Genomic DNA, 56,983 nt, shown 5'->3' on the forward strand with positions numbered 1-56,983 from the left:
GCCACATCTTGAATACTTTACTGCTTAGAAATTTCTTTCACCAGGTATCCTAAATCATCCTTATAAAGTTCAAATTTCCACAGATTCCTAGGGCAGGCATCCTATGCAGCCAAGTTCTTTGCTAAGATATAACATGGTTGACCTTTGCTCCAGTTTCTGATATGTTTCCCATTTCAATCTGAAACCTCATCTGCCTGGCCTTCACTGTCCATATTTTTATCAGCAATTTGGTGACAATCAATTAACAAATCTCTAAGAAGTGTCAAATTTTCTCTCATCTGCCTGTCTTCTTCTGCGCCCTCTGAACTCTTCTAACCTCTGCTCATTACCCACTTCCAAAGTTGTTTCCAAATTTTCAGATAGCTTTATAGCAATACCAAACTCCTGGTACAAATGCTCTGTATCAGGCCATTCTTGCATTGCTATAAAGGAATACCTGAGACTGAGTAATTTACAAGAAAAGTGGTTTAACTGGGTCATGATTATGCAGGCCATCCAGGAAGCATAGCTCCAGTATCTGCTTCTGGGAAGTCCTCAGGAAGCCTACAATCATGGCAGAAGGTGAAAGAGGAGCAGGCATCTCAGATAATGAAAGAGGGAGCAAGAGAGAGAGAAAGAGTGTGTCAGGAGGTGCCATACACTTTTAAATAACTGGACCTCATAAGAACTCACTCTCTATTGTGAAGGCAGCACTAAGCCCTGAGGAATCTGCTGCCATGACCCAGTTACCTCCCACTAGGCCCCACCACCAGCATTAAAGATTACAATTCAACTTAAGATTTAACTCAATGGAAGTTTGGATATTTGTCTATAATAATGAAGATAACACCAAAACACTTGAATTCAAAAAATTGCAGTGGAATTGCCTCAATTCCTATAAACCTCAATGGAGACTGAGAAAAGGGTCTGGTGGCAGGACCCCAGCAGGGTGGATCTCGAGCACTTCAATACTTGTGCAGGGAGGGTGCCTCTTCAGAGAGTTAGTATTACCTGCCAATTAATCGCCACAGGTGAAACTGCTAAGTGTGTGGGAGGGAGGTGGCTGGCGGTTAAATCATCTCTTTGTAATCTTAGAGGTTAGCCAGGAAGCTAGGCATAGATCTTAGTAGACAATAGGAGATAATGCCTATCTGTTTAACATTTACATTTGAAGCTTGTGTTTCAAGTCTATCCTGCATTTATGTTTGTCAAGAGCTACTCCTAGAAGACTAATTTAAAAATAAAAATAAAGGGAACATTTTGGGTTCATCTGACCTAAATATGAAAGGTGCCCAGGTTGAGACTGACCCAGAGACCTCTGGATTCAGGCTTCTAAATGACTTATCTCTGTTTCTTTGTTGAATTCTCCTCTCATTCCCTCCCTCTCCTCTTGTCCTGTTTCTGCATTGCTATTTAGTTCTTTCCAACTGTTAGCAAATTTTCCCGACACCCATAGGATTCTTCCAGAATCTTTCTCAGTTTTGACACATATCCTATAACATTTCTGGAGATAATGTAATAAAACATTCAGCACCAAAATGCCTTGTGAATTTCATCTTCCAAATACTTCTCAGATATATCAACCTCTAGGTCATTTCAGCATTTCCATTCAGGTCCATTTCTGTCATCTCTTGCTTGCATTTTTACAATAGTTCCTAAATGTTCAGTGTGAAGCAGTCCTTCACTCACACACATATCTAAATCATTCTCCAGACTTTAAGGAATTCCACAAATCTCCCCACACCCAACAAACACACTACATTCTCTAAAGTGAAGTTAGAGAAATTGTTTTAAAAGTGCATGTCTGTCATGTCCCATTCACACAGTCTTCTAATAAAAAAATGTGTCCATGGCTTTCTAGAATCCTGAACATTGCCTGCAGAGTCTTTAGCTTTATGGTCACTCTCTCCCTTTCCATCTTCCTTCAGAAAGTTTCTCTTCTTTTCCTCTCTGTCCACAAAAGAAGTGTGTGTGTGTGTGTGTGTGTGTGTGTGTGTTTCTCCTACTTCTTCTTAAATGGGCACTGCCTCTTACCAAAGGATATTTTTCCTCTGCATCAGATCCTCTTTGCTCTTCTCTTTGCCAAGTGAATTCTGACTCATTTTTAAGATCTTGTTAAATGTTGGTGCTGTAGTAAAACCACAGAATTTTATTATCTTATGGTTCCGGAGGGCAGAAGTCAAAATCAGTTTCAAGATGTTGGTAAAGCTGGTTTCTTTTAGAGGCTCTCAGTAAGAATCCATTTTGTTAGGTTTTCTACCTTCTAAAGGCTGCCTGAATTCCTTGGTTTATGTCCCCTTCTCCATCTCCAAAGCTAGAATCTTCAAATCTCTCTTTCTGAATCTGACTCCTTGCTTCTATCATCCTTGTGCCTTTTCTGAACATATTTTCAGGATTTGCTTCCTGAAAAAGCATAAATGGGGAGGAAAAAAGCATCTCAAAATGTACCCTAAAGAAGATAAATTTGAGCTAGAATTTTAGATTTATCTTGCAAGACTAAATATAAAATTCCAGACATATAAAGAACTAAAAAGATCAGAAATATTTTAGGGTACACTGATGTGATTCAAGCAAAAGTTTTAAAGAATTTATTTGAAAACAAGTTGCATAGGTAAGTTTAGGTTTTGAAAGACAGGCCAAAGCATTAGCATGTCATTCTTAAAATCCAAAGCTTAGCTTTCACCAAAACTTGTATTAGGATTTTTTAAGTTCTAACTTTAATTTTGAAAGAAGCTGTTTGTAGTCATCTTTTAAATGTGTGACTTCTAGAGTAGTAGTTTACTTAGATATTTCCTCATTCTGGGTTTGTGTTAACAGTTTTCCAAATAGCATGGCCTATCTTTAGAAATGTTCTTAGAAACATGTCACATCTGGTTGCACAGCTTCTTATGCATAAGCAGAGCAAGGGTCAAGACAGAGAGTTTGGAGTGAAAAGTACAGGTGAGATAAATATTTAAGGGAACTGATGTTTTCTTAGTCTGAAGTTCAAGAACATCAAGATTATCTGAAAATAATGAATTTTTATTGAATGCTTGATTTAAAGTCATTCTGTGTTCATAAATATGTGAATGATGATTACAGATTTAGGGTTATTTTACGTCTACATATGAATAGCTCAGAGTTTCTCAAAGTATAATTCTTAGATCAATGACACTAAAATGTTCACATTCAAACTCCTTGATTTTAATTTAAGAGTATGGATAAGATATTCTTGAGGTGAGACTCAGAAATCAACACTAACAGTTACAATCCTTCAAAATGAGGTCATAATACTAAATACAAATTGTTGCTATCAAGCAATGGCTAAACTTATCAAAGTCATTCTAGTATAATATGAAATATAATGTTAAAAAGACAAAATTCCAAATTGGAATTCAGTTTTTATACAGGAGAGCATTCTTTATATAAACCACTATCTTGCATGATATTTTTAGTGCAAGTTTTCAGTATCTAAAAAATGACAAAAGAAGCAATGACAACAAAATTAAAGATTGGTATATATCCCAATTAAAGGAGTTACTTATGTTAATTTAAATTTTGATCAAGTTTTTAAAAAGATTTTTAAAGCAACTATTTTAAATGAGAAATGCTTGACTATGTTATCTTCACAAAAATTTAACAAAAGTATCAATAATCTTTTATACTCAGAAGAAAAAGAAGTAAAATTCATGAGGGAAAAACAGACAGAAACTAAGAAGTACCAAAATATGATGGCAAAAACTGACATTAGGTGTCTTATAAATCTATACAGCAAACATGATTGATTGTCTCAATAAAATATAGATTATAAATTATTAGGGCCATGGGATAAGTTAGTGTATTAGTCTGTTTTCATGCTGCTGATAAAGACATACTGAAGACTGGATAATTTATGAAAGAAAGAGGTTTAATTGGACTCACAGTTGCACACAGCTGGGGAGGCCTCACAATAATGGTGGAAAGCAGGGAGGAGCAAGTCACGTCTTATGTGGATGGTGGCAGGCAAAGAGAGAGAGCTTGTGCAGGGAGAGTGCTGTTTTTCAAAACCGTCACATCTCCTGAAACTTATCTGCTATCATGAGAACGGCACAAGAAAGACCTACCTCCATGATTCGATTACCTCCCACTGGGTCCCTTGCATAACACGTGGAAATGCAAGATGTGATTTGGGTGGGTAAACAGCCAAATCATATCAGTCTCCCTTTACATTAAAATTGAAATAATTATTACTTTATGAATTGGTAAATTTGATGTTTTTTTACTGGTTTAAATAAATATTTCAATGCATCCATCTTAAGATAAAAAGAAAAAACTTGAGCAATCTTATCTAAAATACAATAGTTCTAATATCCCATGTAAATTATTGTCACAGTTAATCATAAACTGCCATATACAGGGTAAATAGATGATAGATGATAGATAGATAGATGATAGATAGATGATAGATAGATAGATAGATAGATGATAGATAGATGATAGATAGATAGATAGATAGATGATAGATAGATGATAGATAGATAGATAGATAGATGATAGATAGATAGATGATAGATAGATGATAGATAGATAGATAGATGATAGATGATAGATAGATAGATGATAGATAGATAGATGATAGATAGATGATGATAGATAGATAGATGATAGATAGATGATAGATAGATAGATAGATGATAGATAGATGATAGATAGATAGATAGATGATAGATAGATAGATGATAGATAGATGATGATAGATAGATGATAGATAGATAGATAGATGATAGATAGATAGATGATTGATAGATAGATGATAGATAGATAGATGATAGATAGATGATAGATAGATAGATAGATAGATAGATGATAGATAGATAGATAGATGATAGATAGATAGATAGATGATAGATAGATAGATAGATAGATGATAGATAGATAGATGATAGATAGATAGATAGATAGATGATAGATAGATAGATGAGAGATAGATAGATAGATGATAGATAGATAGATAGATGATAGATAGATAGATGATAGATAGATGATGATAGATAGATGATAGATAGATAGATAGATGATAGATAGATAGATAGATGATAGATGATAGATAGATAGATAGATGATAGATAGATAGATGATAGATAGATGATGATAGATAGATGATAGATAGATAGATAGATGATAGATAGATAGATAGATAGATGATAGATGATAGATGATAGATAGATGATAGATAGATAGATAGATAGATAGATAGATAGATAGATAGATAGAAAGCTAGACAGATAAATAGATAACAGATAAGCAGAATCATCACTGGTTTGAGTGTTTTTAAGAATGGGAAGATAACTTCTTGCCTTCCTCTCAGGCACCTAGAGAAGCTAGCACAATGTTCTTAAGATATTAAATTGGAATGTGATGATTGAACATTATTCCAACACCCTAACTCTATTACATTTGCTTGAAGAAAACAAAAGGACATGGAATATGCAGGTGAACAAAGCACAGAGAATGATGATATACATTTTAGTTTAAGTGCAATTTACGCATTTCAGCACAAATCCCCTTGGTGAAAGCCATTTCCAGAAATAAACTTTAGGGTATGCTGCTTCAAAACTGCTGTGTTTAGCTGATAGTCCATAAATTCTCTGTTGGAGATATTATGATCTACAGTGGATTCTAGTTAATTGGCACATCTCAGTGGAAATTGAAATACACCAGTTAGACAATGATTGTCTCATTTAAATACATAATTGCTCTTATGAATATCAGATACATTTGAAATTAGAAAGGATTTTTGAAATGCAAAACATTGACCAAATTGTACATGTACATAATTAAGACAAATTAGAAATGCAGATGTTAAGCATGATAAAAAACATTATCATCAAGGCATATTCCCATTTTTCTGTTCAGCAGTTTAATGAGTATTATAATCCATCTGGCCAACACAAACCCAAAATATACCTAATAACCAAAGTCAAAAATAAATTTTAAGTCTTTTATCATTAATACTACTCTGTCCTAATATTATTTTAGAAAGCCACCAAGGCAAATACTATACAAATTTGGTGCTTTTTATACTTAAATGTTATAAATGAAGGCATCAATTTAGAGTAAATTAATTTCTCATGGGAAAGACAAAACAATTTTTTGAATTTCAAAATTTTTATACTTGAGTACTAGTCAGTAGGATGTTTCTCCAATATATACTAAGATGATTATTATGTACAAATCTATATCATGCAAAACTCTATTTGCTATAAGAAATATTTATAATGGAGAACATCAAGGAATTTGCAGAAGATGAAATACTAAGAGCTTTCTGTTTCTAAGGTATTAATAAAGTTTTACCAAGAATTTTGCCCTTAATTCACCCCAAAACTTAAAATTTACATTTTTGGCAATTTATATAATCATAGAGTATCTGAAGTATTACAAATGTGAAGGGCCAATATCTTGGTGTTTCTCAATTAAAATGATTTCTAAGCAATACTAAAGTATATATATTTTATAATTACTTAGAAATATAATGAGTGCATGGATACATATATGAAATGGAAAAATACATTTTATTTTGTGCAATTACAGCTAAGCTATCTTATTAATATGGCATAAACCAGTAGCAATTCTAACATTAAAAAATTTTGTCTAGAAAAAATAAAAAATATTTAAACAAATAATCATTATTACAACCAAATAGAGCATCCATTCACTCGTATTTTCCTTTGTATTAAATATTAATACAAATTAATATTTAATACTTTATTTAAATACTTTCTTCTTTAATTAGAATTATCCAATATTGAAAGTTTTAAAATATTTCATTTACTGTATTTTATGAATCTATATAATAAATCACATATCCTTGAACACTTTAAAAAAAATCTTGTTTAGCATTTCACAAAGCACTTTGTGGAGCACTCTAGCAGATTATTTCTTCAGGAAAAAAAATCTGTTTTTTGTTTTCTGTTTTTTGTTTTTATTTGGTAATGGGGTCTTGCTCTGTTGCCAGGCTGGAGGGCAATATCATGATCTTGGTTCACTGCAACCTCTGCTTCCTGGGTTCAAGCAATTCTCCTGCCTCAGCCTCCTGAGTAGCTGGGACTACAGGCACACACTACCATGCCCAGCAAATTTTTGTATTTTTAGTAGAGACAGGGTTTCACCATGTTGGCCAGAATGGTCTTGATCTCTTGACCTCACGATCCACTCACCTCAGCATCCCAAAGTGCTGGGATTATGGGCTAGAGCCACAGCATGCTGCCAAAATTCTTGAAATATATAACTCTTGTATAGCCCCTGCACCTGAGCACCAATGTAAACTATGGGTATGATGGGGTAGTGGCTCTGTTGATCAGGTTATACTATGTGACAAGCAGTGATGGAATAGTCACCCCTGTGATTGCATTATGTGATAGAAGTCTCTGTTATAGCCGTCGGGAGGGAAAGAAGAAATAAGAGGGAAGAGGTTCTGCTGGCACAGAGAAAAGTCAAGAGTCATGTTGTGAACTGCCCACAGGAGGCACATGACAAAGAACAGAGCACAGCCTCTGGGAGATGAAAGTGTCCCCAACTGAAGGCTAACATGGACATGGAAACCTTAGTCCTACAGCTGCAAGAAAATAAACTCTTCCAAAAATCACATGAGGAATATAGGCAGGCCAACCAGCTCCTTCAGTTCAGCTTTTAGAGACCCCAAATGGAGAACCCCCAGGTAGAGACCCTGGCCTGGAGTCTTCACTCACAGAGACTTTGAAATAACAAATTGTGTTGTTTTATGCTCCCATGTCTGTGGCAATGTTTTATGCAATAATGGATAACAAATATAATATGTATGCATTGTAATTTAAAAATAACTATCAAATAGATAAAATTAGTTTAATTTTTAATTCTTTGAATTCTTATGACTTTAATACTTCATATTTTGAGGTATGAGAATTGTTTTTTAGTCTACTCTCAGCTTACTTTTTATCATTCAGTGATTTTATTCTTTTGGAATATATTAAAATGATCTTTATTCTTCTCATATAAATAGTAAATCTTTTTACCATGTCCATTATAAAATTTTGCTTTTAAATCTGTTTATGGAGAGTTTGATATAAAGTTTTTATTTTTAACTTTACAGTTTCACAAATATAAAGAACTTAGAAAGTTATTTATATGTAATGAACTTCTCTTTCAATAAACCAGAAGTTCCACAGTCTGATGTATTTTCCTTTGCTTTGATGCTTTGAAAGCTCTCTCAGTTTGAAGCTATATTTACATTTGTTTGCTAGCAGATCACCGATAATTCATTATTGAAGGTCAAATTACTCAGTTGAATCTGACTCAAATGCATTATTTTTCAACCACATTTTCAGATTTAAGTTCATCCTTCCTCATATTCCTACTTTCTTCTTTTTAATGTCCAAATGAATATTCTCTTATGATATGTCCTGAAAGGACCATTCTATTGTCTTCTACCTTCCCTTCTACACTCAATCATGGTGTTTTATCAAACTCTTGTTTTGTGATCTAGGAATTCCCTGCATGCACCACCTTTTGGTCATTTTGCGTATTTGGAAATCTGGCTGGCTTTTGATGGCTCAGAATCCATAACCACCACCAAGAAATAAGCGTTCATTATGTTCTCACTTCCCAGGGGAGATTTCTGGTAGAAGCCCAAGGAAGATTTCCAGAGAAGTACTTGATCACATTCTCAGAAAAACTCTTGCTCCTTTGAGCCTAATGTCAATCTTCACTGCTGTCATCACTGTTATTCATCTGCCTCCTAGTCTTTTGTGTGTAGTCGTTTGAAGAGTTTTAACACCAGGCACCATTTCTTGCTTCCCAGAATGATTTGTTACTATTAGGTCCTTTGGACATCAATGTGGATGGCTCATCCAAAAATCAAGGTCATTTTTTTCAGTTCTTTATAGGTAATCAACTTCTCTTTCAATCTCCTCTAATTACTTGTGCACTTTGATTCAGGTCAGTGTTGACTGCAGAAATTTATTGCATTAAAATATCACTATTTTGACTGCATTGTCCTTTTTATGTGTATTAACGTAACTGGTCTTCAACTTTATTTTGATGAAAAGTGAATTAATCCCTCTAACTATATATTGTGAGCATTTTTCTGCTTTTATTTTTAATTCCATTTAATAACACTTATAAATGCTATTTAATAAGACTTATTTAATAACATTTAATGACACTATTTAATAACACTTATAAATGCTATTTTTACGTTCTATGGCTATATAACAACCATACACTTATGGGTCTGAAAATTGTTATCTCCTTATGTAAGTTAATGAGTCAGAAGACCAGGAATAGTTTACCTAACTCCTCTGCTTATCTGTCACAAAGCTGCAGTTAAAATATTTATCAGTTCTCTGATCTCATTTGAAGCTCAGGGTCTGCTCCCAGGCTCATGTGATTACTAGCAGAATTCACTACTTGTACCTGTGGAACTCAAACTAGTGTGCTTTTTCAAGAAGAACAGAAAAGCATCCTTGAATTTGGAAAGGTCTAAGCCCTTTTATAGGGATCAATAGAGTAGGCAAGACCCATTCAGGTTAGTCAATTGTTAACTCTGTCCAACTGATTAAAGCCTTAATCACAACTGAACATCCCCTTAATTGCTGTCATAGAATGCAACTTAATCGCAGATATACCAACAGTGGGAGTCTTAGAGACCATCTTAAAATATTTACCAACACAAATGCCATATATTTATTTGCCCCTCTATCCTTTCAATTTCACCTCCTTGGCAAAATAATAATAATAACAATAATAATAATAACCCAAGTAAACTGAAACATCTACCTTCTTCGGCTAGAAGCACAGAGCTAGGTTAAGCACATGGGCAAATAATATTATGTATCTTGAACCCAGACTTCTCTTTGTGTCATTTATGCAACTGCCTTTTCATACAATTCTCAAACATGTCAGTGACCCTTTAAATTCAACATGCATACACCTTATTCATGTTCACTCCTCTAAAACCTGATCCAACTCTTGAGCTTTCTAACTTAGTAAAGGGCATTGCTAGAAATCCATGTGGGAAGCCAGAAATCTGGTAGTCAATTCAGCAATCTCATAGTCTCTAAGTCCCATATCTCAATCATTACTGTCTAACAATATATGTTAAACCCATCTGTCCTGCCTTGGAACTCCTATACGGGGATATCGTGTGAGCAAGAGGTAAACTTTTGACGTATCAAGCATGGCAATCTGAAGCTGTTTCTACAGCAGTTAGCCTATGATGGGAAATGCCAATACAGGTCCTTTGAAGTAGGATACTTCAATTAAAAAGAAATTAAGTTGTATGACATTGGAATACCTATACTGGGCTATTGTGTGAGCAAGAGGTAGACTTTTGATGTGTCAAGTATGGAAATCTGGAGCTGTTTCTTCAGCAGTTAGCCTACTATGGAGAATGCCGATGCAGGTCCTTTGAAGTAGCATTCTACAATAATAAAAAAATTAAGTTGCATGACATTGGCTTACTGAGCAAGTAATAGTTTGGCAAAATTAACATAGGAAGTAATGAATTGGTTACCTATAATAACTTGAAAGGCACAAAGTATGGTTATGGAACCTGGGGCTCCAGAAGAAGAGTTTCAGAAAGAAAATCATAAAACTGTGCCTTTGGTCATTACTGGTTATATTTAATATGGTATTAGAAAATACATGAGTTCAGGAAAGGACTATATCATTTGGAAACAGAAAGAAAAGAGTAGTAATATATCAATACAGAAGGTTGGAGATTTGAAAAAAAAAACTATGCTTCTAATATCCAAATAACAATAATAATAATAAAGGATTAAAACACTTTTGAAGACAAAGACTCGTTTTGCTGGCAGAGATGAAATTTAGCTTGGAGCTTCTCTACTCAAGCAATGTAATTAAACTGAGAGAGGGAATCATTGAACTATGAAAAAATAAAAATCAGTATTGGGAGTTATATTTAGCTATGAGTTTGGTAAGATAATTCATATATTAGAGTCAAATGAATCAGAAACACTCATATGCAGATTCCTTGACTTCAAGAAAGTGGAACATAACTCTTCACTTTTAAGTGTGAGATGCTCATAGTAATTTTCTTCTAAGGCATACAATATATATGAAAGAGGAGTGAGAGGAGAGTAACTTTACAGTGATGAGACCTGAGAAACACTGCCTCAGCAGCCATGTAATCAAGGCCAACATCAACGAGGATAAGTCATGTTGACCGCGTGTTTCTACTCTTGATATATTGTGATGAAAACGGCATTTAACCTTTGTGGTCTTTCTCATAAAGATCCATAAACTCAGTTCAGTCATGAGAAAAAACATCAGTCCAATACCATTTGGGAAGTATACTACAAAAGAAACTGACCAGAACTCCTCAAAACAATCAAGATTATCAAAAGCAAAGAAAGTATGAAAGACTGTCACAATTAAGGGTAAACAAATGCAACATAAAAACTAAATGTAATGTGTTATCCTGGACAGGAGACTGGAAAAAAAAATAATGGGTTAAAACTAAGGTAATGTGGGCCACTGGCGGGCAGGGGCTTCTTCCCAGGAAGGAACTTGCTGGAGGGGCAGCCTGTCCTTCCCGTGGGACCCACCAGTGCCTCTCCACAGAGCAGTCCATCACCATCGTGCAGGGTCTGCAGGATGTGACGGTGATGGAGCCCGCCCCTGCCTGGTTTCAGTGTGAGACCTCCATCCCCTCAGTCCGGCCACCTAAGTGGCTCCTGGGGAAGATGGTGCTGCAGGATGGGGGAAATGTGGGCCTGGAGCAGGAGGGCACGGTGCACTGGCTGACACTGCGACGGACCTGCTCCACCATGACCAGGCCCATGCACTTCACCATCGGGAAGTCCCGCTCCTCTTCCCGCATGGTGGTCTCAGGTGAGCACTCTCACCCCGGCAGGTGGACGTGGGGCAGAGCCACAAGAGGACAAGGTTCAGGGCTGCTGGGAGGCCTGGATGGGGCTGTGGGCGGGTACAGGACAGGGCCATGGAGATGGCTCAGGGCAGTGAGTGGTCACAGTTCAGGGTCACGAATGGATGTTGCTCAGGGCCGCGGGAGGACACAGACCAGGGCCACGGGGGACACAGCTCAGGGCCGGGGGAAGATAGTTCACGGAACGGTGGACGCAGCTGTTGGAAATAGATGCTTGGTGCCGAAAAGAAAAATCAGCTCTGAGACAAAAGGATCTTTCAGAAACGCAGTTTTTATTTTCTGGACTGCAGGAAGGGTATCCTCACTAGCCATCATGCCACGAAAGTATAGTGAACAAAGGAAAACACACACATTTATCCCTTACACATTTGGGTTGGTCCTTATTGCTGTGTCTGATCTCCGTTGGCTGGAGGCAGACCTCACCATCTAAACTAAAACCCAATTGGGTAACAACTTGAAACTTTCTAAACAGGTAAAAGCAATGGAGAGCTGGGACCTGCCTGTGAGCACGTCCAGCATGGATATCTTACTTAAAGTACAAGGACATAGAATGTGCTACATGCCTGTAAGCAGGGCATGTCTAACAGCTACATAGGATAGGGCTTAACAGAGTTATTAACACACTTATGATTTAACAGAAAGAAAACTTTAAAAAGGAACTTTTCTACTTCCCACAGTGGCTCAGGGCCAGGGGAGGACTCAGTTCAGGGTCATAGGCAAGTAGGTTCAGGGCTTGGCAGGCAGGGCAGGGTGATTTGTTCCTGTGGCCCCGTGGCCCAGCCTGTCCCCACTCCCTACAGACGTTCCTGTAGTTTTTGCACAGCCATTGGAGCCCAAGATGGGCTGAGCTGCAGTCCGTGGTCCTGTCCTGTGACTTCCAGCTGCCCCCCAAGACTGTGCAGTGGTACAAGGATGACACACCCCTGTCTCCCTCTGAGAAGTTCAAGATGAGCCTGGAGGGTCAGATGGCTGAGCTGCACATCCTCCGGCTGGTGCCTGCCAAGACTGGTGTCTACTGGTGCCAGGCGGGCAGTGCCTACCGCAGCACTGAGGTCACTGTGGAAGGTGGGGCATGAGGGGCACGGGGCCACCGAGAGGGTTTGGGGAGGGGTTGCCCAGTGATGTGGGCACTGAGGCCCGCTGTGTCCTTGCAGTGCAGGAGGTGGCAGTGACAGAGCCGCTGCAGGATGTGGAGGCCATAGAGGAGGGCCGGGCCAGCTTCTCCTGTCCCATGAGGATGAGGAGGTTGAGTGGTGGCTCAACGGGATGCCCCTGTACAACGACAGCTTCCATGAGATCTCCCACGAGGGCCGGCGCCACAGCCTGGTGCTGAAGAACGTCCGGAGGGCCGATGCAGGCACAGTGCATGCCTCCTCCCGCAAAGTGTCCACCTCTGCCCGCCTGGAGGTCTGAGGTGAGCCATCCCACGAGCCTGCAGGGGCCCCCACTAGGGATGGGATGGCGCTGGGCTCCCCTCACCCTCCCACCCCTCCTGCAGCAAAGCCAGTCGTGTTCCTGAAGGCGCTGGATGACCTGTCCTCTGAGGAGCAAGGCACCCTGTCCCTGGAGTATGAGGTCTCTGACGCTGAGGCCCATGTGGTGTGGTGCAAAGATGGCGTGCAGCTTTGCAACAAGTATGACTTCCTGCACACGGTAGGCACTTGGGGGCCTGTGGTGCACGACCTGAGCCCTGAGGACTCTGGCCTGTACACCTGCCACGTGGGCTCCAAATAGACCTGGGCCCGGGTCAGCATGCACGGTGTGTGCTGTGGGCACGGTGGAGCTCCTGGAAGGGGGGCGTGCTGGGCATGGCTGTGGGGCCAGCCACTACCTGGGTGGCTCACGTCATTCTCTGAGATTGAGGGGCTGCTCTGCTGAGCTGGAGAGGCCGGGGGACCTCCTAGGGGAACCATGGCTTGACGTGATCCTGTGAGGCCCAGGTGCAGGCAGGTGGACCCAGGAGTGATGGGTCCTGGAGCCAGGGTTGGAGGCTGTGCTCTCCCTGCCCAGTGTGCTCCAAGGGGCACAGCCAGGGATGTTGCGCTGAACCAGGGGCTGTGTCTTCTCGGAAGCCACCAGGCCAGTGTGGGGGCACCAATGGGGATGACCAGGGAGAAGCTGAGATGCCAGGCAGGGACTGTGAGTAGGCCACATCTCTGTCCTTCACAGGGCTCCAGCAAGGCCCCTAGGTCATGGAGCTGTCAGGGTGGAGACATCCCCAAACCCAGTCTTGCAGCTTTGGGGGCGCATGTGCCCTGGAGCCTGCCTACTTCTCAGGGGCAGGTCCCTCAACTGCAGGGCAGCTACCTGGCCCCCGTGTGTGCCCACTGTCCTGGCTCCATTACTGGGAGTCCCCATCCCAGTCCCAGTGGCATCCTGGTGTGGGTGACAGGTGGCATAACAGGCCTGCTGACTGGTCCCTGACAGTCTTGTAATGAAATGGGGAAGGGGCAGGAGGCTGGTGAGTTTGTCCTGGAGCTGGGTCCAGCCTGCCTGGCAGCCCCTTGTTCAGGGTCCGGCACCTCCTCTCCTCCCTGTGGCCACCGCGGGTCCTCCCTCTCCCTGCCACCCTGATTGGAGCTCAGAGCTGTTGGTTACACAGATGCCAGGGTGCAGCCAGCTCCTGCAGAGAGGCATCTGCTCATTGGCTGAGGCAGTGTCCCACCCTCCCCCTCGGGGCCTGGCCTCTCCCAGGGTCTGGTCCCTATAAAGGACTGGGGGGATCCGGCTCCTCCTGGGGTCTGGTCTCTGTGAGCTCTGATCTCTCCCAGGGTCTGGCCCTCCCTAGGTCTGGCCAAGGGCAGTGCCATCCTCTTGGCTGGACTGACAGTCTCTCCCATGGCCCTCAGATCTGCACGTGGGCATCACCAAGAGGCTGAAGACAAAGGAGGTGCTGGAGGGGGAAAGCTGCAGCTCATGAGAGCGCCAGCGACCCGGCCATGTGGATAGTCAGCGGAAAGAAGGTGGGCAGCTCTAGCTGCTTCGAGGCCACACGGCAGGGCCAAAAATACGTGCTGGTGGTCCGGGAGGCCGCGCCAAGTGATGCCGGGGAGGTGGTCTTCTCTGTGCGGGGCCTCACCTCCAAGGCCTCACTCATTGTCAAAGGTGGGCAGGGCCTGCCGGATGGGGGTTTGTCACCCGGGCTGGGGGGTGGGGAGCCTGGGCCTGTCCCCAGTTGTCCAGGAGCTGGGCTCCCTGGCTCCAGAAGCCGCTGGGGGTGCTTTTGGGGCCTGCCTCCCCCCGCTGTGGCCCAGCTCCCCTTCTGGAAGCCTTGGGGCCTGAGGCACCTGCCAGGTGCTGGGGGCAGCTCTGAGGTGGCAGCGGGGCCACACTCTGAGCTCTGATGAAGGCCTGGATTCTGGTCCAATCTGTGGTCCAAGTGCCCTGAGTGCTCAGTAGCTCCCCAGAGCTGGGGCTCACGGGGTCAGTCTGGCAGCACTGGCCCAGCCCGAGGCCCCAGTCATGGGCTCCGCTGATGTCACCGCCAGCGCTTGAGTTCGCGCCCCTGACGCGCACAGTTGGTGCAGCTCAGCGGGCGGGGCTCACTCCTGGGATGCCGACCACGGCCACACTGAGTCATCGGCCTGAAAGATGCCAATGGATAAAATTCTGTGGTGGTTGATCTTCCTGCCTCCCAGTCCCATGCTGGTGACAGTGGGGACACTGGCCTTCCAGGACTCTGAGGCTCCTGAAGGTGGAGGTGCCAGAGTTTGAGGGTCGCAGGTTCTGTTGTCTTAGTCACCAGAGAGCGAGTGTTCCCAAACGCTCATCCTTGCCCCAGTCCTGGTCTTGGCGGAGGTGGGAGGTTTTGGCTGGGTCTGTGCCTGGGGCTGTGGCTGGCACCATGGCCCTGGCTGGGCCTCAAGGGCGGCTATCCCTGCTCCCTTCAGAGAGGCCGGTGGCCATCATGAAGCCCCTGGAAGACCAGTGGGTGGTGCCAGGGGAGGACATGGAGCTGCTCTGTGAGCTGTCATGGGCAGGCACCCCCACGCACTGGCTGAAGGATGGGAAGGCCATCCAAAAGAGCCAGAAGTATGATGTGGTCTGTGAGGGCACGATGGCCACACTGGCTGTCCATGGAGTCTTGCTCAAGGACGTGGGCGAGTATGCATGTGAGGTGGAGGCTTCCAAGAGCACAGCCAGACTCCGCGTGGAAGGTAAATGCCGCAGGAGCCCCACGCATGGCCCTGGAGCAGCCTCGCTCCCCTGGCAGGGCAGGGGGCCACCCTGGAGCCCAAGCTCCTCTGTCCCAGCTGGAAGGGCTCGCCCAGGTCCCAGCACTTCTGCAGCCAGGCCTGGATGATAATGGGGCCAGTATGGGGTCTGCGTGGGCCTCATGCAGCACCTATTCTGCTTCCATCTCCCTGTCCAGAAAAAGCAAACCGCCTCACAGAGAGGCTGGCCGACCTGCAGGTGGAGGAAAAAGGCACAGCTGTGTTCACATGCAAGATGGAGCACCCCACAGCCACCGTGAACTGGCGCAAGGGCCCCGCGGAGCCTGGGGCCTCAGGGAAGCACCAGCTCAGCCAGAAAGGCCTGACCCTGTGGCTCACCATCCGCACCCTGGAGAAGGCAGACAGCGACACCTACACCTGCGACATCAGCCATGCCCAGACCCAGGCCCGGTTCCTGTTGCAAGGTGAGGTGGCCGAGTGTGTGTGGCCCAGGCTTTGAATGGCACTGGAGACTTGGCGGTGGACAGGCCCAGCTTTGGTTTCCCATCACGAGGGTAGTGGGGTGCTCCCTGGGTGACCACCGAGGCTCCAGCATGGCTGTGAATAAGCTGCCAGCTCTCACTTCCGTGTGTGTTTATTCGGTCACTGTGTGTTTCTCCCTGGGTGGCCGCTGAGGCTCCAGCATGGCTGTGAATGAGCTGCCAGCCCTCACTTCCGCGTGTGTTTATTCGGTCACTGTGTGTTTCTCTCATGCGCGCGGGTGCCTGGCCCATGTGTGAGCTCTGCGTGTATCTGCACATACAGCCTGTCACCCTTGTCCCAGAGGGACAGCCTGACTCGGCCATGCCAGGCAACCTCAGGTGACCCCAGGGAAGAACTGATGGCCATTAGTGTTGTCATTGAGAGTTACACTGGCATCTTAGTCTTTCTCTTGTTGCTTATAACAGAATACCTGAACTGGGTCATTTATAAAGGAAAGTAATTTACTTCTTACATCTCTGGAGACTGGGAAGTCCAAGGTCAAGGGCCACATCTGGTGAGGGTCCTCTTGCTTCAGGGACTCTCTGCAGAGTCCCCAGGAGGTGGCACATGGCATCCCATGGGGAGGGGGCTGAGGGTGCCAGCTCGGGCCTCTCTCTATCTTCTTGTAAAGCCACCACTCCCGTGACAGTGCTTTAACCCGTTAAGCCATTGATCCATGGATGGATTAATCCATTCCTGAGGGCAGAGCCCGCTCACCCAATTTCTTCTTAAAAGCCCCACTCTTTATGTTGCCACATTGGGATTAAGTTTCAACATGAGTGTCCAGGGTGACACTGAGATCCTAGCAGGTGGCTTTTTGATCTTACTGTTTGCCTCTGTGGTTGAGTGGCAGGCAGAGTGAGAACTGTCCTTCTCTCCATGCTGTAGATAAGAAAACTGAAGTTTTAGTGGGTCCATGGCCAGGGCAAGGTCGTGGGGCACATTGGCATCAGGGCAGGTGAAGCCCAGCCCTGGCACCACAAACTCCACTTGGCTCTGGAGTCTTGGGCTGGTGTCCAGACCTGAATTTGCAGGAGGTCCCTACTGAGGTCTGAGCACAGAGCATTCACAGGGTCCTGTATGTGAAAGGCCCCAGCCTTGATCATCAGAAGTAATGCAAACCAGGAATCGTCACTGACTTTTCCTGTGCAGTGGATTTGGTGACCCTGGTGAAAGCATTCTGTTACCACAGTAGAGCACCATGATCTCAACTTGGTACCCATAGTTAATGTTTTTAAAAGTTATCAAAAGTGGCTGGGTGCAGTGGCTCATGTCTGTAATCCCAGCACTTTGGGAGGCCAAGGTGGGGAGATCATGAGGTTAGGAGTTTGAGACCATCTGGCCAATATAGTGAACCCCATCCATCTCTACTAAAAATACAAAAAATTAGTTGAGTGTGTTGGTATGCCCCTCTAATCCCAGCTACTCAGGAGGCTGAGGCAGGAGAATTGTGTGAACCCAGGAGGCGGCAGTTGCAGTGAGCTGAGATTGCACCACGGCATTCCAGTCTGGGTGACAGTATAGAGTCTGTCTTGAGAAAAAAAAAAGCCATCAAAAGTGAGAGTCATAAGATAACAAAAGTTTAATATGACTGGGTGCGGTGGCTCACGCCTGTAATCCCAGCAATTTGAGAGGCCGAGGTGAGTGGATCGCAAGGTCAGGAGTTCAAGACCAGCCTGGCCAACATGGTGAAACCCCATCTGTACTAAAAATACAAAAAATAGCCAGCTGTGGTGGCGCACACCTGTAGTCTCAGCTACTTGGGAGGCTGAGGCAGGAGAATTGTGTGAACCCAGGAGGCGGCAGTTGCAGTGAGCCGAGATTGCACCACTGCACTCCAGCCTGAGCAACAGAGTGAGATTCCATCTTAAAAAAAAAAAGAAATGTTTAACATATGAGGATGTGGGCTGGCCTGGTCAGGGAGACCAAGCCGCTTCCGTTTGTGCCATCCACTGATGAGAGCTTTTGTCCATGCGTGTCACCCGGGCAGGGTCGGCTTCTGTGGAGTCATGCCTGGGGGGCACTGTGTACACAGAAGGAATCTGAATGCAGGACCCGTCTTGATATTCATAAACGGTTGTCTCTTACTATTCCTAATTCAACAGCCAAAAAGCCTCATTTCTAGGAATTCATATTTTCCATCTTCCAATCATTTGATTTAAATTTCAACACAACTGTAGCTTTATTTTTTTTTGAGACAGAGTCTTCCTCTTTCGCCCAGGCTGGAGTGCAATGGCAAGCCTTCTGCTCACTGCAACCTCAGCCTCCTGGGTTCAAGCAATTCTCCTGTCTCAGCCTCCTGAGTAGCTAGGATTATAGGCACATGCCACCATGCCTGGCTAATTTTTTTGTATTTTTAGTAGAGATGGGGTTTCACCATGTTGGCCAGGATGGTCTCAAACTCCTGACCTCATGATCCGCCTGCCTCAGCCTCCAAAGTGCTGGGATTATAGGTGTGAGCCATCGCACCTGGCATATTTTTTTTCACACTCCTGTTTCATCTGTTACTAGGAGAGTTAATTTCATGGCACAATTGTAATGACACACACAGCGGGCATTAGCAGGTTTGGGAGCCAGCTGCTTCTGGGAGCACAGCTTGGAAAGAGGGCAGGACTGCACTGGCGTGGTTCTCAGCAGGCTGTGGACTCACCCAGCAAGCCTTGTAGAAGGACTCCCAAGGTGCAGAGAGGTAGGCTCGGGGCTCCGAGTGGCCCTCAAACAACTATCTTTGGACTGTTCAGCTCTGACCCACTTACCGTTTTTGGAGTTCCATCCCTGCAAACTTGTTAAAACACAGCCACCTTGCTCTATCCTGGGGAGCGTCTGTCCTGGGGAGCCCCGTTGGCTGAGATGGTCCTGGATGGTGTGGGGCCCCTGAGCAGTCTGTGCCTTTGCAGGCCGGTGGGTGCACGTCATCGAGGACATGGAGGACGTGGATGTGCAGGAGGGCTCCTCGGCCACCTTCCGTTGCCAGATCTCCCCTGCCAACTACAAGCCTGTGTACTGGTTCCTGGACAAGACACCCCTGCATACGAATGAACTCAATGAGATCGAGGCCCAGCCCAGGGGCTACCATGTGCTGACGCTGTGGCAGCCGGCACTTAAGGACTCCAGCTCCATCTACTTTGAGGCGGGTGACCAGCAGGCCTCAGCTGCCTTCAGGGTCACTGGTGGGTTGCATGCCCACATTGCCCATGTCACTCAGGGCTGCAGCCAGGTGGAGAGGCGGACATAGCTCAGCCAGTGCCTGTTGTCCCTGGGCTCACAGAGAAGGCCCCATTGGCTTTCTGTGGGGCAGGGGAGTTTGGAAGGCTGAATTGGGCTCCTTCAGAATGAATTCATCTGCGTGGTTTGCAGAACTGTGCTTGGTGTGGCTCGGGCCAGGCTGCATTCCCCCGCAGGGCAGGAGCCCCCTCACTGTGGTGAGGAGATGATGGGGTGATTGTGCAGAGCCTGCCCTGCTCTCTGCACAGCCTGTTGCATGGCCCCAGTGTGAGGGTGACTGGTGGGTGCCAAGCCAGGCTGTTGTCCGGTCTGCAGCGAGAGCCAGGGTTTCTCCATCGGCCCCTGCAGTGGCAGTGTGACAGCATGCCACATGCTCCTGCTTCTCTCTCTGCCCCCCAGAGAAGCCAAGCATCTTCTCCCAGGGGCTCACAGATGCCACGGTCACAGAGGGTGAGGACTTGACCCTGCCATGTGAGACCAGCACCCGTGACATCCCAGTGCACTGGACGAAGGACGGGAAGACCCTGCAGCTGTCCACCCAGTGCCAGCTGAGCCACGAGGGCCACTGGGCCCAGCTGCTCATCACCGGGGCAACCCTGCAGGACAGTGGATGCTACAAGTGTGAGGCTGAGGGTGCCAACAGGAGCTCCATCATCAGGGTGCATGGTGAGCCCCAGCTGCCCGAAGGCCAGCCACGGGCCAGGCACCTGCAGCTCTCTTGTCAGGCAGCACCAGCTTCAGGGCAGGGCATGTGCACTCACAGGGAGCCCAAGGCGGGAGGACCCAGACTCCCATGCATCCCGTGTGGGGTGCCCCCGGTCCCCATGTGCTTTCTGGTGTTTCCTGGCACCTGGTCCACCCTGCTTGGCTCCTGCCCTAGCCTCTGCCACCCGCAGGGGTTGCCCTGCAGAACCTCCGCATTCCTGAAGGGCCATCCCTCTGCACGCCTGTGTGCCCACCTCCCTTTTTATTTTTGAGTCAGAGTTTTGCTCTTGTTGCCCAGGCTGGAGTGTAATGGCATGATCTCGGTTCACTGCAACCTCTGCCTCCCAGGTTTAAGTGATTCTCCTGCCTCAGCCTCCTGAGTAGCTGGGATTACAGGCATGTGCCACCAGGCTCGGCTAATATTTTTTGTATTTTTAGTAGAGACAGGGTTTCTCCATGTTGGGCAGGCTGGTGTCAAACTCCTGTCCTCAGGTGATCCGCCCACCTCAGCCTTCCAAAGTGCTGGGATTACAAGCATGAACCATCGCACCCAGCCCTAATCTCCCTTTTTAGGAGGTGCAGCCACAGTGGCTTAGGGCCCACCGTGACCTCATTTGACCTTATTTCCCTTGTCACAGCCACAGTCGGAGGTTTGGGCTAGGGCTTCCACCTGTGAATTTGGGGGGCACAGGTCCCTGACACCTGCCTGTCTGTTTTCCCGCTTGATTCACCCTTTCTACCCCTCACCTTCAGAGCTGACCCTTTCCAGAAGTCCTGAGGTCCCTGCCACATGCCCCACAGGAGAAGGGGGAGGTGGGCCTGCCAGCACCCTGCAGCCAATGTCCCCAGCTCTCCACCCCCTACTGGGGACCCCTCGTGGACTTCAGGGCAGGGAGGGTGAGCTGAGCCCCTGCCTGTCCGCAGCCCAGCCGATGCGGTTCCGGGAGGCCCTGAAGGACCTGGAGGTGCTGGAGGGTGGTGCTGCCACACTGTGCTGCATGCTGTCATCTGTGGCCGCACCCGTGGAGTCGCGCTGTGGGGACAGCATCCTGAGGCCAGGTGACAAATACAGACTAAGCCAGGAGGGTGCTGTGCTGGAGCTGGTGGTCTGGGACCTGCGGCCGCAGGACAGCGGGCCGCACTCATGCTCCTTCGGAGACCAGACGACTTCTGCCACCCTCACAGTGACAGGTCAGTGTCTCTGTCCACCCTGCCCATGTGGCCCAGTGATGCCGCCTCCTCCAACACAGGGGAGCAAAGACGGTGTGCTCTCTGGGTCTGTCTGACCCTCCTGCAGCTCTGCCTGCTCAGTTCATTGAGAAACTGAGGAACAAGGAGGCCACGGAAGGGGCCACAGCCATGCTGCGGTGTGAGCTGAGCGAGGCGGCCCCCGTGGAGTAGAGGAAGGGGTCTGAGACCCTCAAAGATGGGGACAGATACAGCCTGAGGTGGGACGGGACCAAGTGTGAGCTGCAGATTCGTGGCCTGTCTGTGGCAGACACTGGGGAGTACTCGTGTGTGTGCGGGCAGACAGGACATCAGCCATGCTCACTGCCAAGGGTAATGACCTCACGTGGCTGCGTGGACTGATGTGGGTATGTGGCCTCCTCCGTGTGCAGTTGCAGGCACCACACACCTCCTTGCAGGTGCTTGTTTCCTCTGCCTCCTGCGGTTTCCTCTGTCCCCTCTACTCATGGGTCCCAATGTTATCCTGTGCCCTGGTGTCTGTACTGAGCTCCAGCCACATGACCTTGGGTACCAGCCATCGTGGTAGGGAAGGAATTCCTGCCTTGTTGCCTTCCCCCTGCCTCCCATCACCCCCTAATCAATCAACTTTCTGCCAGCCTTCATTTGAGCCCAGCAGTCTCAGCCACAGGGTCTCATGTCCTTGGAGGGAGGCCTCTGGTGCCTAGCAAGGGGAGGCTGGACCTAGAGCCCTGGGCCCTGCATGCTGGCCCTGGTTCTGTGTAGCCTTGTGGGGCAAACAGTCCCCACGGCACCTGAGGGCCTAAGGTGACCTGGTCCCTGCCCTGGAGTCTGGGGGCCACGGCCCCACTCTGCAATCTGAATATATATCTGTGCCCGGGGAGGGAAGACGGAACCTATAGCCCCAGGCCCTGGCATCGGCCTGGGATCTGGGGGACTCAGCTCTGCCCTCAGGTCTGGGGCACAGGGCCTCACCCAGCAGCTCTCCAGCCAGCTTCCACCTGTGTACCAGGGAGGAGTACACACCCCTGCCCTGGGTCCTGGGGGCTGTGGCCCTGCAGGGTTGTGGGTGGGGTCCTGGGTGAGAGGCCAGCCTCCTAAGCCCTGGGCAGATCTTGCCCCTCCCTGCTTTCCCACTGCTCTGCCTCCTCACTCCCGAATCGCAGACCAGTGGTCCCCACTGCCATCTGAGGCAGCACCGCCTGTGAAGCCAGGCCAGGGAGCTGGGGGGAGCCCAGGCCCTCATCTGCTGACCTGGAGAGCGATGCCTGGTGCAGATCTGGAGCTGACCCTGCCCCCTGCCCCCTGCCTCCTGCCTGCTGCAGCCCCACACCCCATGTTCCAGGAACCGCTGCAGAGTCTGCAGGTGGAGGAGGGCTCCAGAGCCAGCCTGCAGTGTGAGCTATCTGCGCCCGCTGCTACAGTGGTCTGGAGCAAGGGTGGCCTGGAGCTGCGGGCCAACGGGCACTGGGAGCCACGGCTTCAGGGCTGCATGGTGGAGGTGGTGTTACAGGACCTGCTTTGTGAAGACACTGGCAAGTACACCTGCACCTGCGGCTCCCAGAGCACCAGCACCACCCTCACCGTCACAGGTGGGCTTCCAGGCTGGCCTGGCCCAGGATCTAGTGTAGTTCCAGTGTTCCAGGCTGACCCTTGGGGCTGCCTTTCCACCTGGGGGTCCCAATTGAGGAGATGGCTCCACAAGGTGGGGGTCGGACCCAGCCCAAGGCCCTGCTCCTTCCCAATAGCCGCTCTCTGCAGTTCCCTTCCCCACCCTGCCCTGTATCATGCTCGCTGTGCGTTCCCCCTTATAGCCCTTCAGGGACCTGCCCTCACGCCCTGTTCCTCCCCCGCAGCGGCACCTGTGTGGTTCCTGCGAGAGCTGCAGCCCCAGGAGGTGGACGAGGGAGACATGGCACACCTGCATTGCAAGCTGAACCGGGCGGGTGCCAGTGTGGAGTGGCGCAAGGGCTCCCTGCAGCTCTTCCCTTGTGCCAAGTACTGGATGGTGCAGGACGGGGTCACTGCAGAGTTGCTGGTATGCGGTGAGGAGCAGGAGGACACGGGTGACTACACGTGCGACACGGGCCACACGCAGAGCACAGCCAGCCTCTCTGTCCATGGTGAGCTGCTCGCCAGCCCTGCCTCCCACAGCCCTTCACCCTTGGTCAGTGGCCAGGGGCGCTAAGTGTGCCTTCCTGCATTTCCCCCAGTCCCCAGGCCCAAGTTCAAGACCTGGCTGCAGAGCCTGGAGCAGCAGACGGGTGCCGTAGTCCAGCTGTGCTGTCAGCTGAGCGAAGCAGAGCGGGGGGGGGGGTGGGGGGGCACAGTGCAATGGCTCAAGGAGGGCGTGGAGCTGCAGGCGGGTCCCAAGTATGACATGAGGAGCCAGGGGGCCACTCGGGAGCTGTTGATCCACCAACTGGAGTCTAAGGACACGGGCGAGTATGCCTGTGTGACAGGTGGCCAGAAAACCGCTGCCTCCCTCAGGGTCACAGGTGAGCCTTGGGGCCTCCCGGAGGAGAGGGTGAGTCACTCCCTGCCATCCACCCCTCATGGTGACCTTCTGGGTGCACCTGAGCCCTTCTCTCATGCTGTCTTCCTCCTCACTCCCACACCTCCCAGTGTCCCTGTCGGGGCTCTCTGAGAGAAGCTGGGCTGCAGGGAAACAGCCTGTAGCCCCTCAAGTCCACCCGCGGCTGGTGTGTGGGTGTCCTGCTGACCGCTCCTGTTTCTCCCGCAAGCCTTGCCTCCCTGCTGTGCTAGCCAGAGTGGGGCTGCGGTATGCGAGTGGACAGCCCACAACCCCTTCCCAAGGATTCCTCAGATACAACTGCCTCTTGGCCTACACCCCCCGCCCAGGTTCTGTCCCCGAAGAGCTGTCATGGCGGGATCTGTGCTTGTGAGCACATCGGGGGATGGAAACCATGTGGGACAGATGTGCTGTGGCACAGGAGTGTGAGGGTGCCCAGGAAGGCTTCCTGGAGGAGGAGGCGTGGGAGCTTGGCCTGGGCTCTTTTACTTGGCTGGTAAAGGGGACCCTCTTGCCTCACCCCTCAGAGCCTGAGGTGACCATTGAGAGGGGGCTGGTTGATGCAGAGGTGCCAGCCAACGAGGATGTCCAGTTCAGCTGTGAGGTGTCCTGGGCTGGAGCCACAGACGTGCAGTGGTGCCTGCAGGGCCTGCCACTGCAAAGCCCCACACCTCTGTCACAGAGGTGACAGAGGTGGCCGTGTGGGATGGCCGCATCCAAACCCCGTGGCTGAAGGGCGTGACACCTGAGGACACCAGCACTGTCTCCTTCCACATGGGTGGCCCCGCTTCCTCCGCCCAGCTCACTATCAGAGGTAGCCGCAGGCAGGCCCCTCCAGTGACTGCACTGGGGATGGAGACAGACAGCAAAGGTCCCTGCCTTTGAAGCCTGGGGGCCTGGCAGGGAGGTAGACCTGTGAGCTGGCACTTCAGGGTGGCCCCAGGATGTCAGAGGAGAGTGGGCTGAGCCAGGCTGGTGGGGTAGGTGGGCGTGGGCTTCCCATACGTTGACAGTGTTGGAGTTTGGGTCTTGGCCCTCGTGGGGGCCACTGCAAACCGGGGTCACTGTAAACCGGGGCTGCAGCAAACTGGGGCCACTGCAAACCGTAGCCCACTCTCAGCCATCAGTCATCTGCACCATCTCCTCTAGTTCTCACCCGGGTCCCATTTACCCACCTGTCATCCATCCTTTCATCCATCCATTTATCCATTCACCCATCCATCCACCCATTTACTGTCCATCTTTCATGCCTCCAATCCATCAATCCATCCACAATCCTTCTATTTATCCATTGATCAGCCATCCATCCATCCACCTATTATCCATCCATTCATTCCTCCATTGATCCATTCACCCATCCACCGTCCATCAGAGCAGACTCTGCCTGCAGCTGGAGTGGGGAGCTGAGAACAGGCCCCCATGTGCTTATCTTTGTGCATTTGGGGAAGATACCCAGGGATGGATCCCCTAGGATGATGAGACTCTGCTGATTGAAGGGGTACCTCAGATGCTGAGGCTGACACCCATGCCTCCCCTGTGTCCAGCATCCTGGAGCCCCTGCAGGACATGCAGCTCAGCGAAGGCCAGGATGCCAGCTTCCAGTGCCAGCTGTCCAGAGCCTCAGGCCAGGAAGCCCGCTGGGCTTTAGGAGGTGTGCCCCTGCAGGCCAACGAGATGAACGACATCGCTGTGGAGCAGGGCACACTCCACCTGCTCACCCTGCACAAAGCGGGGCCCCCGGGACCTGCTTGTACCAGGATGGGGATGCTTCCCACTCCATTTGGGAAGGTCTTCCACCAGGCGGGTGTGTTGGGGAGGTGATGAGCCCCTGTCATTGAGGTCTGGCAAGATGGCTGGGCTCCTCCTGGAACTGTCAGCTTCCACGTGGGCATGTGTAGCTCCGAGGCCCAGCTGAAAGTCACAGGTGGGCAGTGCCCATCCACACCGGTCACTCTGCCTGTGGATGCCCAGCTTCCTGGGCACCAGAATATCCTACCCATTGGCGCTGTCTGCGGGTCGGGGGCAGAAATCTAAGACTTCCAAAAGTGATGTTGTCTTGGGGCTGGCAATTTTCCAAGTGAGTGCCCCCCGCCACGCAGCCTCTGTGGAGGGGCATTTTGTTTCGCGTTTTGTAGTTTTCAGGGCTCTCCCCGGGGACGTGGGGACCCTGGAAGTGCAGACTGGTCTGAGACTCCCTCTCCCCGCAGCCAAGAACACGGTGGTGCAGGGGCTGGAAAACATGGAGGTGCTGGAGGGCAGTGAGGCGCTGTTTGAGTGCCGGCTGTTCCAGTCCGAGGTGGCCACCCACACCTGGCTGCTGGATGACGGAACTGTGCGCACCTCAGAGAATGCCGAGGTGGTCTACTTCGAGAATGGCCTGTGCCACCTGCTGCTTCTCAAAAACTTGCGGCCCCAGGACAGCTGCCGGATGACCTTCCGGGCCGGGGACATGTTGACCTCTGCGTTCCTCACAGTCCGAGATGACCGCGCTGTGCCGGTGCGGGGTAGGCCGGATGCCTCCCACTAGAGGCTGCGGTGGGCGGGCAGGGCTGCAGAGGGCTGGGGCTGGGGGCTGCGGCTGCAGAGGGGTGTCAGGGGTGGAGGCCCTGGGGCTGTGGGGAGGGACACGAGGGGCAGGGTTCACCAGGGGTTGGCCCCTTCCACCTGAGGCCCGGAACCACCTGCTCCGCAGTGGGTAGTATAAGGCCTGTTGCCTCGCTGGAAGCACGGACGCACACCACCCCCTCCCTCGCCGGGAGTTCGGACACACCCCCTGCCCTCGCGGGGAGCTCAGACACCCCCCACTTCCCTCGCCGGGAGCTCGGACACACCCCAGTCCCTCTCCGGGAGCTCGGACACACCCCCTTCCCTCGCTGGGAGCTCGGACACACCCCCTTCCATCGCCGGGAACTCGGACACAACCCCTTCCCTCGCCGGGAGCTTGGACACACCCCTTTTCTCACCGGGAACTCGGACACAGCCCCCTTCCCTCGCCGGGAGCTCGGACACAACCCCCACCCTCTCCGGGAACTCGGACACAACCCCCTTCCCTCGCAGGAAGCTCGGACACCCCCGCTTCCCTCGCAGGGAACTCGGACACAACCCCCTCTCCCGCAGGCAACTCAGACACACCCCGTCGCTCTCCGGGAGCTCGGACACACCCCCTTCCGTCGCTGGGAACTTGGACACACCCCCTCCCTCACCGGGAGCTCTGACACAACCTCCTCCCTCTTATCGGACACAACCCCTTTCCCTCCCCGGGAGCTCGGACACCCCCCCTTCCCTCTCTGGGAGCTCGGACACAACCCCTACCCTCGCCGGGAGCTCGGACACAACCCCTCTCACCGGGAGCCCAGAAAAAAGCCCCACCAGTACCTACCAAAGACCATTTTGTCCCCTCCAGGCCCCACTCCCCGCCTCCCATTTTGTCCCCTCCGGGCTCCACTCCCCGCCTCCCATTTTGTCCCCTCCGGGCTCCACTCCCCGCCTCCCATTTTGTCCCATTCGGGCCCCACTCACCTTGGGCACAACCAATCAAACGCCTCCACTCCCTATAAAACCCCACGGCTGAGAGGAGTCGGTGCGACTTCTCTGGCCTCGGCGCAGGACGCAGAACCTCACCCGGGAGCCTGAATAAAGCCTTCGCATTGGATCTTTCTGTGCTGGCCTAAATTTCTTGATTTTAAACTCGGCAAGAACAAACCTTACAGGTAGGAGCCCCGGGCCCAGGGCCCAGGAGGGGTGGCACGGTGCGTGCGTCCTGCGTCGAGATCAGAGGCACCCCGGAGTTTGGAGGGGACGTGTTGGTGGTCTCTGGGACCCATGGGAGGCTGGGTTGAAGGCAGGAAGGATGTGGCAGGGCTGAGGGCCAAGCAGGGGTGTCCCCACGGAAGGCTGGGCTGCCCTCGCCAGAGGGTGTCGTGGGACCGCCGGTAGGGAGCTTCGGTCTCCTGGACCCCTCCCACCCACGCAGGTGTGAGGAGGCGAGGCTCTGAAGCCCAGGCACCGGCCCCCTGCTCAGGTCCTCGCCCTCACACCCCTTCCCCTGCCCAGCTGTAGGCTGGCGCCTGGAGATTCTGGAGCCGCCGAAGGACGCGGCGGTCCCGGCCGGCAAGCAGGCCTGTTTCACCTGCATGCTCAGCGAGGCGGTGCCGGTGGGAGAGGTGTCCTGGTACATCAGTGGTGTGGTGGTGCAGCCAGACGATGCCGACTGGACGGTCACCGCCGATGGCAGTCACCGCGCCCTGCTGCTGCACGACGCCCAGCCCCACCATGCCGGGGAGGTCACCTTCGCTTGCTGCAACGCCGTGACCTCTGCGTGGCTCACTGTGCTGGGTGGGTGGTGGGCGAGCTCCCTGCTCCCTCCCTTGCAGGTCAGTCTGGGGGAGTCCCAGGCTGGGTTCTGCAGCATCCGCCCACTCCACACCCTCTGGTTGGCTGCCTGCAGATAGGGGCCTGACCGTGGGAGTTTGGGAGGCTGTGCTTGGCCAGGCATAAGCATGCATGAGCCCACCACCCTGTGGGTTCCTGAGGCCAAGGTTCCCTCATCCTGCCCCATCTCCTCACTGTCCCCCACCCCCAATGCACATCTGAGCCCAGCTCTGGGCAGACCGGAGGTAGGAGGTGCTCTGGCCCCAGAGACTGCTGGGGGCTCTCCACTCTGGATGTCTCCGGGCATAGTCTCCATGTGATATGCAGGTGTGCCGCCACGGGGCCTGGGCAGCAGCCTGCACTCCCTGAGACAGGTCGGCCACTGGCACAGCAGCACGGAGCCTCAGGGTGCAACCACCTGCAGGTACTACAGAGCTCAATGGCCTCCAGAGGGGCTGTTCATGCCAACAGGGAGCCGCCCCCTGACCGGTCCCCCTTTCCCCCAGGCCTCCCTGAGCCCCCAGAGGATGCTGAGGTGGTGGCTCGCAGTGGCCGCGCTGTGACACTGTCTTGGGTGGCTCCCACGAGCGATGGAGGCGGTGGTCTCTATGGCTACCGCATGGAGGTGAAGGAGGGGGCCACAGGCCAGTGGCGGCTCTGCCAAGATCTGGTACCTGGACCCGAGTGTGTGGTGGATGGCCTTGCCCCCGGGGAGACCTACGCTTCTGTGTGGCAGCCATGGGCCCTGCGGGCGCCGGGGAGCCAATGCACCTGTGCCAGACTGTGCTGCTTGGTGAGTTGCTGCGCTGGGACCTGGGAGTTCACAGCCTCCACAAGCTGGAGGAGGGAGGGGGGCCTCGGGGTGGGGCCTGCGCTCTGGGTGCATCTTTGCTGATGGGGCCTGTCCTCCTCCATGGACGCTGTTCCCAGCAGAGCCACCAAAGCCTGTGCCTCCCCAGCCCTCAACTCTCAAGAGCCGGCAGGTGGCAGTTGGTGAGGATGTCTGTCTGGAGCTTGAGGTGGCCGCTGAAGCTGGCAAGGTCTTCTGGCACAAAGGGACGGAGCGCATCCAACCCAGCGGGCGCTTCAAAGTCGTCTCCCAGGGTCGGTGACAGATGCTGGTGATCAAGGGCTTCACGGCAGAAGACGAGGGTGAGCACCACTGTGGTCTGGCCCAGGGCTCTACCTGCCCCGAGGCTGCCACCTTCCAGGGTGCATTGGCCCTGTCCTCCCAGTTCCAGGGTGGGGAGCTCTGGGTGGGGGTGCAGCTTTGCCCGCCTTCTCACAGGCTCTCTCAGGGAAGGGCTGAGGGTCCTTTTGAGGACCCCGCCACATGGGAGAGGCCAAGGCTCAGTAGGGAGATGCGGCAAACCCCACGTGCAGAGCCTTGACTGCCGAGGACAGCCTGCCTGTCCCTGAGCAGATCCTGGCTGGTGCAACGCTTGGTTTTCCTATTCTGGTCCCTTTAAGCTTCTGGGCCCTGTACACAAACATCCCCTGTATTCTGAACTCCCTGCAACTCCCGGTGCTCCAAGCCACCCCACACTCTGAGGGCCATCCCCTGCACTCTGAGCCTGGGCCCCGCTGCCTGGCAGCCAGCACTCCCATGAATCTAGGCGCTCTAATCCCAGAAGCAGGGTCAGAAGGGCTCAAGTCAGCCCAATTTGCCTTTGCAGAGTCCTTTTCTGTTCCGGGCATCACATGTCCTGTACAGGGAGGTAGACTGAGGCCCCACTCCAAGTGGGAGAGCTGAGGCTCAGGGACTCCGAGATTTGCAAAGATTGTGCCATCTGAAGTAGCCAGTGCCAGGTGGGGAGAGAGGCCTAGCAAGGCCACAGCCCAGCCACATACTGATTAGCAGCTGAGGTGGGTCTGGGGTGTTAGCTGTGTCCTAGCCCACTGACCCGTCTCCTGCCTTCCTCAGTGGTGCTGAGCCCAGCCTCTGTGGATGAGGCCCACCCGCAGCCCAGCCTGCCTCCCGAGGCAGCTCAGGAGGGCGACCTGCACCTGCTGTGGGAGGCCCTGGCTCGAAAGCGTCGCATGAGCCGTGAGCCCACGCTGGACTCCATCAGTGAGCTGCCTGAGGAGGATGGTCACTCGCAGCGCCTGCCACAGGAGGCAGAGGAGGTGGCACCTGACTTCTCCAAAGGCTACTCCATGGCCGATGAGCTGGCACGCACCGGAGAAGCTGACCTCTCACACACCAGCTCTGATGATGAGTCCCAGGCAGGCACCCCTTCCCTGGTCACCTACCTCAGGAAGGCTGGGAGGCCAGGCACATCACCACTGGTCAGCAAGGTGAGCACCCCAACTTGGCCTGCAAGGAGAGGTCTGAGACCTTCACCATCATTCCATCCCTCCATCCATCCATCCATGCATGCGCTATTCATCCATCCACAATTCATCCACCCATATATGCATCTGTTCATCTATCATTTTTTCTTCTATTCATCCACTCATCTACCATTCATCCATCTATCCATGCACCTATTTATCCATCTTTCCTTCCTTCTTTCCATGTACCCATCCATGCATCTGTCCACCATCCATCCACGTGTCAATCCATTCATTCATCCATCCATTCATCCTTCCATTCATCCATCTGCCATCCATCCATTCATGCATCCATCTACCATTCATCCATCTATCCATGCACCCATTTATCCATCTTTCCTTCCTTCCTTCCATGTACCCATCCATGCATCTGTCCATCCACCATCCATCCATATATCAATCCATTCATCCATCCATCCATCTTTCCCTTCATCCATCTGCCATTCATCCATTCATCTATCTGCCATCCATCCATTCATGCATCCATCTACCATTCATCCATCTATCCATGCACCCATTTATCCATCTTTCCTTCCTTCCTTCCATGTACCCATCCATGCATCTGTCCATCCACCATCCATCCGTTCGTGCATCCATCTACCATTCATTCACCTATCTGTGCATCCATCCATTCTTCCTTCCACCCACCATCTACCATTCATCCATCTATGCATCCTTCCATTCATCCGTCTGCCATCCATCCGTTCATGCATCCATCTTTCCATCCTTTCCTCCTTCTACCATCCATCCATTCATACATCTGTTCTTCTTTCCTTTCATCTGTTTATTCATCGTCTGTCTACCATCATCCATCCATTCATCCATCCTTCCATCCACCCGTCCACCACCGATCCATTCATGCTTCTGTCTTTGCTTCCTTTCATCTATTCGTCATCCATCCATCCACCTACCATTCATCCACTTATTTCTGCATCCATCCATCCTTCCATCCACCCATCCATATTCATTCTGTGAATCCATCCATCTGCCATCCATCCATTCATGCATTCATCTGCCCATCCTTCCATCCTTCTACATCCATCCAATCATACATTTGTCTTTCTTTCCTTTCATCTGTTTATTCATTATCCATCTACCATCCATCCATCCATTCATCCATCCATCTGCCACCAATCCATTCATGCTTCTGTCTTTTCTTCCTTTCATCTATTAATCATCCATCCATCCTTCCATCCACCCATACATGAGCCATCCATCAATGCATGCATTTATTCTCTTCTGTCCATCCACCATCCATCCTTCAATCCATGCATCTATTTTTCCTTTCATTTATCCATTTATGTTTCCATTCTTCCTTTTATTCATTCATCCATTCATGCATTCATTCTTTTTTCCTTTCGTCCACCCATCTATTTATGTGTCCATCTCCCTTTACTTTCATCTATTCATTCACCTGCCATCTGTTCATCCATATGTTCATCTTTCCTTTCTTCCATCTATCCATTCACCATCTATCCGTCCATGCACACATTCTTCCTTCCATCTAGTCATCCATCCACCCATCTGCCATCTATGTACTCATCCGTCCATCATGTATTCATCGTCCTACTGTCTGTCCATTCATCATCTGTCCATCATCCTTCCATGTGTTCATCCATGCATGTATCCATTCATCATCCATCTACCGTCCTTCCACTTGTCCATCCTTGTATGCATCCATCCTTCCTTCTTTTCATCTATTCATGCATCGTTCTCTCTGACTTGCATCTGTCTACCCACTATCCATTCATGTATCCACCCAGCATACTTCCATTCATCCATCCATCTGCTCTCCATGTGCCACTCCTGTGCCTGTTCACCTGTTTATTGATTTATCTGTCAGCCTGTTTACCCACCCATACAACCATGCAACTCCATTCATCTGCTGTTTATTATCCATCCGCTATTCGTCCATGATCTATTCCTGTACTTGTTCACCTGCTTGTCTGTTTATCTGCCAGCCCGTTTACCCACCCATCCACCCATACCACCATCTGTCTAACCATTCACTCATCCGCCAGCCACCTACCCACCCATCCATGCACACACCTGTTCTCCCATTCAACCCTCCGTTCATCGGTGTATCTCTCCATCCACCCAGCACCCACCCAGCCATATACCCACCTGACTGTTAAAATTTTTGCCTGAAGAGTTGGCACTGGCCTCTTCATGGTGATCTTCACAACCCTGTTCATCCCCGTCTGGGTGACTGTGTAAAGTGATTTCCAGGAAGTGGGTTTGCCTTTTGGGTGGTGCTGTCGGACATCTATGTCAGTCGAAGCTAGTGTGGGTCCAGTTGGTAGGAGGAAAAAGGGCATACTGGAGCGAGACCTGGAGCTGTCCCCGCCATGTGTCCTGTGCTAGTCCTGCCCTGTTTCTGGCCTCAGTTTCCCTATTCATGACATCAGGCTCTGTGCCCACAGGTCGGGGCCCCAGCAGCCCCCTCTGCGAAGCTACAGGAGCAGCAGGAACCACTGGCTGCTGTGCGCCCACCACTGGGAGACCTGAGCACCAAAGACCTGGGTGATCCCTCAGTGGACAAGGCAGCTGTGAAGATCCAGGCCACCTTTAAGGGCTACAAGGTTTGGCAAGAGATGAAGCAGCAGGAAGGGCCCATGTTCTCCCACACATCTGGGGACACTGAGGCACAGGTGGGGGATGCCCTGCGGCTGGAGTGTGTCGTGGCCAGCAAGGCAGATGTGCGAGCCCGCTGGCTGAAGGACGGCGTGGAGCTGACTGATGGGCGGCACCATCACATCGACCAGCTTAGGGATGGTACCTGCTCTCTGCTGATTACTGGCCTAGGCCGTGCTGATGCTGGCCACTACACCTGCCAGGTGAGCAACAAGTTTGGCCAGGTAGCCCACAGTGCCTGCGTGGTGGTCAGTGGGACAGAGAGTGAGGCCGAGAGCTCCTCTGGGGGTGAGCTGGACAATACCTTCTGCCGGGCTGCCCGGCGGCTGCACCGGCTCTTCCGCACCAAGAGCTCGGCCGAGGTTTCAGGTGAGGAGCTCTTCCTGAGTGCAGATGAGGGCCCTGCAGAGCCAGAGGAGCCTGCAGACCGGCAGACATACCACAAAGACGAGCATTTCATCCGCATCCGTTTTTAGGTACTTACCGAGGCCTGCCAGGTGGTAACGTGCTTCCAGGAGATGTTTGCCATGCTAGGCATAGGAGTGGAGATCAACCTTGTAGAGCAGAGGCCCCGGAGGGTGGAGATGACATCAGCAAGGAGGCCCCTGCACCTGGGGTGCCTCCAGAGCCATCGCCCAGCCTGCTGACTTCTGATGCTGGTGAGTCTGCATGAGCTTCAGTCTGGGGTCCAGAGCCAGGGTGAGGAGGCAGGGGGAGGCAGGGGAGAAGGAATAAGGCAAGTTGTGTCCAGAGTCTGCTGCAAGCTGAAGGGGTTACCTGTGCCCACCGTTGGGCTCTTTGCAGGTGCAGCCCTCTGGGGTGTGAACAGCTCTGACTTTGAGGTTAAATAGAGGTTAAAATCTATTTGAACTCCAACCCCGTCTCTTATTAGCTGTGTGCTTTGGGAGGTGTACAGGCCAGAGTCCTCAGGGCTCAGGTCGTGCACCACAGGCCCCCAAGTGCCTACCGTGTGCAGGAAGTCATACTTGTTGCAAAGCTGCACGCCATCTTTGCACCACACCACATGGGCCTCAGCGTCAGAGACCTCATACTCCAGGGACAGGGTGCCTTGCTCCTCAGAGGACAGGTCATCCAGCGCCTTCAGGAACACGACTGGCTTTGCTGCAGGAGGGGTGGGAGGGTGAGGGGAGCCCAGCGCCATCCCATCCCTAGTGGGGGCCCCTGCAGGCTCGTGGGATGGCTCACCTCAGACCTCCAGGCGGGCAGAGGTGGACACTTTGCGGGAGGAGGCATGCACTGTGCCTGCATCGGCCCTCCGGACGTTCTTCAGCACCAGGCTGTGGCGCCGGCCCTCGTGGGAGATCTCATGGAAGCTGTCGTTGTACAGGGGCATCCCGTTGAGCCACCACTCAACCTCCTCATCCTCATGGGACAGGAGAAGCTGGCCCGGCCCTCCTCTATGGCCTCCACATCCTGCAGCGGCTCTGTCACTGCCACCTCCTGCACTGCAAGGACACAGCGGGCCTCAGTGCCCACATCACTGGGCAACCCCTCCCCAAACCCTCTCGGTGGCCCCGTGCCCCTCATGCCCCACCTTCCACAGTGACCTCAGTGCTGCGGTAGGCACTGCCCGCCTGGCACCAGTAGACACCAGTCTTGGCAGGCACCAGCCGGAGGATGTGCAGCTCAGCCATCTGACCCTCCAGGCTCATCTTGAACTTCTCAGAGGGAGACAGGGGTGTGTCATCCTTGTACCACTGCACAGTCTTGGGGGGCAGCTGGAAGTCACAGGACAGGACCACGGACTGCAGCTCAGCCCATCTTGGGCTCCAATGGCTGTGCAAAAACTACAGGAACGTCTGTAGGGAGTGGGGACAGGCTGGGCCACGGGGCCACAGGAACAAATCACCCTGCCCTGCCTGCCAAGCCCTGAACCTACTTGCCTATGACCCTGAACTGAGTCCTCCCCTGGCCCTGAGCCACTGTGGGAAGTAGAAAAGTTCCTTTTTAAAGTTTTCTTTCTGTTAAATCATAAGTGTGTTAATAACTCTGTTAAGCCCTATCCTATGTAGCTGTTAGACATGCCCTGCTTACAGGCATGTAGCACATTCTATGTCCTTGTACTTTAAGTAAGATATCCATGCTGGACGTGCTCACAGGCAGGTCCCAGCTCTCCATTGCTTTTACCTGTTTAGAAAGTTTCAAGTTGTTACCCAATTGGGTTTTAGTTTAGATGGTGAGGTCTGCCTCCAGCCAACGGAGATCAGACACAGCAATAAGGACCAACCCAAATGTGTAAGGGATAAATGTGTGTGTTTTCCTTTGTTCACTATACTTTCGTGGCATGATGGCTAGTGAGGATACCCTTCCTGCAGTCCAGAAAATAAAAACTGCGTTTCTGAAAGATCCTTTTGTCTCAGAGCTGATTTTTCTTTTCGGCACCAAGCATCTATTTCCAACAGCTGCGTCCACCGTTCCGTGAACTATCTTCCCCCGGCCCTGAGCTGTGTCCCCCGTGGCCCTGGTCTGTGTCCTCCCGCGGCCCTGAGCAACATCCATTCGTGACCCTGAACTGTGACCACTCACTGCCCTGAGCCATCTCCATGGCCCTGTCCTGTACCCGCCCACAGCCCCATCCAGGCCTCCCAGCAGCCCTGAACCTTGTCCTCTTGTGGCTCTGCCCCACGTCCACCTGCCGGGGTGAGAGTGCTCACCTGAGACCACCATGCGGGAAGAGGAGCGGGACTTCCCGATGGTGAAGTGCATGGGCCTGGTCATGGTGGAGCAGGTCCGTCGCAGTGTCAGCCAGTGCACCGTGCCCTCCTGCTCCAGGCCCACATTTCCCCCATCCTGCAGCACCATCTTCCCCAGGAGCCACTTAGGTGGCCGGACTGAGGGGATGGAGGTCTCACACTGAAACCAGGCAGGGGCGGGCTCCATCACCGTCACATCCTGCAGACCCTGCACGATGGTGATGGACTGCTCTGTGGAGAGGCACTGGTGGGTCCCACGGGAAGGACAGGCTGCCCCTCCAGCAAGTTCCTTCCTGGGAAGAAGCCCCTGCCCGCCAGTGGCCCACATTACCTTAGTTTTAACCCATTATTTTTTTTTCCAGTCTCCTGTCCAGGATAACACATTACATTTAGTTTTTATGTTGCATTTGTTTACCCTTAATTGTGACAGTCTTTCATACTTTCTTTGCTTTTGATAATCTTGATTGTTTTGAGGAGTTCTGGTCAGTTTCTTTTGTAGTATACTTCCCAAATGGTATTGGACTGATGTTTTTTCTCATGACTGAACTGAGTTTATGGATCTTTATGAGAAAGACCACAAAGGTTAAATGCCGTTTTCATCACAATATATCAAGAGTAGAAACACGCGGTCAACATGACTTATCCTCGTTGATGTTGGCCTTGATTACATGGCTGCTGAGGCAGTGTTTCTCAGGTCTCATCACTGTAAAGTTACTCTCCTCTCACTCCTCTTTCATATATATTGTATGCCTTAGAAGAAAATTACTATGAGCATCTCACACTTAAAAGTGAAGAGTTATGTTCCACTTTCTTGAAGTCAAGGAATCTGCATATGAGTGTTTCTGATTCATTTGACTCTAATATATGAATTATCTTACCAAACTCATAGCTAAATATAACTCCCAATACTGATTTTTATTTTTTCATAGTTCAATGATTCCCTCTCTCAGTTTAATTACATTGCTTGAGTAGAGAAGCTCCAAGCTAAATTTCATCTCTGCCAGCAAAACGAGTCTTTGTCTTCAAAAGTGTTTTAATCCTTTATTATTATTATTGTTATTTGGATATTAGAAGCATAGTTTTTTTTTTCAAATCTCCAACCTTCTGTATTGATATATTACTACTCTTTTCTTTCTGTTTCCAAATGATATAGTCCTTTCCTGAACTCATGTATTTTCTAATACCATATTAAATATAACCAGTAATGACCAAAGGCACAGTTTTATGATTTTCTTTCTGAAACTCTTCTTCTGGAGCCCCAGGTTCCATAACCATACTTTGTGCCTTTCAAGTTATTATAGGTAACCAATTCATTACTTCCTATGTTAATTTTGCCAAACTATTACTTGCTCAGTAAGCCAATGTCATGCAACTTAATTTTTTTATTATTGTAGAATGCTACTTCAAAGGACCTGCATCGGCATTCTCCATAGTAGGCTAACTGCTGAAGAAACAGCTCCAGATTTCCATACTTGACACATCAAAAGTCTACCTCTTGCTCACACAATAGCCCAGTATAGGTATTCCAATGTCATACAACTTAATTTCTTTTTAATTGAAGTATCCTACTTCAAAGGACCTGTATTGGCATTTCCCATCATAGGCTAACTGCTGTAGAAACAGCTTCAGATTGCCATGCTTGATACGTCAAAAGTTTACCTCTTGCTCACACGATATCCCCGTATAGGAGTTCCAAGGCAGGACAGATGGGTTTAACATATATTGTTAGACAGTAATGATTGAGATATGGGACTTAGAGACTATGAGATTGCTGAATTGACTACCAGATTTCTGGCTTCCCACATGGATTTCTAGCAATGCCCTTTACTAAGTTAGAAAGCTCAAGAGTTGGATCAGGTTTTAGAGGAGTGAACATGAATAAGGTGTATGCATGTTGAATTTAAAGGGTCACTGACATGTTTGAGAATTGTATGAAAAGGCAGTTGCATAAATGACACAAAGAGAAGTCTGGGTTCAAGATACATAATATTATTTGCCCATGTGCTTAACCTAGCTCTGTGCTTCTAGCCGAAGAAGGTAGATGTTTCAGTTTACTTGGGTTATTATTATTATTGTTATTATTATTATTTTGCCAAGGAGGTGAAATTGAAAGGATAGAGGGGCAAATAAATATATGGCATTTGTGTTGGTAAATATTTTAAGATGGTCTCTAAGACTCCCACTGTTGGTATATCTGCGATTAAGTTGCATTCTATGACAGCAATTAAGGGGATGTTCAGTTGTGATTAAGGCTTTAATCAGTTGGACAGAGTTAACAATTGACTAACCTGAATGGGTCTTGCCTACTCTATTGATCCCTATAAAAGGGCTTAGACCTTTCCAAATTCAAGGATGCTTTTCTGTTCTTCTTGAAAAAGCACACTAGTTTGAGTTCCACAGGTACAAGTAGTGAATTCTGCTAGTAATCACATGAGCCTGGGAGCAGACCCTGAGCTTCAAATGAGATCAGAGAACTGATAAATATTTTAACTGCAGCTTTGTGACAGATAAGCAGAGGAGTTAGGTAAACTATTCCTGGTCTTCTGACTCATTAACTTACATAAGGAGATAACAATTTTCAGACCCATAAGTGTATGGTTGTTATATAGCCATAGAACGTAAAAATAGCATTTATAAGTGTTATTAAATAGTGTCATTAAATGTTATTAAATAAGTCTTATTAAATAGCATTTATAAGTGTTATTAAATGGAATTAAAAATAAAAGCAGAAAAATGCTCACAATATATAGTTAGAGGGATTAATTCACTTTTCATCAAAATAAAGTTGAAGACCAGTTACGTTAATACACATAAAAAGGACAATGCAGTCAAAATAGTGATATTTTAATGCAATAAATTTCTGCAGTCAACACTGACCTGAATCAAAGTGCACAAGTAATTAGAGGAGATTGAAAGAGAAGTTGATTACCTATAAAGAACTGAAAAAAATGACCTTGATTTTTGGATGAGCCATCCACATTGATGTCCAAAGGACCTAATAGTAACAAATCATTCTGGGAAGCAAGAAATGGTGCCTGGTGTTAAAACTCTTCAAACGACTACACACAAAAGACTAGGAGGCAGATGAATAACAGTGATGACAGCAGTGAAGATTGACATTAGGCTCAAAGGAGCAAGAGTTTTTCTGAGAATGTGATCAAGTACTTCTCTGGAAATCTTCCTTGGGCTTCTACCAGAAATCTCCCCTGGGAAGTGAGAACATAATGAACGCTTATTTCTTGGTGGTGGTTATGGATTCTGAGCCATCAAAAGCCAGCCAGATTTCCAAATACGCAAAATGACCAAAAGGTGGTGCATGCAGGGAATTCCTAGATCACAAAACAAGAGTTTGATAAAACACCATGATTGAGTGTAGAAGGGAAGGTAGAAGACAATAGAATGGTCCTTTCAGGACATATCATAAGAGAATATTCATTTGGACATTAAAAAGAAGAAAGTAGGAATATGAGGAAGGATGAACTTAAATCTGAAAATGTGGTTGAAAAATAATGCATTTGAGTCAGATTCAACTGAGTAATTTGACCTTCAATAATGAATTATCGGTGATCTGCTAGCAAACAAATGTAAATATAGCTTCAAACTGAGAGAGCTTTCAAAGCATCAAAGCAAAGGAAAATACATCAGACTGTGGAACTTCTGGTTTATTGAAAGAGAAGTTCATTACATATAAATAACTTTCTAAGTTCTTTATATTTGTGAAACTGTAAAGTTAAAAATAAAAACTTTATATCAAACTCTCCATAAACAGATTTAAAAGCAAAATTTTATAATGGACATGGTAAAAAGATTTACTATTTATATGAGAAGAATAAAGATCATTTTAATATATTCCAAAAGAATAAAATCACTGAATGATAAAAAGTAAGCTGAGAGTAGACTAAAAAACAATTCTCATACCTCAAAATATGAAGTATTAAAGTGATAAGAATTTAAAGAATTAAAAATTAAACTAAAATAATTTTATCTATTTGATAGTTATTTTTAAATTACAATGCATACATATTATATTTGTTATCTATTATTGCATAAAACATTGCCACAGACATGGGAGCATAAAACAACACAATTTGTTATTTCAAAGTCTCTGTGAGTGAAGACTCCAGGCCAGGGTCTCTACCTGGGGGTTCTCCATTTGGGGTCTCTAAAAGCTGAACTGAAGGAGCTGGCTGGCCTGCCTATATTCCTCATGTGATTTTTGGAAGAGTTTATTTTCTTGCAGCTGTAGGACTAAGGTTTCCATGTCCATGTTAGCCTTCAGTTGGGGACACTTTCATCTCCCAGAGGCTGTGCTCTGTTCTTTGTCATGTGCCTCCTGTGGGCAGTTCACAACATGACTCTTGACTTTTCTCTGTGCCAGCAGAACCTCTTCCCTCTTATTTCTTCTTTCCCTCCCGACGGCTATAACAGAGACTTCTATCACATAATGCAATCACAGGGGTGACTATTCCATCACTGCTTGTCACATAGTATAACCTGATCAACAGAGCCACTACCCCATCATACCCATAGTTTACATTGGTGCTCAGGTGCAGGGGCTATACAAGAGTTATATATTTCAAGAATTTTGGCAGCATGCTGTGGCTCTAGCCCATAATCCCAGCACTTTGGGATGCTGAGGTGAGTGGATCGTGAGGTCAAGAGATCAAGACCATTCTGGCCAACATGGTGAAACCCTGTCTCTACTAAAAATACAAAAATTTGCTGGGCATGGTAGTGTGTGCCTGTAGTCCCAGCTACTCAGGAGGCTGAGGCAGGAGAATTGCTTGAACCCAGGAAGCAGAGGTTGCAGTGAACCAAGATCATGATATTGCCCTCCAGCCTGGCAACAGAGCAAGACCCCATTACCAAATAAAAACAAAAAACAGAAAACAAAAAACAGATTTTTTTTCCTGAAGAAATAATCTGCTAGAGTGCTCCACAAAGTGCTTTGTGAAATGCTAAACAAGATTTTTTTTAAAGTGTTCAAGGATATGTGATTTATTATATAGATTCATAAAATACAGTAAATGAAATATTTTAAAACTTTCAATATTGGATAATTCTAATTAAAGAAGAAAGTATTTAAATAAAGTATTAAATATTAATTTGTATTAATATTTAATACAAAGGAAAATACGAGTGAATGGATGCTCTATTTGGTTGTAATAATGATTATTTGTTTAAATATTTTTTATTTTTTCTAGACAAAATTTTTTAATGTTAGAATTGCTACTGGTTTATGCCATATTAATAAGATAGCTTAGCTGTAATTGCACAAAATAAAATGTATTTTTCCATTTCATATATGTATCCATGCACTCATTATATTTCTAAGTAATTATAAAATATATATACTTTAGTATTGCTTAGAAATCATTTTAATTGAGAAACACCAAGATATTGGCCCTTCACATTTGTAATACTTCAGATACTCTATGATTATATAAATTGCCAAAAATGTAAATTTTAAGTTTTGGGGTGAATTAAGGGCAAAATTCTTGGTAAAACTTTATTAATACCTTAGAAACAGAAAGCTCTTAGTATTTCATCTTCTGCAAATTCCTTGATGTTCTCCATTATAAATATTTCTTATAGCAAATAGAGTTTTGCATGATATAGATTTGTACATAATAATCATCTTAGTATATATTGGAGAAACATCCTACTGACTAGTACTCAAGTATAAAAATTTTGAAATTCAAAAAATTGTTTTGTCTTTCCCATGAGAAATTAATTTACTCTAAATTGATGCCTTCATTTATAACATTTAAGTATAAAAAGCACCAAATTTGTATAGTATTTGCCTTGGTGGCTTTCTAAAATAATATTAGGACAGAGTAGTATTAATGATAAAAGACTTAAAATTTATTTTTGACTTTGGTTATTAGGTATATTTTGGGTTTGTGTTGGCCAGATGGATTATAATACTCATTAAACTGCTGAACAGAAAAATGGGAATATGCCTTGATGATAATGTTTTTTATCATGCTTAACATCTGCATTTCTAATTTGTCTTAATTATGTACATGTACAATTTGGTCAATGTTTTGCATTTCAAAAATCCTTTCTAATTTCAAATGTATCTGATATTCATAAGAGCAATTATGTATTTAAATGAGACAATCATTGTCTAACTGGTGTATTTCAATTTCCACTGAGATGTGCCAATTAACTAGAATCCACTGTAGATCATAATATCTCCAACAGAGAATTTATGGACTATCAGCTAAACACAGCAGTTTTGAAGCAGCATACCCTAAAGTTTATTTCTGGAAATGGCTTTCACCAAGGGGATTTGTGCTGAAATGCGTAAATTGCACTTAAACTAAAATGTATATCATCATTCTCTGTGCTTTGTTCACCTGCATATTCCATGTCCTTTTGTTTTCTTCAAGCAAATGTAATAGAGTTAGGGTGTTGGAATAATGTTCAATCATCACATTCCAATTTAATATCTTAAGAACATTGTGCTAGCTTCTCTAGGTGCCTGAGAGGAAGGCAAGAAGTTATCTTCCCATTCTTAAAAACACTCAAACCAGTGATGATTCTGCTTATCTGTTATCTATTTATCTGTCTAGCTTTCTATCTATCTATCTATCTATCTATCTATCTATCTATCTATCATCTATCTATCATCTATCATCTATCATCTATCTATCTATCTATCTATCATCTATCTATCTATCTATCATCTATCTATCATCATCTATCTATCATCTATCTATCTATCATCTATCTATCTATCTATCATCTATCATCTATCTATCTATCTATCATCTATCTATCTATCTATCATCTATCTATCATCATCTATCTATCATCTATCTATCTATCATCTATCTATCTATCTATCATCTATCTATCTATCTCTCATCTATCTATCTATCATCTATCTATCTATCTATCTATCATCTATCTATCTATCATCTATCTATCTATCTATCTATCATCTATCTATCTATCTATCATCTATCTATCTATCTATCATCTATCTATCTATCTATCTATCATCTATCTATCATCTATCTATCTATCATCTATCTATCAATCATCTATCTATCTATCATCTATCTATCTATCTATCATCTATCTATCATCATCTATCTATCATCTATCTATCTATCTCTCATCTATCTATCTATCATCTATCTATCTATCTATCTATCATCTATCTATCTATCATCTATCTATCATCTATCTATCTATCTATCATCTATCTATCATCTATCTATCTATCTATCATCTATCTATCATCTATCTATCTATCATCATCTATCTATCATCTATCTATCTATCATCTATCTATCTATCATCTATCTATCATCTATCTATCTATCTATCATCTATCTATCATCTATCTATCTATCATCTATCTATCTATCTATCTATCATCTATCTATCATCTATCTATCTATCTATCTATCATCTATCTATCATCTATCTATCTATCTATCTATCATCTATCTATCATCTATCTATCTATCATCTATCATCTATTTACCCTGTATATGGCAGTTTATGATTAACTGTGACAATAATTTACATGGGATATTAGAACTATTGTATTTTAGATAAGATTGCTCAAGTTTTTTCTTTTTATCTTAAGATGGATGCATTGAAATATTTATTTAAACCAGTAAAAAAACATCAAATTTACCAATTCATAAAGTAATAATTATTTCAATTTTAATGTAAAGGGAGACTGATATGATTTGGCTGTTTACCCACCCAAATCACATCTTGCATTTCCACGTGTTATGCAAGGGACCCAGTGGGAGGTAATCGAATCATGGAGGTAGGTCTTTCTTGTGCCGTTCTCATGATAGCAGATAAGTTTCAGGAGATGTGACGGTTTTGAAAAACAGCACTCTCCCTGCACAAGCTCTCTCTCTTTGCCTGCCACCATCCACATAAGACGTGACTTGCTCCTCCCTGCTTTCCACCATTATTGTGAGGCCTCCCCAGCTGTGTGCAACTGTGAGTCCAATTAAACCTCTTTCTTTCATAAATTATCCAGTCTTCAGTATGTCTTTATCAGCAGCATGAAAACAGACTAATACACTAACTTATCCCATGGCCCTAATAATTTATAATCTATATTTTATTGAGACAATCAATCATGTTTGCTGTATAGATTTATAAGACACCTAATGTCAGTTTTTGCCATCATATTTTGGTACTTCTTAGTTTCTGTCTGTTTTTCCCTCATGAATTTTACTTCTTTTTCTTCTGAGTATAAAAGATTATTGATACTTTTGTTAAATTTTTGTGAAGATAACATAGTCAAGCATTTCTCATTTAAAATAGTTGCTTTAAAAATCTTTTTAAAAACTTGATCAAAATTTAAATTAACATAAGTAACTCCTTTAATTGGGATATATACCAATCTTTAATTTTGTTGTCATTGCTTCTTTTGTCATTTTTTAGATACTGAAAACTTGCACTAAAAATATCATGCAAGATAGTGGTTTATATAAAGAATGCTCTCCTGTATAAAAACTGAATTCCAATTTGGAATTTTGTCTTTTTAACATTATATTTCATATTATACTAGAATGACTTTGATAAGTTTAGCCATTGCTTGATAGCAACAATTTGTATTTAGTATTATGACCTCATTTTGAAGGATTGTAACTGTTAGTGTTGATTTCTGAGTCTCACCTCAAGAATATCTTATCCATACTCTTAAATTAAAATCAAGGAGTTTGAATGTGAACATTTTAGTGTCATTGATCTAAGAATTATACTTTGAGAAACTCTGAGCTATTCATATGTAGACGTAAAATAACCCTAAATCTGTAATCATCATTCACATATTTATGAACACAGAATGACTTTAAATCAAGCATTCAATAAAAATTCATTATTTTCAGATAATCTTGATGTTCTTGAACTTCAGACTAAGAAAACATCAGTTCCCTTAAATATTTATCTCACCTGTACTTTTCACTCCAAACTCTCTGTCTTGACCCTTGCTCTGCTTATGCATAAGAAGCTGTGCAACCAGATGTGACATGTTTCTAAGAACATTTCTAAAGATAGGCCATGCTATTTGGAAAACTGTTAACACAAACCCAGAATGAGGAAATATCTAAGTAAACTACTACTCTAGAAGTCACACATTTAAAAGATGACTACAAACAGCTTCTTTCAAAATTAAAGTTAGAACTTAAAAAATCCTAATACAAGTTTTGGTGAAAGCTAAGCTTTGGATTTTAAGAATGACATGCTAATGCTTTGGCCTGTCTTTCAAAACCTAAACTTACCTATGCAACTTGTTTTCAAATAAATTCTTTAAAACTTTTGCTTGAATCACATCAGTGTACCCTAAAATATTTCTGATCTTTTTAGTTCTTTATATGTCTGGAATTTTATATTTAGTCTTGCAAGATAAATCTAAAATTCTAGCTCAAATTTATCTTCTTTAGGGTACATTTTGAGATGCTTTTTTCCTCCCCATTTATGCTTTTTCAGGAAGCAAATCCTGAAAATATGTTCAGAAAAGGCACAAGGATGATAGAAGCAAGGAGTCAGATTCAGAAAGAGAGATTTGAAGATTCTAGCTTTGGAGATGGAGAAGGGGACATAAACCAAGGAATTCAGGCAGCCTTTAGAAGGTAGAAAACCTAACAAAATGGATTCTTACTGAGAGCCTCTAAAAGAAACCAGCTTTACCAACATCTTGAAACTGATTTTGACTTCTGCCCTCCGGAACCATAAGATAATAAAATTCTGTGGTTTTACTACAGCACCAACATTTAACAAGATCTTAAAAATGAGTCAGAATTCACTTGGCAAAGAGAAGAGCAAAGAGGATCTGATGCAGAGGAAAAATATCCTTTGGTAAGAGGCAGTGCCCATTTAAGAAGAAGTAGGAGAAACACACACACACACACACACACACACACACACTTCTTTTGTGGACAGAGAGGAAAAGAAGAGAAACTTTCTGAAGGAAGATGGAAAGGGAGAGAGTGACCATAAAGCTAAAGACTCTGCAGGCAATGTTCAGGATTCTAGAAAGCCATGGACACATTTTTTTATTAGAAGACTGTGTGAATGGGACATGACAGACATGCACTTTTAAAACAATTTCTCTAACTTCACTTTAGAGAATGTAGTGTGTTTGTTGGGTGTGGGGAGATTTGTGGAATTCCTTAAAGTCTGGAGAATGATTTAGATATGTGTGTGAGTGAAGGACTGCTTCACACTGAACATTTAGGAACTATTGTAAAAATGCAAGCAAGAGATGACAGAAATGGACCTGAATGGAAATGCTGAAATGACCTAGAGGTTGATATATCTGAGAAGTATTTGGAAGATGAAATTCACAAGGCATTTTGGTGCTGAATGTTTTATTACATTATCTCCAGAAATGTTATAGGATATGTGTCAAAACTGAGAAAGATTCTGGAAGAATCCTATGGGTGTCGGGAAAATTTGCTAACAGTTGGAAAGAACTAAATAGCAATGCAGAAACAGGACAAGAGGAGAGGGAGGGAATGAGAGGAGAATTCAACAAAGAAACAGAGATAAGTCATTTAGAAGCCTGAATCCAGAGGTCTCTGGGTCAGTCTCAACCTGGGCACCTTTCATATTTAGGTCAGATGAACCCAAAATGTTCCCTTTATTTTTATTTTTAAATTAGTCTTCTAGGAGTAGCTCTTGACAAACATAAATGCAGGATAGACTTGAAACACAAGCTTCAAATGTAAATGTTAAACAGATAGGCATTATCTCCTATTGTCTACTAAGATCTATGCCTAGCTTCCTGGCTAACCTCTAAGATTACAAAGAGATGATTTAACCGCCAGCCACCTCCCTCCCACACACTTAGCAGTTTCACCTGTGGCGATTAATTGGCAGGTAATACTAACTCTCTGAAGAGGCACCCTCCCTGCACAAGTATTGAAGTGCTCGAGATCCACCCTGCTGGGGTCCTGCCACCAGACCCTTTTCTCAGTCTCCATTGAGGTTTATAGGAATTGAGGCAATTCCACTGCAATTTTTTGAATTCAAGTGTTTTGGTGTTATCTTCATTATTATAGACAAATATCCAAACTTCCATTGAGTTAAATCTTAAGTTGAATTGTAATCTTTAATGCTGGTGGTGGGGCCTAGTGGGAGGTAACTGGGTCATGGCAGCAGATTCCTCAGGGCTTAGTGCTGCCTTCACAATAGAGAGTGAGTTCTTATGAGGTCCAGTTATTTAAAAGTGTATGGCACCTCCTGACACACTCTTTCTCTCTCTCTTGCTCCCTCTTTCATTATCTGAGATGCCTGCTCCTCTTTCACCTTCTGCCATGATTGTAGGCTTCCTGAGGACTTCCCAGAAGCAGATACTGGAGCTATGCTTCCTGGATGGCCTGCATAATCATGACCCAGTTAAACCACTTTTCTTGTAAATTACTCAGTCTCAGGTATTCCTTTATAGCAATGCAAGAATGGCCTGATACAGAGCATTTGTACCAGGAGTTTGGTATTGCTATAAAGCTATCTGAAAATTTGGAAACAACTTTGGAAGTGGGTAATGAGCAGAGGTTAGAAGAGTTCAGAGGGCGCAGAAGAAGACAGGCAGATGAGAGAAAATTTGACACTTCTTAGAGATTTGTTAATTGATTGTCACCAAATTGCTGATAAAAATATGGACAGTGAAGGCCAGGCAGATGAGGTTTCAGATTGAAATGGGAAACATATCAGAAACTGGAGCAAAGGTCAACCATGTTATATCTTAGCAAAGAACTTGGCTGCATAGGATGCCTGCCCTAGGAATCTGTGGAAATTTGAACTTTATAAGGATGATTTAGGATACCTGGTGAAAGAAATTTCTAAGCAGTAAAGTATTCAAGATGTGGCCTGGTTGCTTCTAATAACTTAACTCAGATGCAGAAGCAAATAAATGAATCACTTAAAGTTTAAATTTATATTTTAAAAAGTAAACAGAACATTAAACTTTGGAAAATTTGCAGTCTGGTAATGTGACAGAGAAGGAAAAAGCTTTTTCTGGACAGGAATTCAAGGAGGCTTTGCAGCAAAAAGTGTGCTAGAAATATTTGCATAACTAAAATGGAGCCAAGTGGTAGTAGCCAAGAAAATAGGGAAAAGGTACTTAAAGTCATTTCAGAGACTTTTGTGGCAGTCCCTCCCATCACAGATCGTGAGGCTTAGGAGGACTGAGTTGCCTCACGTGCCAGGGCTGGGGTCCTGCTGTCCTGTGCAGCCTCAAGACAATGGTTTCCACATCCTAACCAATCCAGCTCCAACTGTGGAGCCAAGAGGCCCAGGTGCAACTTGGGCTGCCACTTCCCTTCCTGAGGGAAGCGAGTTATATGTCTTGGTGGCTTCTATGTGGTATTAAGCTTGTAGGCAGAATGCAAGAATGAGGAATGCTTAAAAGCTTCTACCTAGATTTCAAAATATGTATGTGAAAGCCTGGGTGCCAAGGCAGAAATGTGCTGCAGGGACAGACCCCTCACACAGAATCTCTACTAGGGCAGTGCCATGGAAAAATACGCAGTTGGAGATCCCACAGAGTCCACAATGGGGCACTGTCTAGTGGAGCTGTGAGAAAAGTGCCACCATCCTCCAGATTCCAGAATGTTAGACTCACCAGCAGCTTGCACCCTGTGCCTGGAAGAGCTGCAGACATTCAACTCCAACCTGCGAGAAGAGCCTTGGGGGATGAACCATGTAAAACCACAGGGGTGGAGCTTACTGATACTTTGACAGCTCACCCCTGCAGTCACATCTCAGAATGCAGAATTTAGAGTTAAAGGAGATTATTTTGGAGCTTTATGATTTAATGACTGCCCTGCTAGGGCTTGCATGAGGTGTGTAGCATCTTTATTTTGGCATTTCTGCCTTTTGGAGTGGCAATGTTAACCAAAAACCTATACCTAATTGTATCTTGGAAGTAAATAACTTGTTTTTGACCCTACTGGCTCACAGGTGGAAGGGGCATGCCTTGTCCCAGGTAAGACTTTGGACTTTGAACTTTTGAGTTAATGCTGCAGGGTTAAGACTTTGGGGAATGATTGAGAAGGCATGACTGTATTTTGCAATGTGAAAAGGACATTAGATTAGGAGGGCCCAGGGCAAAATGGTATAGTTTGAATATTTGTCTCTGCCTAAATGCCCAAATCTTGTATTGAATTGTAATACCCAATGCTGGTGATTGGGCCCAGTGAGCGTTGTGATCACTGTAGTGGGTTCCTCATGGGTTTAGTGCTGTATTGACAATACTGAGTGAGTTGTCACGAGACCTGGTCATTTAAAAGTATGTGGTACTTCCCAACCCACCCTGTCTCTCTCACTTGTTACCACTACTGTTATGTGAGGAGATTCCTTCTCCTCTTTCAGCTTCTGCCATGATTCCAAGCTTCCTGAGGCTTCCCCAGAAGCAGACGCCAGTACTATGCTTTCTCTTCAGCCTGGAGAACTGTGAGCCAATTAAACCTCTTTTCTTATATATTACCCAGGTATTTTTTATAGCAGTGCAAGAATGGCCTAATTAAATTATTAAATTCAAGTGTATAAAACATAAGTTACATAGATTATTTTCTGTCATCAGATAGAGAATTTTGTGCATGTAAATGGCTTCTTAGGCCCCTGTGATCTAATGAGAGAGCAGATGTTAACAAGAAAAGGAATGCAAGGTGTCTACTTCTATTTTAGTAGAAACTGTAGAATTCATACATCTTGAAGTTCATAAAGTAATACTTAATAATTTGATTATATTTTTCAAAAATATAGCTTTAGTTTATTAGAAACATTATCCAAAAGCCTTATTCCCAAAATGAACCACTGGTAATATTTAATGTACATATTTTAGATTGCATCATAATGCACATTTCATTATTTTTACCTACAAGACTTCATACATGCAGATTGGTATATACTCTTCCTTTTACTTAATTATGTATGTTAAGTAATGCCTACTTTATCAAGCTACCTTATTGTATTACTTTATAAATTGTGCTTTCTGTAATAATTTTTGGATAATACACATTCATGTTGAAATACACATGCAATGTTAAAGAATAGAATATCTTGATTGTCAAAATTCTACCATAAGAGATAATCACTGTTACCATTTTATATATATCCTTATAGCTGTGTTAATGTTTATACAATAACATATTAACATATGTTAAAACTTTGTTAATAAAATATTAACATAAACTTAAAGTTAATACTTTAATCTTTAGAGAATAAAGTATTAACATATCCATAAGGATATATACAAAATGTATTGTAAATGTATTGCAAAATTTAGGTCATATTGCATACAGTATTTTATAATTTTTAATTCATTTACTATTATAGCCTAAATACATTTTTATACCAAAAAATATATATTAACAGTTTTATAATTATGATTGAGAATTGATTTTCAATGCGCTATAATTTGTTCATCCGATTTCCTGTTAGTAATCATTTGTATTGCTGTAAATGTTTGGATATTGAAACAGTGCTCTAAAGAGCACAATGGTAACTATCTTTGTGCTTATATTCACATAAGTGTAAATTCTGGATCAAATTTTGCAAGAAAATTATGTTTGGCTTTGATATCAAATTTTTTGTTGAAAATCCATAATAGTCTCTCCTTCTCTTCTATTCCTCTTATGTGTTTCATTTAGAGGATTTTATACAGCTTTACTCAATTGTCTTTTTCTCGTTACAATACCCAAATGACTCTTAAAAGTTACATCTTCATCTGAAGTTGATTTCAACATTGAAAATGACATTGAAACAGTTTCAGACTCCAAAATGCCATTTAAATGTCACTAGGTTTGTATTTTCTAAACATCGACTTAAAAGAATTAATAGTGCTTTTTTATTAAAAAAAACAGTTTCTAGTGTTACTTTTGCCCCAAGTGCATGTACAAAAGTAAATTTTATAATGAAATCAATTTAAGCATCATTTGTCTAATTTAGTAACTTCAATAACTTAACGATAGAACACTATTTGTTTTTCTCTATATCCTACAATTTTCTGCTACCTTATTACTTGTTAATGTGAATAATAAGAATGCTTTTTAATGCCTCAAAATTATCATTGCAAATTACTTATACTGAAAGTACTTTCTATCTAATTACTGGGTTTTTTGAGTTATTTATCTATCTATTTATTTATATTTTGGAGAAAGAGTCTTACTTAGTCATTCAGACTGAAATATAGTGATGTAATCATAGCTCACTGCAACCTCTATCTCCTGGACTAAAGGGATCCTCCTGCCTCAGCCTCCAGAGTTGCTGGGACTACACACATGCCAGCACACCTGGATACTTTTAAAATTTTTGTAGAGTAGAAACAGGGTTTTGCTATGTTGACCAGGCTAGTCTCAGATCTCAAGTGGTCCTCTCACTTCAGCCTCCCAAAGTGTTAGGATTACAGATGTGACCTGATTCACCCAGCCTCATTTATTTATTTATTTACATACATGCCTCTAGTACAATATCATGTGTTGGGTGGAGAGAGAGAAAGACTCACTCCCATATCTACTATTTAAAGTAGGTTGTGACATAGATCGTAAAACATTCCACAATCCTCATAAGCCTCTCTTTCATAATAATGGCACACTTACCTGAAAATACCATCACTTTGAATAAAGACTATTTTCTAGCCTTGTCAGGACATGATCATATGTTTAAATTGTGACAAAAGAAATGTCCATGGAACCTGTGAGTGCAAACTCTAGGAAGTGTCTTTAAAGGCAAGAGCATACCTTTCTTCTGTTTTGTGTTCCTGTCAACATCAATAGGAATTTTAGTAACTGGAGCTAGGTGAGCCATTTCAGGCCACTTGGGGATGGAGACTGCACCCAAGGGAGAAACAATACCGAAAAACTTGAGCCCCTGACAATGTCGAGCAAGACATTGGCTCTGAACTGTTCACTCAGACTTTTACATGGAAGAAAAGAAAACATCTATAGTGGTTTCTCTGTTGTAGTATAAACAAAATCTACCTATGTATACAGGAAATATGAAACAGCTATTTGTAATACCTAAGTTAGCCATCACTTTTTATCATTTTTAAAAATATATATGTGAAATATATACATAAACATATATGTGTTTTTATGTGTTGTTACTTAAAATAAAAATTATGTAGATAAATAACTGTAAAAGTTTTCAAATCATTTATGTTCTAAATATAAGATATAAAGATGTAATATAAATTTTGACATAATACAACTATAGGATGCTATAAAACTTTAAGTAAATATATGTTTAATCTATTGTTTTAATATTTTAAACTATTGCATCGATGTGACTGCTGCCCATAAATAAAATTTGTTTTCTTTAGTCATTAGGATGGGCTTTTCTATCCAGAGCATAAAAATGTTCTAGTTTTGTCATTTTCTTTATGCAGGGATAATATTCAAAAGATTAAAATGAAAACATAGATGTAAATTTTCCAGGCTTTAAAATTCTCCTTGAGTTTCTGAAGGCGGCTTTTAAGAACTGATGGGAAATGCTGTAGAAATCTTTTGAAACATAATCATTCAGTTTTGTTCTATGTTCTGAAGCAGGAATCTTGCTATAAAAGAATTTCTGATTTATGCCAGTGGACATGTTGGTGAATGTGGAATAAAGTACTTTCTTACCTGCTATACTTACTTTGTTATTGCCTATTAAAAATCATTCACTGCTATAACTCCTGTGAATGAGACACCATTTCTATGTTATTAGAAGACTTTCAAGGGCAAGTCAATATATTTAAAATGGAGCTTTGCTGAGAGTTTGACTTTCTGCAAAGTTAAACCTTCTAATTGACTCATTCATTTGATAGAGAATAGTAATGAGCTTGGCTGGAAAATTAGAATTCTATAAAATTGTGAAAGCAATGGAAATCTAGCCTTGATGATGAAATCATTGCTTATTTCTAAATAAGTGTGTATCCACAACATGGCTATTCTTTCCATTTTGATTAGTGACTTAAAATACCTATTGTCTAAGTTTGTCAAATTAATTCCTTAGCTCCCACAACTTTAATAACATGAACTCTGAAGCCGGGCTCGGTGGCTCACGCCTATAATCCCAGCACTTTGGGAGGCCGAGGTGGGTGGATCACGAGGTCAACAGATCTAGACCATCCTGGTCAACAAGGTGAAACCCCGTCTCTACTAAAAATACAAAAATTAGCTGGGCATGGCACACCTGTAGTCCCAGCTACTCGGGAGGCTGAGGCAGGAGAATTGCTTGAACCCAGGAGGCGGAGGCTGCAGTGAGCCAAGATGGCACCATTGCACTCCAGCCCGGGTAACAAGAGTGAAACTCCGTCTCAACAAAAAAAAACAAAACAAAAAAAAACATGAACTCTGATGAGTAAGGCCTGGGTCTAGGTCACTCCTCTGTGGCCCCCACAGCACTACCTGTGGCCAGGGGTGTCTGTGCCTGTGTGCACACATGTGAGTGTACGTCTGTGTGCACACATGTACTTCTGTCAGAACGTGTGGACAGGGCAGCCCATTCAGTGTGGCCTGGGCCGTCGCATGGGGCCCGAGCACTCCAGGCCGACTGCTTGGTTTAATGCTCTGCTGTTGCCATCTCGGAGTGATTAATAACATTTTAACAATGGGCTCTGAATTTTCATTTCACAGGAAGCCCCAAAATTCCATGGGAGGCTACAGTCAGGGGCACCTGGTATCCACTGCCACCTTCCTTCAGTAGCATGGCCCCCTGTGAGGCACCAGCCTCTCCTGCTGTCTTTGCCACTGAAATGGGTGCAGCGCCATACAGATGAAGCCCCAGACACTTGGCAAGGCCCAGCCGGCCACAGGCTGTGGAGTCAGTGTCTTCCCCTGCTTGCCACCCCCACACACCCACTGGGCCCCTCACACAGGCCCTGACTCCGCCAGTGTGCCAGGAGAGAGCGGTGTGTCCGGGAATAACAGATAATGCCAATAGGGAGGCAGAACAGCTCCATCCTTCCGGGGACAGAAATGAAGCTATCAGGTGGCGGAGACCCCGGGCCTCCAGGTCATGATTAATGGGATCTGGCAGCCTACATGCTGTGGCAGAGGGTGCCAGGAGACGATTGCTTACAAAATGTACCAATTAACTCGTGCCTTCCCGCCCGCCCCTGCTGCCAGGAAAATAAACACATCAGCTGCCAGCCTGCTCCAGCCTGGGCTTGCAGAGGGCCCAGCAGCCAGTGGGCATGGTGGGAGGGGCTGGAAAAGCCACATTGGAGGGTGCAGGAGGAACACCGTGTCCCCACAAACCTGGGCAGCTGATGGGACAGTCAGCTGGTATAGGAGGTGGCGTATTTGCCCAGGTTAATGTTTAGTGTTTAAGCAGGGATACTGGAAAAGACCAAAGGCCTCCCCAACAAGCTTCATTGAGGCCAGACGCAGTGGCTCACACCTGTAATCCCAACACTTTGGGAGGCTGAGGCAAGAGGACCAGGCTGGGAGATGTGTGCATCAAGCTGTGCACACATGACTGGCAAACTCAGGGCCCCTCCAGGCCTCCTGCCAGCTCTCCAGAGCCACCACCTGTGTCCCACACAGAGGTGTGTGTGTCTGTGTGCTCATGTGTGTGTCTGTACATGCAGCCGCCTGTGGCTGTGGAGGCCCACGTTCTAGCACATGCAACTGTGCCTATGTGCCTGTTAGCTCCATGGGTTGCATGTGTATACAGCCATACCTCTGTGTTGTATGTGCATGTGTGTACCTGTATCCATGCATGTCTCTGGGTCCGTGTGTGTGTGCATATATGCAGTGTACCCACATACGTGCATGTATCTGGGTCCTTGTGCACGTGCTGTGTGTGCATGTGTGTGTGTATGTGGTGTGCCTACATCCATGCATGTGTCTAGGTTCTGTGTGTGTGTGTATGTATGCATGCATATGTGGCGTACCTACATCCATGTGTGTATCTGGGTCCCTGTGTGTGTGCTGTGTGTGTGTATGTGGTGTGTCTACATCTGTGCATGTGTCTGGGTCCCTCTGTGTGTGCTGTGTGTACCTGGGCCCTGTGTGTGTGTGTGTGCTGTGTGTGAAAATGTGGTGTACCTACATCCCTGAATGTAACTGGGTCCCTGTGTGTGTGTGTGTGTGTGTGCTGTGTGTGAATGTGTGGTGTACCTACATCCCTGCATGTAACTGGGTCCCTTTGTGTGTGTGTGTGTGTGTGTGTGTATGTGGTGTACCTATATCCCTGCAGGTAACTGGGTCCCTGTGTGTGTGTGTGTGTGTATGTGGTGTACCTACATCCCTGCATGTAACTGGGTCCCTGCGTGTTTGTGTGTGTATGTGCTGTGTGTAAATATGTTGTGTACCTACATCCCTGCATGTAACTGGGTCCCTTTGTGTGTGTGTGCTGTGTGTAAATATGTGGTGTACCTACATCCCTGCATGTAACTGGGTCCCTTTGTGTGTGTGTGTGTGTGTGTATGTGGTGTTCCTACATCCCTGCATGTAACTGGGTCCCTGTGTGTGTGTGTGTGTGTATGTACATATATGGTGTACCTGCATCCATGAGTGTACCTGGGTCGGGGTGTGTGTGTGTGTGCTGTGCATGCATATGTGGTGTACCTACATCCCTGCATGTAACTGGGTCCCTGTGTGTGTGTGTGTGTGTGTGTGCTGTGCATGCATATGTGGTGTACCTACATCCCTGCATGTAACTGGGTCCCTTTGTGTGTGTGTGTGTGTGTGTGTGCTCTGTGTAAATATGTGATATATCTACATCCCTGCATGTAACTGGGTCCCTTTGTGTGTGTGTGTGTTGTGTGTGCGTATGTGATATACCTACATCCATGCGTGTAACTGGGTCCCTTTGTGTGTGTGTGTGTGTGTGTGTGTGTGCTGTGTGTATGTGGTGTACCTACATCCATGCATGTAACTGGGTCCCTTTGTGTGTGTGTGTGTGTGCTGTGTGTGTGTATGTGGTGTACCTACATCCCTGCATGTAACTAGGTCCCTTTGTGTGTGTGTGTGTGTGCTGTGTGTAAATATGTGGTGTACCTACATCCATACATGTAACTGGGTCCCTTTGTGGGTCCCTGTGTGTGTGCTGTGTGTGCGTATGTAGGCACAAGTGCACTTTTCACACCCCAGTCCAGATCAGTGTGAGTGGGCAAAGGGAGGTGCTAGTGAAGTCAGGAGACTCCTCAGGGAACTGGCCTTCATCTGGAGAACAGTGGTCGGGGACAGACTGGAAGGAGACTGGGACTCTCACTGCGGGAGGGCCTGGGGCAGCATCATGGCCATCCAGGGCCTCCATGGGCACAGCCAGAAACAGGGACATGAGCGTGGCTTGACTCAGCCTAAGGAGGGACTTTCTCACAGGCTCACGATGTACTCAAGCAATGAGCTGTCTGCAAGGTGAAGAGCTTCCTGGCCCTAGAGGTATGCAAGCAGGTTACCTCCCTCTCCCAATGAGCCTGTCATTTAGGCCACTGAGAGGCTCCTCCCTTGAGGGGGACTGGCCCTAGCAATGAAGGAAGCTGAGGGAGAAGAGCAAAGAGACGCAGGGCTCTGAATCACAGGTGCATGCACATGCATGCACACACACAGACTTGCATGCACATGTCTGCTCACCTCCAGGCCTTAGAGGCAGCCCCTAGTGCCTTCATGACATTCCGGCATTGACACTGGTACATTCTCAGACACAACCTGGGCTCTTGTGGGGACAGAGAATTTACTCCCTCTGATGGACCTTTCAGGCTGAT

General features: G+C 46.2%; 1 protein-coding gene and 2 pseudogenes across 1 annotated transcript; all 3 read left to right on the plus strand.

The window, feature by feature from the left end:
- The first annotated feature begins 11,459 nt into the window (after window positions 1-11,459).
- LOC135273298 (obscurin-like) lies at window positions 11,460-14,028 on the plus strand (annotated as a pseudogene).
- A 292-nt stretch (window positions 14,029-14,320) lies between these two features.
- LOC135273299 (obscurin-like) lies at window positions 14,321-27,880 on the plus strand. Its single transcript, XM_064372142.1, is given in 19 exon segments — window positions 14,321-14,342; window positions 14,731-14,794; window positions 14,796-14,986; window positions 15,772-16,038; window positions 16,254-16,520; window positions 19,461-19,748; window positions 20,203-20,469; window positions 21,433-21,699; window positions 21,806-21,905; window positions 22,682-22,779; window positions 23,040-23,306; window positions 23,571-23,837; window positions 23,928-24,212; window positions 24,775-24,911; window positions 24,914-25,061; window positions 25,779-25,975; window positions 26,087-26,171; window positions 26,455-26,751; window positions 27,084-27,880. Coding segments are annotated over 19 exon segments (4,311 nt in total).
- A 189-nt stretch (window positions 27,881-28,069) lies between these two features.
- Window positions 28,070-35,037, plus strand: LOC135273300 (obscurin-like; annotated as a pseudogene).
- Window positions 35,038-56,983: the final 21,946 nt, after the last annotated feature.

The sequence above is a fragment of the Aotus nancymaae genome, unplaced genomic scaffold, assembly GCF_030222135.1.
Source record: "Aotus nancymaae isolate 86718 unplaced genomic scaffold, 86718_ANA_hifiasm-v0.15.2.pri h1tg000891l, whole genome shotgun sequence".
Classification (NCBI taxonomy): domain Eukaryota; kingdom Metazoa; phylum Chordata; class Mammalia; order Primates; family Aotidae; genus Aotus; species Aotus nancymaae.